Genomic DNA, 72,089 nt, shown 5'->3' with positions numbered 1-72,089 from the left:
ACAGCGGCTCTCCCCAGGGAAAGCATATCATTACAGTGAGAGCACCACCCTTGTTGTTGTTTTTCTGCTTGCAAATGTAAAAAAAATCTTTTTCCTAGCAATGTAGATTTTTCCAGAATTTTGCCAGAGGCAACTCTTTTGTTGCTGTGGGTTCTTTTGCATGCGCTAAAAGCATGCTGAAAACTGGACCCCGGTTTATTGTCTCATCTCAATGACTAGTGTCCAGACCACCGCTCAAGGTCTAGCAGAGAGGCAGAAAATACGCGCGAGTGTGAGGGTCAAACCAGTGCACTCTCACTTCCTAGGTGGATGCGTTACCATTTGGCCAACACTCCACTAATGTATGCACCCCGAATCATACAATGTTCACTGTGAAAAAAACCCAAAGCCCCACCTGCCAATGGCCTCTGATCATGTCCTGCAGGTAGGTTTCGACCACATGGAACAGGAAGAGGGACGCATAACTTCTGACCACCATCACCACATACCTGACCGTGTTCAGCCGCTGCACACGTAAACACACACTTTTTTTTCCTCCTCCTTTCTTCTGCTATCTAGTCTCAACATATTCTTTACTTTGCTGAACTGAAGTGAAGCACTATAGCTGGAACACAGTGTCTTGTGGGTTGTAGTGCTATTTACAGTCCTTGTGAGCCAACTTCCATCATTTTGTAACCCCCTCCCATGGACATCCATTAAATGAGACTATGTGACAAGACTGTACTCTGCACTTCCTTTCATAATATGTCCTGTCAACAGGGACCGAGGAAGATGCCTGCAGTGTTGGTCAGGAAATATGAGCTGCACTCCCAAAGACACATCCGCAAGAGGATCGCATTTGAGTGCATTGTCTTCCCATTTGAGCTCAAGGTCATAGCTCGTTCAACTCTTAATACTAGCCAACCACAGGCTGAAAAATCACACACACACACACACACACACACACACACACACACACACACACACACACATAACAGGCTGCAACCACACAACCTCCATTTGTATGTGTAAACAAGACCCACTGATTACTGATACACTATCTTTACCATTTGGTATACTGAAAGTACAGGTCTTTGTAGGCAGTTTGGAGGTTGAGACTGGATCTGGTGAGCGAGTGTCACAAAAAAAGACACAGAGGAAACAACAAACATCAGAGCAATTTAACACAGGGTTCTCACATATGTAACCAGACAAAATTCCGCACTTTTCCCAGACCTCCGAATAAAAGAAATGTATCGACTAAACCACTGACAAACAATAGAATTGCAGAGAAGTATCCTTGAAAAAACAAAACAAAAACCACACAAAATAATGAAAGTGACAGTGTACCTGTAGCATCAGGCAAGTCAGCAGGAACATGTTGATGAAAGGCACTGACGCAAACACACCTACTATCATGCCTGTGGTGTAGTGTAGTACTCTGTTCCTGGGAAGAAGTCAAACCACACCACCATTTCACATCACTACATACCTTATATGTTAACATCAGCATCAGAGAAAGATTGTGTTGTGTTTCATTGTATTGTACAGTATTGCTGAGCCGCATACTCAGCTTATATCAAAGACTGACAAAAGTGTACAGTTGGGCCAACAAAAAAGTGAGAGCTGTCTGTATGATAAATGGTATCTCCACTGCAATGGGGATTCATTTACAGCTCAATCTTTCATGATGGACAATGACTTGCAAACTGGTAGGCAAGATTGCACTGGCTCTTGCAGCCTTGGGGGCTAGTCAGCCTTTAGAAACCATCCCAACACCAGCTGTCCAAAAACCCTCTTGGACAAGAGGGTGAGGATGCACCTTGGGCAAGGCACTCCACTATTATCAACTTGAGGATGCACCTTGGGCAAGGCACTCCACTATCATCAACTTCAAGCCCAGACAGTCAGGACAGCAATTGCCTCTTTTGCTGTCTTGATGGTCTTGGTTGGACTTAACTGTCTATCAAAGACACACTGTATTGTATTGTACTGAACCATACCGTACCGTACCGTACCGTACCGTACTGTACTGTACTGTCCTGTGCTGTGCTGTGCTGTGTTGTGTTTCATTGCAGTGTATTACTTTTTGTCACAACATTTCTCTGTACAAAATTCAGACTGAACCCACAGGGAGACTGCATTGCCACTGTGCAGCTCCAGCTTTCTTTCTTTCTGTCACGAAGTGTTTCCTTTAGCACATATATCGATGTGGATTTTTCTACAAAATTTTGCAAAGGACAACCTTTTTGTTGGCATAGGTTCTTCAAGTGCACTAATCACATGCTGTACACAGGACCTTGGTTTATCATCTCACCTGAAAGACCAGCACCCAGTGCCCCACTCAAGATATATTAAAAGATGTACTGACGGTTGGCATTCATTTTGTCCTGTACAAATGTCCTGTACAATTGTTTCCTCATTATCATGGTGATGGTGCAACAAAAATTATTATCAAACCTGTCTTTTGCATGTTCCCTGCTGTGATCAACTTACTTCCTTACAGCCCATTATGCCCTCTGGCATATCCACAACTTCACGATAGGCGGTTTCCCGGTTTAAAGGGCGCTGCCATAGCTGTTACTATAAATAGTCCGTATGCAGTCATATTCTGGTTTACATTGACAACATGAACAGAGAGTGATGAAAATGCGGTAGGCAGTGGCCACCACCATTCAGTACATGGTTCTTCCTACAGTAAAATAAATAAATGAAATGCTTAATGAGGGTATAGAAAAGCCATGTTACGACCATAACCCCATCTTGAAGCAAAACTGAAAAACTACTGCAGTAAATATCGGCCCTGACCTTATCCCTGAAAAACAGATGACAGAAGACGAATGAGGATGTGTCAACTTTCTAAGTGACGATCGATAATAATACTTTATGCACTCGGCCAATACACGTGTGTAAAATAGAAATTGTCACTGAGCATTCACCATGGTGTTAGTTTTCTCCTGAAGCAAGCTTTCAGGTACGACCCATAAAATTTTGGTAAATCACTGAAGCTACTGTAAGCGGGACATTTATAAAATAAAATATAAAGTATGTCTTTATCTATAGTCTAATCAGATTTCTGAAATTAGTGATACTTTAATTACACAATATTATGTTAGCCCAGTTTTAGGGATATGTCAATGAAAGTCAATTCTAGGAAAAGTTATGTTTATCAAAGTTTATCATCATGCCTAAATGAACTATGAGCATGCTGCCTACAAAGGAATAAATGATACTAGAGCGCGCACGCACACACACACACATACACACACATGCGCGCGCATGCATGCATGCATGCATATTACAAACACTATACATTTTAATGTAGTAGGGAGCTCAGTTTTCATTGAAATTTACAAATCAGATAAAATTCACACCCAAGCTACTGCTGGCTTATTTCACAGTGGTGCTACAAAGTGTCTGAGTTAGTGATATTTAAATCTTTTACTTCATTTTCCCAAATTGGAGTATAACAACAACAAAATTTAAAGATAATAATAAAAGCATTAATAATAATAAGAAGAAGAAGAATGACAATAATAATAATAATACTTATAGCGATAAAAAAAGTAGTAGTAGCAGTATAAAAGTAGTAATAATAGCATTTATAAAGTGCAAACTACCCAGTGTGACCAAAGTAATTCCCATGAAACAATACATAAATACAACAGTGCTTAACACTATTAATGACAGACAACAGCACATGAAGACATACAAGAAAACTTTGGATATAAAAATACACATTGCAAATATAAAAAAAAAAAAAATATATATATATATATACCTTACACACTCTCTCTCTCTCTCTCTCTGTCTGTCTCATACAAGCACACAAACACACTTGGTGTAGCTGAGAAGTATTTGAAGGGAATCTTTGGAACAATAATTGTTCTAACTTTTGTCATTAATGCTACAATACAATTAACAGTCAGGGATTGGTGTTGAAAGAGAGAAGTGAGGAGGGGGTTAAAATGGTAATAAATTTGCTCAACATTATCTTCAAACTAAAGCCCATTTCACCAGGGAGTTCTAAAGACTGACTGATGAATCCCTGTCAAAATGGACAGTTTTGCTTTGGTTTTACCACAAACTGTACCTCTATCTTGGGGGATGTAAAAGTCTTAATTTACCGCCCCCTCCTCTCTCCTTTGACATAAAAGTGATAATAATGATTATCAAAAATATGCACAGCTCTGTGTGTGTGTGTGTGTGTGTGTGTGTGTGTGTGTGTGTGTGTGTGAGGTCAGATCATTAGATCTGCTACTGGTAACCTGTAATCCAGTACAACCTGTTCAGGGTTGGGTTGCCGGCGACTAAACCGGCACTCCCACCACTCCCTTCCGGGACTGGTGAGGCGGGTGGCTAGACACCCTTATGGAGATCCATAAAAGGGCGTTGGCTCAGGAGAGCCACCGACGGCCATCTAGCTCCACCGTGCTGTGTGCATGCCACATGCAGTTGGCCCCCGGGGTGTGTCTACCCATGCATGTGAAGTCTGGATCCGGCAGAATCTGCGGAAGAAACCTATCGGTTCAACGGAGAGGAAGGCGGTTACAGCAACGCACTGTGGAGTGCAGAGAGCAAGATGAGACACCGAAAGGATATCTTGGTCATCCACTGCATCCGTGCTCATCCTCCAGTCATCTCGACTTAGTCTTGCCACTGGAAATTGGTGGACCCGGACGAGAGAGTGAGGTCAACGTTGCGCAACTCCTCTTCACTTTAAACAAACTCATCGCACAAGTCATCAGTCATCCAAAATGACCTTTCATCCTTCATCATTTCATAACCCCCAAGTCCTGTGGCGGCAGGTGAGCGACGAAACAACAGGTGTGGGTACACTGGCAGTCGCAGCCGCAGACCTGCACGCAGGCGGCTCAGGCCATAGGGTCGTTCTTCGTCGACAGGAGCAGCGATGGAGCTCGGCAGCCGTCTGAGCGTCTGAGCAGCCCTCTTTAGGAATGCACTGCTCACCTCCCTGGCATGAGGAAGGGGCTAGAAAAGGTGCCCTAAAAATTGCCTGCTCCATATCACCCTGGCCAGCATACCGCGGCTGGTGGGGACCCTACATCAGCGGTCGAAACAACAAGAATAGAAAAAAAACAAGGATCGTTCCTCTCACCATTGGTGCTTGGAACATAAGGACTCTCCTGGACAGAGATAATGCGGACAGACCCCAAAGGAGAACGGCACTAGTTGCATCCGAATCGCCAGATACAACATTGACATCGCAGCCTTGAGTGAGACTCGGCTTGCAGGCAAAGGCGAGCTCTGTGAACGGGGATCTGGTTACACCTTCTTCTGGAGTGGACGAGGAAGCGAAGAGCGACGTGAGGCTGGCGTTGGTTTTGCAGTAAAAACAGCACTTGTCAGCAAGCTAGCTGGAATCCCAAAGGGAGTCAACGATAGGCTTATGACCATGAAACTCCCACTGGCATCTGGCCAGAAGCACATCACCATAGTCAGTGCCTACGCCCCAACCATGACCAACCCGGATGAAGTGAAGGTGAAGTTCTACGAGGACCTTCACTCTGTCATTGCTGCTATCCCTAAAGCAGACAAGCTCATCATTCTTGGGGACTTCAATGCTAGAGTTGGCTCTGACTACATCTCCTGGGATGGAGTGATTGGAAAGCACGGTATGGGCCACTGCAACCCAAATGGATTGCTTTTGCTTCAGACCTGTGCAGAGCATGAACTGCTGTTAACACAGTTTTCTGCCTCCCTACCCGTAACAGGACGTCATGGATGCGCCCTCGCTCAAAGCATTGGCATCTCATTGATTATGTCATCGTCAGGAAAAGGGATAGGCAAGATGTACGTGTAACAAAGACCATGTGTGGCGCCGAGTGTTGGACAGACCATCGCCTTGTAGTCTCGAAGCTGAATATTCGAATCCAGCCAAAGAGACACCCCCAAGGCCAGAAGGCTTCAAAACGGCTCAACATCGCTAAGCTGAAAAACATCACCATCAAACAGTCCTTTGTGGAGCTGCTGGAAGATCGTCTGGAATCCGCATCTCTGGACAACCAGAATGTGGAGTCTGACTGGAGGACCCTGCGTGAGCTGATCTATAGTACAGCTTCAGAGATCCTGGGACCCATGACCAGAAAGCACAAAGACTGGTTTGATGAAAACTGTGATGAAATCAAGCAGCTTCTGGATGAGAAACGCCGTCTGCATCAAGCCTACCTGAGCAACCCAAAGTCCACATCAAAAAAGGATGCGTATGATGCCATCCGCAGGACTGTTCAGCAAAAGTTACGCCAGATGCAGGATAAGTGGCTGAGTGACAAAGCTGATGAGATCCAGGGATATGCTGACAGGCACGATATGAAGAGGTTCTATGATGCCTTAAAAGAAGTCTATGGCCCCACATCCTCAGGATCATCCCCCCTCCTCAGTGCAGATGGGAATACCTTGATCACCGAGAAGGAGAAAATTCTCGAACGCTGGGCTGAGCACTTCAACAGTGTCTTAAATCGCCCTTCCTCCAGAAATGATGAAGCCATAGACCGTCTCCCACAAGTCCCCATCAACGAAGCACTGGACGATACGCCAACACCTCTTGAGACCCAGAAAGCAATCCGTCTGCTATCCAGTGGCAAAGCACCTGGCTCAGACTCCATACCAGCAGAGGTCTACAAGGATGGAGGCACTGTGTTGACTGAGAAGCTCCATCAGCTGTACTCACTCATGTGAAAAGAAGAGACGATCCCCCAGGATTTCAAAGATGCATCTATCATTCACTTGTACAAGCGAAAGGGGAACCGGCAAGCCTGTGATAACCATCGGGGCATTTCCTTGCTCTCCATCGCAGGCAAGATACTTGCCAGGATCCTACTAAACCGCCTCACAGCACACCTTGACCAAGGTCATTTGTCTGAGAGCCAATGTGGATTCCGGAAAGAGCGCGGAACCACCGACATGGTGTTTGCTGGAAGGCAGCTGCAAGAGAAATGTCAGGAGCAAAATGCTGATCTGTTCTCCACCTATGTCGACCTCACTAAGGCCTTCGACACCGTGAGTAGAGAGGGACTGTGGAAGATCATGGCCAAGTACGGATGCCCTCAGAAATTTATTTCCTTGGTCAGCCAATTCCATGAAGGCATGCAGGCTCGAGTCCAGGACAAAGGCGAAACATCTGCTCCTTTTGCTATCACAAATGGTGTCAAGCAAGGCTGCGTCCTGGCTCCAACGCTGTTCAGCCTCATGTTCTCTGCAAAGCTTACTGATGCCTTCAGAGATGGCGATGTTGGAATCGGCCTACAGTACTGAACAGATGGCAAGCTGTTTAACCTCAGAAGGCTTCAAGCAAAAACGAAGGTCATGACAGACATCATCAGAGACTTTTTGTTTGCTGATGATTGTGCCCTCAACGCTGGATCTGAAGCTGACATGCGACTCAGTGTCGACAAGTTTGCCACTGCCAGCAGGAACTTCAGCCTTACCATCAGCACGAGGAAAATAAGTTCTCCATCAGCCAGCCCCAGGGAAACCCTACGTTGAGCCCAACATCACAGTCAACGGTCAGAGACTCAGTGCGGTGGAGCGGTTCACATACCTTGGCAGCACACTGTCACGAAATGCGACCATCGACGATGAAGTGAACGTCAGGATTGCGAGAGCGAGCGCAACTTTTGGTAGACTCAATGCAAATGTCTGGAACAGAAGAGGCATTAGTCTTGAGACCAAGCTAAAGGTCTACAGAGCAGTAGTTCTCCCCACACTACTGTACGCCTGCGAAACTTGGACAGTGTACCAACGACATGCCAAGAAGCTGAACCACTTCCACACAACATGCCTCAGGAAGCTACTGAACATCAAGTGGCAAGACAAGACCCCGGACACAGAGGTGCTCGCAAAAGCCACCCTTCCCGGCATCTTCACCAACCTGATGCAGTCCCAGCTTCGCTGGGCTGTACACGTGGCGCGCATGCCAGACCATCGGCTGCCCAAAAGGCTCTTCTATGGCGAGCTGCAACAAGGGAAGAGATCACATGGAGGTCAGAAGAAGCGCTTCAGAGATACTCTGAAAGTCTCTCTGAAAGCGTTTGATATCAACCCTGACTCCTGGGAGGAATCTGCAGTGGACCGTGACAAATGGCGCGCTGCTGTGCACAAAGGCGCCAATTTGTGCGAGGCCAACAGGACTGCTGCAGCTGTTCAGAAGAGGCAGGCCAGAAAGTCACGGGCAAACAAGCTCCCTGACAATGGTATGCCTGTCTTGGTCTGCCCCAACTGTCAGCAAACATTTCGTGCGCAGATTGGACTATTCAGCCATCTGCACATTCACAGATAGATTCATGAGCATCCTCCCCCCCACCCCACCACCACCCTCCCCCAGCTGGATGACAATGATGGTCATCATCGATCTCGATGGACACACCAGTGTGTGTGTGTTGAGTGAGAGAGAGAGAGGCTGAGGCAAAAGAGGGATGACAGGATGAGGTAGGCTATGTGTGTGTGTGTGTGTGTGTGTATGTGTGCCTCTGTGTGTGTGTGCGTGTGTGTGTGTGTGTGTGTGTGAAATGCTTAAAGCTGTTTTAGGACACACTGCATCCACTGTAAAACAGCCAAGATCAGTCAAGCATTAACATCATAAGCAAATAAGCCTGTCTGCAGTATTTTCATGGATATATTGTTTAAAATTAAATGTTTACTTAGTTTTGAAAATTCATTAGAGTAGACATATTGATTAAGCTCCCTAAATCTTATCTTGGACATTTTTCAAATTCATAGTACAGAGAGGGAAAAATGGACTTTTGACATTCACTGTTACATATTTTTTTTAACATGATTTACTTTGACATTGGGTATGGATTTATAATAACTTTGTTAATCATCATATATGTGTGTTCATGACAATATCACAGGCTCTCTGTACTTATGCAGGAGCAATAACAAAAACATTTTTTGAATTTGTAAATGGCTCATACATTGGTCTATTCTTATTCTCAGCCTGTCCTCACTCAGAATGTCATATGAATAGGGGGGGGGGGGGGGGGGAAGAAAGAAAGATAGGGAGAAAATTTTGCCCTTCCTGTAGCCTTTGTGGACAGAGAATAAATAAAACAGGTAGTTGTACTATTCACCCTGCACCTAAAAGGTTGCACAGATTAGTTGCAAAAGAGCAGATCAATATAAATGTTTAGGGATTGGAAAACTGTTCAATCCAAAGTAGGCCAAAATCACTGAAATATTGATAAAAATTAAAGTTTCCAGCTGGCTGTAGGGGCTCTGAATAAATTGCTAGTCATGTATGAAGCATTCACTTTTGTTGTTGTTGTTGTTAAAGTTGCTGATAATTCTCATTTCTAACCACAAGTGGGGAAAAAAAGAGGATATGGGGGTGAAATGGTGGATCAGCAGATGATCAGAAATTGAAGAAGAAAATGATAATCAATGGGAAAATCTGTGAGATAAATATGGTGTAAATATTCAAAATTTATTATATTTCTTTTCATATTATCTATTCATTGACATCGGGTGAAGATTTTGAATTATTTGGTAAGGCAAGGAACTTAAAGGAAGGCATAAAAGCCCTCATGTGGTCTTGTGAGGTTAGCCGTACTCAAAGCAATATGAAATTAAATGAAAATTTGTAAAATTCCTAAAATACCTAAAACTGAGCATCATCCTGACATCATCAGTTTTAACCAAAGAGACCCTTAGTACTAGCAGTAATAATTTCAGATACCACCACCTTTGATTTCATTTAGTCCACTTGACAATTATATGCCATTTCAGGACTGATTAACAATCATGTTATATCATTTTACTGTATTCATGATAATATGGATACTTCATTAATAACATATATAAATTATGCACATGGCAATTATTGCTCTCTTTCTCTGCCACATAGTTTACACATATACATAACTGAAGCACCATCATGACTTTCAAGATACATACTTTTCAGAGCCCTCAAACACAAAATTTATCTTTTGAATCAAATTGTGCTTTGATTTTGTCATTGATTTACAGATCCACAATTTTCTTCTGTGTGTGTGTGTGTGTGTGTGTGTGCACGCAATTTATAACTTGGCACACGCGATTTTTCTTGTCGCGTGTGTACGTGTGTGTGTACGTTCACGTGTGTGCGTGCGCGCGCACGCGCGCGCTTGTGTGTGTTGGCACAAAACATTGTCAGCTTCACATGTTTCATGTTGTTCACGGACGGACTCGACATCAATTCTGCCTCGGTCAGACAACACAGGCCCGGTAGTGGCGTATTTAAGAACACTGTTTTTACTCTCCCGGAATAAACGTAATGGAATGAAACTAGACTGTTCAAGTTTTATAATTTTCATTGCTTTGCCTTCAGGTGTTTCTGCAAGCACGAGATATATATTTTGTCACTGAAGACTATGCAAGCTGTCGAAGAAACCTGTGAAGGATGAATGATCTCCAAACCTTTATTTCAGTTTCCTAAAGCATTTCTTCAACATTCCAACGTCTCGGACACAATGCCAAAGCAAAACAAATAAGTTAAAAAGTGGACAGACACAGTCCTTCCACAACAGCAACTGCTGTAAACAGGAAGACCACTGCATACGCACCACTCAGCCATTTCGGAATCAGCCGTTTGAGGATAATGTTGTTTGGGAGCGTGAAGTTGTCAATAGGGCAGCAATGAAGATCCACCACACTTGTTTGTTTGGGGCCACTCTCTGAATGGTACCCTATGTGTCCTTCAGGTTGTTGAGATCTTTGACTGTTCTGTGCCAGGTGTACTTTGCCTTTCCTTTCATGCATCTACCTACTGGTGTAGTGAAGGGCTCTCCAGGTGATGTGACCTTGTTCTCTTCCAATGATGTGCCCAATCCATCTCCATCGCCTTCTGATAATGATGGTACCTATGTTCTCTTGACTGCACTGGGCGAATAGTTGATGACTGGAGATGGTACTGGGCCAGAAGATTCAGAGTAGATTTTTTTTTCGTGTGGAAGGTTGACAACTTCATTAGATCACTCTCAGTCATCATCCAGCATTCTGAGCCATGGAGCAGTGTGGAATGTACATGCATTCTCAGCTTGGTGTTGGTGTTGCTGAACTGGGGGCATCTCCACACCTTGTTCAGCATTCTGAAGTTATTCTGGCCTTGCTGAGATGACTCTTGAAGCTGCTGCCTGCTGCCCCACCATGTCTGACAGCAAGGTTGATGTGTTTCGTAACAACCACCCTCTTCCTCATTACCACCATCATCAACAATGTAGGACTATGATCATTATCAAAATCATCATCACCAACATCAGAGATTACAGAAATCAGAGGAAGACAAGGCACCGTGTTCCTACCTGTGCCATGAAGGGGCACACAGAAAGAGGACCACTCCAATGACTATGTAGGCAATGTACCACGGCTCTGGATCTGAAAACACAACGGTCTCCTGTTAGCATAGCTATACTCCTTTACTTGCATAATTTACACATGCAAACATCATATACTGAATGATTAGAACAAAGAATAATGCACACACATGCATGCACTCACACACACACACCACACACACACACATGCACGCACACATACATGCACATGTGCGGACATGCACACTCTCTCACACACACACCAAGGCTCAAAATACCCACATATCCAATTATCCAGAAAAACTGGCGGACAAATGAAAATACTCTTACCACTTGTCCACTGGAAAAAACAACTTTTACTACAGCTGGTTGTTGTTTTTGTTGTTTTTTTCAAGCACATTTTGAAAACATTCTGACGGGCGCAATAGCCGAGTGGTTAAAGCGTTGGACTGTCAATCTGAGGGTCCCGAGTTCGAATCACGGTGATGGCGCCTGGTGGGTAAAGGGTGGAGATTTTTACGATCTCCCAGGTCAACATATGTGCAGACCTGCTAGTGCCTGAACCCCCTTCGTGTGTATATGCAAGCAGAAGATCAAATACGGCACGTTAAAGATCCTGTAATCCATGTCAGCGTTCGGTGGGTTATGGAAACAAAAACATACCCAGCATGCACACCCCCGAAAACGGAGTATGGCTGCCTACATGGCGGGGTAAAAACGGTCATACACGTAAAAGCCCACTCATGTGCATACAAGTGAACGCAGAAGAAGAAGAAGAAGAAGAAAACATTCTGCAGCAAAAATAACAGATTTTCCCCTCTCATCCCATAACAGAAACATCAGTTTCACCAAGTCAGACTCTATCAAAACCTAGTGAAGATACTGACACAAAACAACACAGTATGATACTAACAAGTAACAATGTAAACCAGTACAATACAGTGCAGTAAAACACAACACTGTACAATAAATGCAATAAATGGCTTGAATTATGCAAAATACTTTTACCACCTTTGCAAAATTTCATAATACAATTTTTTTTTTTCATCATTGCTTTTTTCTACCCTACAAATGACTTACTTCTGATGCGGAAACTGACAGAGTAGGATTTGACCGAGGTCATGCCAATACAACTGAGGTTGAAGGGAGCGAAGGAGTGTTCCTCTTTCAGGAGAAGCCATGAGTTCAGGCCAAACAGAGACACTGAAGTTGACTGGATCTGCACGTCGCTCACACTGTTCCCATAGTAAATGGATAAGTCAACTGGTACAGTGTTCTCCTGTCCTTTAATTGATATCTGTCAAACATAGAAATTGACATACACAAGCATCAAATACCAAAGGCACATGACCAGACTCTTATAAAATAAAATAAAATTCTTCTTTTTTTTTTGTTTCAGCCCCATCATCTGCACCATTTCAGTAGCATTACTCCCATGGTGCTCATTCCATGACCCCAATTTACAAACATCTGAAAATGAAGACGTCATCCAGAAATGTTTTGCTGCTTCCTTGAATAGATATTCATCATACATGAACATCCATCAAACAAAAACAAAACAAAAAATTAAATTGTATATTGTATGGGCATGAAAAAGGAAAGGTAAATTATAAATGTTATTGTTATTAAAATTCTTTCCATAGAAAATGGGCAAGTCATTCAGAACAATCTTGCAACATCATTTAAGTTTATAGATCTACATATATCTATGGCAACACACAAAACTAATTATATGCACACAAGCATGAAACAGCAAAGATAAATGAATAGTCTTGTTCTAAACTAATATCACTTAGGGGAATCTGGAAATGTGGGGTTCAAACAGAAAGTTGACAGCTTTCCCAAAACCTCTACAACTCACTCAGTCTGGCTCTGCAACTAATCTATTATTGTCATCAGTAGGGGGCTCAGTATGTGGTGTTCTAAGTAGGCTAAATCAGAACAGACTCTACTGAACACCACCAAAGTGATTCAGCACCAGCACTGTGTCTCCTATGATGTGCGGCCTCCTATTGACCTAACATCAAGCATTCCCAAGAACCCAAATCCTGAATATTTCTTCTGTCTAGATGATGTCAATTCTTATTTCTTGCAAAAACTGAAATTGTGCATTGTAATTATCCATATCTAAACTGTGCTTTCCATTACTAAACTCTACTGTTGCTGTTTCACTCCTTGAATGATGAACTGTGGTGAAATGTAATCTCTGTGAAGCCAGTCTGAAGTGCAGAACTTTACTACACTTAGTGTACTTTTGAATGGCGTATTTTACTAACAAAAGTAATCATATCCCAAGAGAAACAAGTCCAAATACAGAGTGACAGACAAACTGACCTGCAAGCTCTCTTTTAACTGTCTGTGAGTGAGTTGAGTGCCCTTCACTGACATGCATTCTTGTTAGCTACAGTGAAGGAGTAAATCAACAAGAACCTACCCAGGGGTTCACCCATAAGCTACTCAATGACTTGACTTGGCCAGTGTAGCAGAAGATCCGTAATTTCTTCTCCCCATTCTGACTTCCACCCACACCTATTTGGACACGGTCAGCAGAACGAGGTGACAGTAATGTACCTGAAACAGAACATAGAAATTTATATCATGATGAAATAAAAGACAGCACAGACTATGAATCAACAAGCGCTGCAAAAGTCTGTAAAGGTCGGCAATGATGAATTTGATGAATAATTGCTTTGATATTTCTTAAATGAGCATGCAATGCAGACCAACAAATGTTATACATAGAGTGGGTGTTTATAGGCCATGAGGCCTAAAGGCAAAAATGCCAGTGCCTGCAACTACTGCTACCACAACTACTAGATGATCTGGACCTGGATCTGGATGAATACTTTGCAGAAGCCAATCATCGGCTAAAACGCAACAGAACAAGGAGAGCACAAAAATTGTATAAAAGACCACCACACTGACCTAACAGCCTTTCCTACAGGTTCAGGTCTCAATGAGTAGCCACAACAGGTATCTACAGGTTTAAAAATTATTTAAAATATCTTCTGCTGTCTAGATGCTTAGGAGGCAGGTGGTGTTAATCTGCCATGCACTGATGTAAATGCCCTGGCAGAGCCTGCTCTGACGATGTCCTCCTCCAGATGGTTCCAGTCCATCAGTGTCCGCACGAAGAAGGAATGTGCATACTGTTCTGTGTTACTGATAGGTGGCTGGAAGCCACAAGTGTTTTTGACCACGCAGCGTTCGACGATTTGGAGACTTCGAAGTCCTCATATTTGGAGGGTCGTATCCGTCTGAAGAAAGCTCTCGGTGCCTGTCACATTGACCATCGCCAGTGGTCCGCAGTAGCCGCTGATCGAGAGACCTGGCGACGCACCATCCACCAAGCTGTCTCCTCCTTCGAAAACAACCGCAGGGCCAGCCTTGAGGACAAACGCAGAAGGAGGAAGAACCACGACGCTGCAGCCGCGAACCCAGACCAGACTTTCCCTTGCAACCGCTGCGGCCGACTCTGCTTTTCCCGCATTGGCCTTGTCAGCCATGAGCGTGCCTGCATCAGACGTGGACAACGCCCTTCCTAGATCTTCGTTAGCGAAGCCAGGCCATGAGATGATCCGTCTGCGGCCAGCACCCACAGAGGTCAGGAAGTTTTTGGGGGGAATGGCAGGGATGAGATCTTCAAATCTTCAAATTGGAAGGTCAGCCGTCATTACTGACTATTAATGACCTGTGTGCGCAGAGGCGTCAAAAAAAAAGAAAAAGAAAAAAAAAAGTCTATTATATAAACCTAATCAGAACCTAAGTAGACCTATCTTCCTACCGGAGGGGGTGACAGTGAGAAAGAACATGTATACATATTCCCTCCCACCGTCACTCGCAGCGTCCCTCCGGAGGATCCTAAAGGGGACTAAACTGTGATCTTGTTCAGCTCCCTCTTGAAAGCTACCAAGGAGGGAACCTCTGCTGCTGTTGTAGGCAGGGAGTTCCAGGCGGGGATGGCTGATGGGAAAAAACTGTATTTATAAGGGTCAGAGGAGGAGCTAAGATGGACAAATTTGTGTCGATGATTTGATCTTGTTTTGCTGGATCCCTTCTTGAGAAATTTGTCTGGAGGGATGTTTACAATGCCATTGACAAATTTATACATTAGGGTTAGCCTTTGTCTGTTCCACTGTGATTTGAGGGATTCCCATCCTAGTTCTTGCAGCATGGTTTTTACGCTGCTGGTCCACCAATAGTTGTGTACATAACGTGCTGCTCTTCTTTGCACCATTTCAATCTTGTTCTTTTGGCCTTCTTTGTACGGGCTCCAGACTGATGAGCAATACTCCACTGAGGTGCGGACATACGAGAGTTTGGTAGGCGTTGGCTTGGGTGGTTTTATTGGATGCTTTTAGATTCCTTTTTAGGAAGCCTACCATGCTATTGGCTTTATCTCCAGCTATCTTGTACATCAGGTCTAGTCGTGCCTGTCTGCGACAATCAGCCATTGGGGGGAGATTCAAATCCCGCAGCATTCGGCTTACACAACCTGATTCTCTTGTCCTGTAGTCCTTTGTGATGAAGCGTGCTGCCGGTCTCTGTACCCTCTCCAACTTCTCTATGTCCTGTTGGTGATCGATCGACATTCTAGGAACAAAACTAAAGTAATTAAAGAAATGTAAAATATGGATTTCACACTAACATTCTGGAAACTCGCATGTTGTTCCCGTGGTCGATTGTGCATTCAGCAAAGAAATGACGAAGAAAAACGATAAAATGCGTGCAGGTGTCATTTTAAACGGAAAGTTGTCCGCCATTAAAACACTCTCAAACCGAACGTCAAATAAAATTATCGACACGCCTTTCAAATCGTACACCGTCAGTTTGATACCGTAAAGGCTAGGCCACCAAATCGTACTTCCTTTACTTTTTTGGCATTTCATATTATTATTCCTTCATAACTGATTATGAGTCTATTGAAAAAATTTCCTTTTAAAACTGCCGGAGACACATAACGGTTAGTTCCCTTCAGGAATAAGTTTCACTTTCAGTTTCAGTAGCTCAAGGAGGCGTCACTGCGTTCGGACAAATCCATATACACTACACCACATCTGCCAAGCAGATGCCTGACCAGCAGCGTAACCGACCCAATGCGCTTAGTCAGGCCTTGAGAGAAAAAAAGGTGAATAAATAATAGATAAGCTTACATAAATAAATAATAATTATGATATAAAAAAGGTAGTAGTAATAATAATAATAATATATATATATATATATATATATATAAGACAACAATGATGATAAATAAGCAAATAAATGTAAAACATGAAGACACACATTCACACATACACCCACACATGCATAACAGATATGCACCAAACATGCAGTTTCACAGATATGAAAGCACAGTCAACGAGCACACACACATACACCCATATCTCCTACCCCCAACCCCCCACACATATATACAAAGATATATATATATATATATATATATACGTTCCAATATCCTGTTGCTCCCACAGTGTAGGCATGCATACACTCACATACCTCATCCTCTACCCCACCTCCCCCCAGCACACCCACCTCCCCCTCACACACACACACACACACACACACGTACACGTGCACAGAACTCTCCTGACACTTGTGTACACTTACACTCTCGCGCATGCACAAACGCACTCAAAAACACAGACCCACACATACACACGAACACACACACGCACAGAGGCTGCCACTGACTGGCCGCAAGAGGGATGGGAAAAGATCTCTGATGCCAAGAACGTGGCGTCTAGTGTGTTGCTCAGTCTATTGTATTTGGAAAAGCCCACAGAGACTCTGTTCCGTTTTGAAGAAATTTGCGCAATGTTGGTTTGGAAATGATGCCGATATTTGTTTGATTTGCAAAGCATCGTGCTCTACCTTTCATGTTAGACTTACGGCCGCTCCCTCTCTCTGCTTTTATTTCTTTGAGGCGATCGATGGTGTGATGGCCTTGTGCCTGTTCTTTTTGATATTCTTTGACTTTTCTGAGGATTTCCGATTTTCCTAGATGTAGGCCGCTCGTTGGTGTTGCGTTACCAGCAAGTCTGTCAGCTCGCTCATTTCCCTTAACACCTGCATGTCCCGGGCAGTATGACCATGTGAGTTTTTTAATCTGAAAGTTGCACATTGCCTTATGCCACTCTGGGCTTCCCATTCCGTTTTCAATTTTCTGTATGAGGTTCATTGAGTCGGTTAGAATCATGGCATGTTGGTTTCTGGGCGTATGGATGGACGATAGCCACTGGAGGGCATGTGTCACAGCTTCAAATTCCATTGTTAGGCTGGAGGTTGTGACTTTGTAGGCAGCATTATCTTCCCTAACTGTTTTTCCATTTTGTTTCGCAGTGAATCCCCAACCGGACTGGTCTTTGGTGACTGAGCCATCTGTGTATATGATGATGTCCTCTTTACTGTTTTCTTCTATGAGTAGCTTCACTTCCGCATCAGTTTTGCCCTCTGGCCATTCCCGACAATGTCTTCCTTCATTTCATTCATTTTGCCCATCGCTTCTGGTGGAGCATAGGCCATCGTCGACCCCTCGCCATCGCACTCTGTTCTGGGCTGTTCTGGCCATTCCAGTCCAGTTGGTCCCTTGCTGCTTCAGCTCTGCCTCGGTATCTCGCCTCCAGCTGTTGCGAGGCCGGCCTCTCTTCCTCTTTCCCTGCGGGTTCCAGGTCAGGGCTTGGCGTGTGATGCTGGATGCTGGCTTCCTGAGGGTGTGTCCGATCCAGCCCCACTTCCTCCGCAGTATCTGCTTGGCCACTGGTTCCTGTCCCGCTCGCTCCCACAGATCTTCGTTTCGGATCTTCTCCTGCCATCGGATCTTGTAGATGCGCCTCAGACAGGTGTTGAAGAATGTCTGAATCTTCTGCTGCATCGTCTGTGTTGTCCGCCATGTCTCGCATCCATAGAGAAGAATTGACTTCACATTGGAGTTGAAGATGCAGAGTTTGGTTTTCATACTGATTGCTCCAGATGCCCAGATGTTCTTGAGCATGATGAAAGCTGTTCTTGCCTTGCCGATTCTGGCTGTGACGTCTCGGTCCGTGTCTCCCTGTCGGTCAACCACGCTTCCCAAGTAGACGAAAGACTCCACCTCCCTGATGGGCTCTCCACCGACTGTGACTGGAGTGTTGGCAGTGGTGTTGATCTTCATCAGCTCGGTCTTCTTCTTGTTGATCTTGAGCCCTGCATCTGGCTGTGGTTGTGTGACAGGAGCGCCAGGTCGTCAGCGAAGTCGAGATCGTCCAGCCGTGTCCACTGTATACTGTTGTTCCTACCTGTTGTAGTGGTCTTCATGATCCAGTTGATGACCAGGAGGAAGAGGAACGGTGACAGCAGGCACCCTTGACGAACTCCGGTCTTCACCTCAAAACTTTCGGACAGCTGGCCTGCGTGGGCAATCCTGCAGCTCATGTACTGGTAGGTGCACCGGATGAGGGAGATGATCTTCTCTGGGACTCCATAGTGCCTCAGCAGCTTCCACAGCGTCTCTCTGTCCACACTGTCGAAGGCCTTCTCATAATCTATGAATGTCTTCCTAGAGTGGGTGAAATGGCTGTGTTGAATAGATGGTTGAGGTTTTCGGGGTTTTTCTCCCATTCTTTTGTTTCTTTCAGGTCTTGTAGTCGGCATACTAGCTGGATTGTGTCTTCTGCTTGCCCCATCCATGATCTTCCTCGTCCTAGACGACTGCCTTTTGGTTCTTTGATTGCGTCATGCAGTGGGTTTTGAGGGTTTTCTGATGCTTTGAAGTAGGTCTTGACCTGTTCTAACTTGTTTCTGTCCTGCACTGAAGGAAGGTCAAGCAGGTATCGCATGGTTTCTGTGGGCGTGTCTTTTGTTGTTCCAAGGATCAACCATTTTGAACTCTTTCTAATTTTAGGAGGTTGCTTTGAGACGGTGTTGTTAGCCCAGTCCGTAGTCGATCATACTGAGGACGAGTGATTGGTATAGCAGGAAGAGGTGGCGTTGTTCAATACCTTTGGTTGCCATTGCTTTTAAGACTGAAAGGCCCTTTTTGCATTTGAGAACAGTATTTTCCGTATGTTTTCTGAAGGTCAGCATCCTGTCAAAGTGTATTCCTAGGTAGCGTAGGCATTCAGTTTTCTCGATCTGAATCCCATCGAATGACACAGAAGTGATTTGCTCGCAGTTCTGTTGTTGAGGGTGCATAGCAACGTTTGGGCTTTCGCTGGATTGATGGAAGATCCTGTGTCTTTGCACCATTGAGCGATATTGTTTAGTTGTTTCTGGACGGCTTTAGTTCTTTCCTGAGCATCTTTCGAAGTTTTGAAGATCAGGCCATCATCCGCAAGAGTAAGCACCCGAGCTATTCCATTGTTGTTTAAGTCTGCAAGGCCCTTCGTGTAGACATTGTAGAGGACATGAGAGAGCGGAGACCCTTGTGGCAGTCCCATGGATAGTTTAGAAGGTGCAGACATCCAATCTCCGAGGCGTAGGACGACGGTTCTTTCCTGAAGCGCTGCTGCTATCCATCTTGTCAGTGTCAAACTTACTCCATACCTTAGTAGCAGCTCCATGAGGTGCGCAAACTGGACTTTATTGTAGGCATCTTCAAGGTCGATTGCTACTGCTAGTGTTTCTTCTTTTCTTTGAAATCCTTCATACACCTCATATGCAAAAGCAGCTGCATTTTCCCATGTGGACTTGCCTGTTCTGTAACCACCTTGATTTGAAGGGAGAATGTGCCTGTGTTCAAGATCTCTTGCAAGTTTCCTGGCTATCATGCGTTCCATGAGCTTTCCAGCAATGTTTTGCATGGTTAGGGTCTGGTAGCTGCTTACCTGATGATGGTCCTTTCCTGGTTTTGGTATGGGTTTTAAGAAGCTGTGTGTCCAGTCCTCCGGCACATGTCCATTGTGGAAACTGTTTTGATATTGATTGAAAAGTTTGCTTCTGTCTTATTCCGATAGTTCCTTGATGTCCGAGTAGCGAACTTTGTCTGGGCCAGGAGCCGATTCTTTCTTGCATTCAGCTATTGCTTCGTTTAGATCATCTATTGTCAAGTCATCATCAAGTCCAGTCTGCATAAGGGTTTGGTTTAACTCCTCGACATATTTCTTTTTCTCATCTAAGTTTCTTTGATTGCTCTGTTGTATGAAACGTTTGAGCAAGGCGGATCCTTTTTCTTCGTTTGTCTTAAGCTTGGTTCCGTCAGTGTCTACCATGTCTGGGGTTGTTGTTGTGCACGTTTTCCCTTCCATGCGACGATAAAATTGCCAGAACTCTGTCAATGTTGAGTCATAACTGAGCGCCTCGCAAAACTGTTTCCACTTGTCAGAAGCTATCATAGGAATAAGCTATCTTCGAAGTGCAAAAATACGAAACAACAATTTCGGTTCTCCAGCTTCGTTCATTGCAATTTCCTCGTGACGTCAAACACAGCAATCAAGGTCATAGCTCCTTTCAGTTTCAGATTCAATGAGACATCAGTTAGCGTGCGGAATGATTCATATACGCTACACCAAAAAAAAGCGACGCCTTTTTAAATATATATTTTTAAAAGGTAATTACAGTCCCAGTTTCAGTTTCAAAGAGGTGTCAAGGCGTGCTGGTAGAGTGGAGTTCAGTTTAACTCACTCAGTACGGCCAGTCCTCTCTTCTCCTCTACACAGACCCCTCGGATGTCCAGTGGGTGTCTGAATGACCCAACCTTTAGCTTCCGTCGTCAGAATTGTGGTATTATTTGTCAACATTCACCTCTTCAGTATAAGAGCCTTCCACTTGCAATATTTTGATGGTGGTAAGTGGGGTGAAACGCTGTTAACGTCGTCTCTTTCGCCGTTCGTATGGAGAGAGTTAACGACCTATCGGCTTCAGTTTACGCCCTCAAGGTCAAATCAAGGCGTGCGGACTTACATAATTTAAATGCTTCACGTCAGTACCACATCTGCTGGAGAAAAAAAGCAGAAGCTTCAGGGGGCGTGGGGGTGGGGGTTAAACATGCCTCAATGTTTTTACATTTTCATTTTTTAATTCATGAACGCAATGTCCACTGATATGTTTCTATGAGGATTGTTTAGCCCAGTGTGAAAGATTGCCAGTTTTCTCAATGTAGCGTTTAGTTTGTTTCCTTTGTTCGTTTGTTCATCCGCTCTGCAAATCAAACGAATACTGGCAACATTTTCAAACCAACAATGCGCAAATCTCTCTCTGAGCTTTTGCAAATACAATAGACTGAGCAACACGCATGAAAGATCGGCTTTTCCCACTGACCCCTCTTGCGTCCAATCAGTGGCAGCCCGTCTGTGTGTGTGTGTGTGTGTGTGTGTGTGTGTGTGTGTGTGTGAGTGCCTAGTGCGTGCGTGTGCGTGTGTGTGTGTGTGTGTGTTGTATTTGTATTTCTCTTTTTTGTCACAACAGATTTCTCTGTGTCAAATTCGGGCTGTTCTCCCAAGGGAGAGCGTATCACGGTCGGCGCTACACTGAGAGCGCCACCTATTCTTTTTCTTTCTTTCTTTCTTTTCTTTTTTTGTATTTTTTGCTGCGTGCAATTTTATTTGTTTTCCTGTCGAAGCGGATTTTTCTACAGAATTTTGCCACTGGCAGGGACAACCCTTTTGCCGTTGCCCTTTCAAGTTCTTTTACGTGTGCTACGTGTATGCTGCATACGTGACCTCAGTCGGTTTATCGTCTCCTCATCCGAACCAGTGGCTGATGACTAGCGTCCAGACCACCACTCTGCAGCGTTTTACTGAACTGACTTATGGGGCCGTGTGCTGAGGAGCGGAAAACAGTTGACCAAACATGACAAAGACAGGTTGGAAAAAATCATCAGCCCGGGAAAGCGGGTGGGGTAGCGGGTAAAAGACAAGACACTTTTAGCGACATGCACAATAGAAAACTGACTGACAGACTGTCGGAAAACAAATTCAGTTGACAGATGAAACACACCCGGCCACTATGTGTGTGTGTGTGTGTGTGTGTGTGTGTGTGTGTGTGTGTGTGTGTGTGTGTGTGTGTGTGTGTTTTAAAACATGTGCAATCTCAGATTTGCTGGATGGTTTTTTTTTTTTTTTTTTTTTTTTTTTTTTTGCTTGTTTGTCAGTTTTCTATTATACATCGCAGTTGTGCAATGCCTAATTGTCTTAACGGGCTCGCGTGTGTGTGGGTGTGTGGTTTGTTTTTGTCTAACGTCAGGTACTGTGGGGTTTTATTTGACTTGTTTTAATGTCTTTACTGGTGATGTGCATGTTCATTTATGTTGGTGTTTACAACGAGCCTGTGATTGCACACGTTATTTTCGATGTGGTCTAATAAAGTGGATTTTTTATTTTTTTTATTTTTATAATTTGAATTGAATTTGAATTGTTCGCAGTCTTGGTGTAATCCTTGACAAGACTCTTTTCTTCCCACAGCACTTTCAAACATCTGGTACTGCTTTGGATAAGTTCTGTCCGCCACTACTTCTCTCAGTACTGATGCTACTAAAACACTTGTGTTCGCTTTTGCTTTCTCAAGATTGGATTACTGCAATTCTCTTTTGGTCAGTCTCCCCAAATATCTGTTAGATCAACAAATCCAGAATAACGCCGCCAGAATCACTTTGCAGAGTTTTTCAAAGTCTGACCATTTTTCCCACTCCCCTTCAATTTCTCCACTGGTTGCCTATTTCTATTCAAGTTAGGCACTCTGACATTTTCAGCAGTCAGTGGGTGTTATAGTGGCCCACAATATCTTTCTGAACTCACCCAGAAATCTACACTCTGTCTTGCCAGCTCCGCCGCTCTTCTGATATTCGACTCCTCTGGATACCTCACGTCAGAACTAAGACTACGGATCCAGATCATTTTCTGTTCAATCCCCAAAGACGTGGAACAGACTCCCTCAGGTAATCTCCGATATTCTGATTCCATCACCTCTTTTCTCGGCGATAAACTTTCGTTGTAAAAGGTCCACCGGCGAACGTTATGTACACTTGTGTGTGTGTGTGTGTGTGTGTGTGTGTGTCCCGGTGTGTGTGTGTGCGTGTGTGTGTGTGATGTGCATGATTCTGTGCGAATGTGTTTGTACACACAGACACAGACACACACACACACACACACACAGAGACACACAGAGACACACAATGTGCTCTTGTTCGCGGTTGGCAAACGCATCGCAATCACATTACACGCTTCTCAGGAAGTTGTGGACACTTTCATGTCTGTACGATTTAAAAAATATATATAGTTAATTGTTTAGACTTTGGTTAAAAGATGAATATATGAATACGTAACGAAATGTCAAAACTTATGAAAAGTTTTATATTACTTATATGTATGTAATATAGCTACATTTTAGGACTTTGTATGATAATGCATCCACTGAAACAAATTACGCAAATTCCAGGGAAGGAAGTCAAGTGCACGTGACGTCAGCAGTATGGCTGCTTGAAAGACGAAACCAGCAGTGAAGAAAATATTTACTTGTAAGACTCTCAGCGTGCACGGAAAGCGGTAGGTTGTATTGTTTTTGTCTAGGCTGATGTTTGATATGTGCACATGTGTTCACTGTATCATAAATTGGAATATCCAAAATTTATTACTTAGGTAATTATGCTGTGACTAAATATCTTCAGTTCGATGTTTCGTTTTTGTCAACAAAGTCTGAAACAGACAAGCCTATAGTCTCATCAGTATTACTCGACAGTATGTTAGTGGTGTATGTCTTGCTGTTTAAAGGTTGTTTTTTTCCGGCAATAACTAGAAGAAATTGATAGGATATACCCTTGAGTATGCCAGCTGCGTGTGGGATCCCCACACCACTGAAGACACCAACACGATCGAGGGGCTGCAGCGTAGAGCTCGCTGGGTCTCAACCACTTCCGCAAAACCTCCAGTGTGGACGACATGCTCCTTGACCTGGAATGGCCAACCTGCAAGCCAGACGGAGGCATGCGAGACTCACCATGTTTTACAAGGTGCACAACGGCCTCGCACATGTTGACTCCAAACACCTTCCCTCTGTCAGCCGCCTCAGTCACAAAACGAGAAAGTCCCACCCCGTGCAATACGACATCCCATCCAACAGGACACAGTACCGACAGGTGACATTCTTTCCAAGAACCATTCTGGAATGGAACAACTTGCCCACTGAAGCCTTCCAGGACAGGGTGGCCAACCTCTGACCAGTTCCAAACAACAGCCATCACCCCCCCACGCCCCCGCCCCCCCCCCCCCCCCGCCCCCCCCGCCCCCCTAAACCTGTTAAACTTAGAACTAACTAAAACAGCCCATTTGGAATCCCGCGCCCCCCCTGGAGAAGGAATTGTGTAGCAGACTCATCGACAAGTGGATGTTGGCTACCCATCCAGAAGAAGAAGAATGTTTTATTTATCTTTTTATTATTATTTTATTTTTTAATAAACAAAGTAAATGAATGGGGGAAAAAACATACATATACACGCACGCACACATACACACACACACACACACACACACACACACACACACACACACACACATAATATATATATATATATATATATACATATATATATATATATATTTTTTTTTTTAAACAAAAAAATTTAGTCGCTTATTAAGAGGTGCTACTTTGGTGTAGCTTATGCTGTAAGGCCTGGTGTAATGGATTGTAAACAGTTATTGACTTAATCAGTGAGTTACCAAACCAAAAAAACTGTAGAAGCACAAGAATCTGTACTTGTAGTTAGTGTGGATGGTGCTTCTTTTACAGTCTTCTAGCCAATCTAAATCCCACTTAGTTAATCATCAGTGACAGTATTTTCATGCCAAGATGTTGGATCCAACACTACATAGTACAGTAGAGTGGATCAGTGAGTGGTAGATTTCATCTAATTGTTCACTGATAAGTGGAAGAAAAAGAAAAACAGGAAAACAAGTACTAAAAAGTGAAATATCACTCATGACCAGTTGACAGTGTTGATAGTGAATAATGTAATATCAACACAAGTGGAGACAAAGTTTTTAATTTAAGGTTTGCTTGATTGATTTCATTAAAGTTGATTAGTAATCATATATTGATTATTGAATAATGAATTATAATTGAAAATGTTTAAAACAAATTTGACAACAGATTATATCCCTGAGTTATAAAGTACAAGTTACAGCAAAATGATGGAGATTAATTATGTTTTTAAAAAGGGAATAAGAGATTGACAATACAAGTTACAGCAAAATGGTAGAGATTAATTAGATTTTTAAAAAGGGAATAAGAGGTTGACAATCTCTCATTGTCAACAGTCAAGCCATGGTTTTTAAAGAATGAGTTTTGTGATTTTAATATCATCTGAACACTGCAGGTATACCACATTAAAAACAACAACAACAACAACAACAACGACAACAACCCCCCCCACCCCCACCCCACTCCCCAACTTTCCAGCTGTGATGGATGGTGTGAGAGAGAGTGAGCTAAAGAAAATGAATTAAAAGGCAATAAACACTCTAAAAAAATCTTCAGCTTCACCACAGCAAAAAATAGAGGACTGAACTGTTTAATAGTTTGCTTCTCTTTCTTACTTTACATTCTCACATTTACTGTTGTTAACTATTAACCATTTGAGCCCTGAGTTCCTGAGCAATTTTAACCCTTCTGCCTGAGCTCCTGAGCCAAAATTTGCAAATAATTGGTATTTAATGTGTCAAGGCAGATATAAAAAGAGTGCCCTGACCACCGCTTTACCGGTGGTAGAGAAAAATGACATAATGCCTAGCCACTGGTTGAGCGGTGCATAAACACTTGTCGTGTTTTGCTATTGGTTGACATATTGAAATCGATCTTTTTTATTCAAAGCACATGCACAAAACACGTCAGAATATTACGGTTTTTCTGATTGGCTCTTCAATATAAGTCAACCAGTAGCAAAACACGACACAAGTGGCTAGGAATTATGTCATTTTTCTCTACCACCAGTAAAGCGGTGGTCAGGGCGCAAAGGGTTAATACACTAGATTTTCGACCACAAAACCAGCCAAACCTGTGTCTAGTAGAGGTCCAAAAGTTAAATGATCCAATACAAAAACAAAATCTAGCACAGCTGAAGTCATTGATAAAAATGTCATTCACCAGGTTACATAGTAAAAGGAATACAAAGAGGGCTCAAAACGTTTGTGATCCTGGATTAAGAGTCTTATTTCACAGACAAACTGGGTGCACTAAAACAGCCCATGATATTCACTTTGTGGCCTGGTAAACCTAAATTTAGGAGCTGTTCTGGAATACATTTGAATCAGTGAAGATATTTACCTCTTGATACCTTTAAAAAAATTTTTTCGTTAGAAGCAGTTTAACAAAATGTTAGTGTGTGTCACTGTGTGTGTGTGTGTGTGTGTGTGTGTGTGTGTGTGTGTGTGCCTTTTGAATCAGAAACATGAAAAGAGAATCTCAGTCTGGTTGAAGAATTATTTTTGTTTTTATAATACAATCCAAAAATTGGTTACTTCCCTTTAAAGAGTTTGCCTTGAAATGACTGAAATCCTGGCTGTTATATCACCAACATAATTAATTTGGTGATGATTACCTTTAACAACTTAATTGTATTTTGATGTATTACTCATCTACTATTTCTAATTATTTCATTTTATTAAACAAAGTTTTATAAAGTACAAACTTCAGGCTGACTCTCAAGGCCCAACCAGAACTTTTTAATTTTAAAAAATCTTTTTCATTTTTAATATAATTTCATATAAATTTGTAGGTCAGGCATCAGCACCTTTAAAAAACAACAAAACAAACAAATGAACAAAAACCAAAAAACAAAAAAACAAACAAACAAACAAAACAAAACCAAAAAACAAACAAAACCCCCCAAAAAACCAAACTGACATTTCCTCTGTTCTTGGACAGTCACATATCATTCATGAACAGTGATAAAATTTATTATGAAATTCTCACATAGATCTGGTCTGTCAGCATTACAATATTAGTAAAACCTCAGGTCTTATAAAGTTCAAAGTTAAAATGTTATTGATGTCCTTTTACCATTGGGTCTCTGTTGATTTTCTTTCTTGTGCTCTGGTGTTGTCAGTTACATGTGTGCTATTAAATAAAAATTGTATTTTATAATCATGTCAGTGTCAAGTGATGAGGGAGTACTGTCAGTCTGAAGTCCTGCTTGTTGTACTTTCAGGTAGCATCTTAGTAACTTATTCTTAGAATAGTTGTAAAAAGAATTTGAAAGACGGATTTGATAGTGTGAATTTCGTATTGACTTACTTTCTTACCAGACATGTTTTTAAAAGTTGGCTGGCTGGTTTTGTTTTTCACTGACTGGTCAGCTCTTTTTTTCCCCAATGCTTAATCACATGATGCTAGTGGTTAATATTACAAGGAAAGTGTTGTATAACTATAATCCGTTGATATAATCATTGTGAAATAATGTAAGATTAGGCAGTGGTTAAGTTCTTATAAGATTATCAGATGCGTTAAAAATTACTTTTCTCAGTGTCTTCACTTGTGATTTATTCAAATTATTGTTATCTCATTGCTAAAACATTAAATGTACTTTTCACACTTTCTTCACTTACGATGTTTTGTTATCACACTGATCGAATGTATTATTTATTATCAACTACTGGTAGGATTAAGTCATTGTTAATTTATAGAAAGTAATCAGATGTTTTTTTTATCCCATTGATGACATGAAATATTGGTAAGATTAGATTGTGGTTTGATTTCTTTGAAAATAACTGGTTGTTTAAATTATCTCATTGATAAGACCGGAGGTGGAGGGATATTGTTAAACGTCCCATCACACATATCTATATATACTGGTGAAAGTTCACATTGTTATGAAATATTGGTGACATAAGGTAGTGGTTAAGTTATAAAAAAACACAAAAAAACAACAACAAAAAACAAACAAACAGATGCTTTGAAAAATACTTTTCTTTGTTCCCACACTAGTCATATATCCATATTGGTTTTAATTGGCTTGGTGTCATTTTAAAAACACAGTCCATTGTAGGAAGGAATAAATCTGACTTTTAAAAAAGAAAAGGAAAAAAAAAAGATGTCAGTGTCTGAACCATATCTGAGAAATTTAAAGGAAAAAAAAATTGGGGGTGGGGGTGGGGTCATATATTTACAATCACAGTCTCTTTAGATTCCTCAGATAGCTCTGCCTCCACCATGTGTAATTGCTTTCATATGATACAAAAATATATGGAGAAAGAGAATTTTTAGATCTATTTGACATTCAAGTAGGTGTGAGTTGGGTGCATTTGATAGTCATATATGCAAATACCTTGAATATGTAATTAAGTTGGAAATTTAGAAGAAGAAGAAGAAAAAAAAGACAATTTAGATCTAAAGGGGAAAAAAAGAAGTAATGTGCTGAACTTTGTGTTTGGAAGTTTTTTTTCTGTGTGGTTGGTAATAAAATCATGATTGAATGTCATGATTTTGTGACTTCTACTTCTGGTTCTAATTCTACTACTTGATTAATTTGAGCTTGTTTTACCAGCTGTTCACGAGCCAGATTTTAAGTTCAGGTCCCCCAGTTCTTCACTTGTTAAACAGTCAAACCTGACTAGTATAGCCTGGTCGTCGTCTTTTCAGTTTTTGGAATTGTTTTGACATCAACTGTGGAATAAAATATTTAATCATTAAAGGTAAGAGAAAGAACTGGGTGTGTTAATCAGCTTAATCATTAATGTGATTTTAGTATACTGTTGTATTTTTCAGTGTACTGAATACAAAGAGAAGATGTCACACAATACACAATACAGTGCACAAACTTTATTATCTATACTTTGGTACAGAGATTTTCTTTTTGGCAGCAGCACATGTCCAACATAAGAAGAAAACAACAAACAAATAAAATGAATAGAAAATAAAAAGATAAATTAAATGGCACGAAATGTAAATAGCTATATACAAGTATAAGTATACAAGTATACATGTGTAATATGTCACAAAATTTATGTCTATTACAGTGTTAAGATTAAATTCAGCATGGCAGATTTGATGATTAAAGTATAAAGATGATTAATAATAAAAAGAACTCTTTCACAAAGGTTGTCATCTAATCATGTCTCCTGAATATTCAAGTTTTTTTTACATATCTGTTTTAAGATGAAAAACATTTGTTCTTTGAAAGAAGTTGGTGAACATCCACAATGTATGCTGTGTGATCATTTTTGACTCACTTGTGTAAACAAAGTGAGTCTATGTTTTAACCCAGTGTTCGGTTGTGTGTGTGTGTGTGTGTGTGTGTGTGTGTGTGTGTCTGTGTGTCCGTGGTAAACTTTAACATTGACATTTTCTCTGCAAATACTTTGTCAGTTGACACCAAATTTGGCATAAAAGTAGGAAAAATTCAGTTCTTTCCAGTCATCTTGTTTAAAACAATATTGCACCTCTGGGATGGGCACAAAAGAATAAATAATGAAGCCTAATTATATGCAAACTGCATTTACTGTTATATTTATATTTTTTGTATTCTCTAAACTTGGCACTTTGATCTGATATTCGACCCAACAACAAGAGCAGTCATTATTATCATTTTTTGTTCAAAAAGGAACTTCTTTTGCTAAGCATGGAAGTTTTATTTATTTTGCAAACATTTTGGTGCAGGTAGTAAAAAAAGGGAAATTACTCTGTAATTAATGCTAGGGGACTTAATTTGCTTTAAACTGATCTTTCTCATCTTAAACATTACATTTTGAAATTATACTCAATACATAAAAAGCTTGTGTGTTTTACTCTCATTCACAAGTGAGTCTTGAAGGCCTTGCCTCTCTTGTTAATGTTGTTCTAAATTTGCAGTATTTCTGCAGCTCTGAAAAGTTCAGCAGAAAAACATCGGGTGGAGTTATTGATTGATTGATCCGCATCCTAGAGGCAGTGTGTACAAAAGTCCAAGTGGAGACAGGGGTAGTGGGGGTATTGACGTCACAAGGCACTGGTCAGGTGCTGGTCATCAGCAGTTCACGTGATGGGCAGGGACTGTAGTGGGGGGAGAAAGGGGTGTGGGGTGGTCTCAGTCTGTTCTTTGCATCGCTAGCAGGCATGGAGGAGGGGTCAGTTGTCTCTACCTGGATTGACGATTTGTTTGGTTTTGGAGGGATGGTAGAGTATTGTCTGTTGTAATACTTGAACATTCAAACACATGCATGCACACACACACGCACACACACTCACACTCACACACACAAATGCTTGGTTCTTTTGATTTTGGAAGGATGGTATTGTCCGTCATTATGTTCCACCCCCCCCCAAAAAAAAAGAAGAAAAATTGTTTAATTCTTCAGAGTTGTACTTGTAATTTTAAAAATCTTATTGTATATTTTGATTAAGTAAAAGCAAACTGTATATATCATCATATGTGGTTATGTTTGTTTGATTTTATCTCTGTAATTTATTTTAATTTTATTTATTTATTTAAAAAATAAAATTAAAAACAATTTAGTGCTGTAAAATATCACAGAGGTTTGTGATTGTGTGAACTTGTATTACAAATGTCAGGTAGGAATTGACTATGGGCATCAGCAATGCCTGTCTTGGACTTTGTTGTTGTCCTGACTTTGAATATTAATGCAAAAAGTTGATGATTATAATGCCAGAATAGTTTATGGTTTGTGTATTTGATCGCAAATCTTTCACAGATTCATTCATGTATTGAACATTTGGCAGTAAGATTGGTTCTACTTCTACTTATACAGTATGTTAACCCTGTGATAGCTGAAAGCGAAACTTGTTGAAATGAGATCACTGTGGCCTGAATTTTATGTCCAGGCAGTCACTATTTTTGTCTACTTACCATTGGTGTAACTGATTTAGCTGAACAAAAGTAATGCAAGTACTAATAAAGAATGGTGACTGACATCCTGACCTGTGATCTGTCTTTAAATCAGTGAGGTGACAGCCCTTCACGGACAAGTATACTTGTCAGCAGCAGTTAAGGGGTTAATATGTTAGACATGATAGACTGGTAAGTGGTAGTAGTGGTGGGCAGGGCCAGGAAACATATAATTGTGTTTTGATTTTTCCCCCCTGATTTCAGAAAGAAAGCAGGAAGCCAGAAGGTACATTGGAAACGGTATTTCCACCACGCTTACCACTCGTCTTTCAGAGTAATATCAGTAACTTGAGTAAGTATTATTTAAAAAAAAAAAAAAAAAAAAAAAAAAAAAAAATCAGAATATTGACAAATGGTAAATATTCTGAAATCCGTATTCCTTGTATTAAAGCTCAACTGTAGGATTCTAGGTTTAAACAAATCTCTTCTCTTTTCAGAAAAATCATGCATTGAAGTCTTTGACACATAAACAGCATGGCAACAACAAGCTAATACAGTGATAGCATACTGAATATTTAGGGAACTCCGGTATTGGACAGATGACTATCTATGTGACTTAACTTGGATTGTCAGAGCACTTTCTTCGCCCAGCCAAACTGACCTCCAGTCCCTGTGGTCATAGTTAGTTCCCCAGGTCATATTCAGTCACTCTTGTCTTTTGAGCTTTTGAAGCTTTTGTTTATTATAAAGTTAAAATGCCTATCTGTATAACCATAAGAGAAATCCACAGTATTGGCAATGGGCCGCAATATGACCAACCATTGGCATTATTCCCCCACCAATCTGTCTCAACAAAATGTGTGGGCACACACACACACACACACACACACCACACTCCTTGTAGCGACTTTGTACAAACTCCTGAAAGCCTTTGTTAACAAAAACTTCACCACCACTCAGTATTTATTACGAGCAGTGCTAACAGTGATAGTCATCATAGTATGCAAAGCAAGTCACAGCATTGCAGCTATCATCATGTTGCTTTTTATGGTTGTACTGTTGAATTTTCTTTTTATTCTTTGAATATATTTGGATTTTCTTGATTTAGTGTAATCCTCTTTATGATTGTATGCACACACACACGTACATGCACACATGCACGCACGCACACACACACGCACGCATGCACGCATATATGTATACAGAGAGAGAGAGAGAAGAAAAACAAACAGATCAATCTATCATGTAATCCCAATATTTGATACAATCCTGTTCCTTTCTCGATGGATCAATTTATTTATTTACACACACACACACACACACACACACACACACACACACACACACACATATCCTGTATTGCTCTGTTATATTAGATTTTTTTTAAATGATACATTGTTATTTTCTATGACTCCTGTAACTCTTGGAAACATCCTTTCCTCTTCAGAGCCTAGGAGGCATAGTCTATTATCTGTGAAATAATTCCCTAATGTCTGTAAATTTGTATCCTTTTCTCTTCAGTGCCTGGGGTCCACAGGCTTAGATCATTGAAACAACTAAATAAATCCCCATTGTCTGTTGATTTGTTCTTTTTTATCGTTTTGTGTGTGTGTGTGTGTGTGTGTGTGGTTTCATTTCTTCTTTACTTGATACAGAGCGTGTCACAAGTGAGTCTTGAAGGCCTTGCCTCTCCTGTTGTTTTTTTTTATATATGTGTATTGTAAGCTTAGCCTGTAGAAGATACTTGTGTGGATGCATGTTTGTTTTGTCACGTGTGATGATGTGTGGTGTTATGTTTCTCACACCGTCTGTTAAAGTACTATCAATTTCACCTTGTTCCAACAACAGGTCAGGAAAGAATAATTACAATACTGAAAATGAGAACCTGCAGAAGAAAAGGCGCATGAGGTAACACCACCTGTCTTCTTTTGTTTTTGAGAGAGACATTTGAAAAGAAAATGTTACCAGTGTACGGCGTTGTCGAGATGCAAGTACCCCTACCTGATCAGGATGGTTTTGGGAGTGCACTCAAAGTGCTTAATCTTGCTGTTTTAACTTTAAGGAGAAAGGTTGGTCAGTATGAATGCTAGCTATAGCATGTTCAGCATGATTTTAAGGAGAAAGAAAGGTCAGTATGAATGCTAGCTGTAGCATGGTCAGCATGTTTTAAGGAGAAAGAAAGGTCAGTATGAATGCTAGCTGTAGCATGGCCAGCATGTTCAAGGAGAAAGGTCAACATGAGTGCTAGCTGTAGCATGGGCAGCATGCCATAGTTTGGTTAGTATGACTGCTAGCCTAAGCTGTGTTAGTATGACGTCTAATGATAGCTTGGTCAGTATGAATGCTGGACATAACATTGTCAGCATGACTGCTGGATATAACATTGTCAGTTTTAAAATTTACTGACTGCTGGACATAGCATTGTCAGTATGAATGCTGGATATTACATTGTCAGTATGAATGCAGGACATAGCATTGACAGTATAACTGCTAGCCATAACATTGTCTGTATGAATGCTGGACGTGCAGTCAATGGTCAGTGTGGATATGCCACAGCATGCAATAATCACTGTTGACAGACAATACCAACATTTGTTGTAGCCGTTGATCACAGGGACATCTTATATTCTGCTGAAACCAGTAAGAGATCTGTTGAACTCTTTCGCCACGGAGGACTTTAGTTGACATGGAGAGGTAATGTTAGACAGACAGTGTTTCACATTGTTACAAAGCTTGACAGCTGCAGCCAACTTTCTTATGCAGTAGGAAATTGACTTACTTTCCCCCCTTCAAGTTTGAAATGAAAAAGTCCTCTGCGTTGTGGTGACACAAATCAAATTGTAATTTGTAGGAATGGAGTGTCAAGCCTGAAATGTTTAGCTTTGAGGAGTGTTTTTCACACAAAAAATTGGCAGCAAAAGAGTTTAAAAAAAAAGAAAAAAAAAAGGTAAGGTTGGGGGTGAGGTGGGCATGGTTGCTTGCCTGCTACACCTCCTCTCCCTAATCCTTCATTATTTGCATGGAAACTGTGCAGTTGTTGGTGACACAAATGAAACTGGCATGGTCTGTATGAAAAAAACAAAACAACTAGCCACAGCATGGTCTGTATGAAAATAGAAGCTAGTCACAGCATGGTCTGTATGAAAATAGAAAGTAAGCCAAAGCATGGTTATTATGAAGACTAGTAATTGCATGGTCGGTATGAAAATAGAAAGCTAGTTCAGTCCATATGAAAAATGATAGCATGGTCAGTATGAATGCTAGCCCTAGCATGATCAGTGACAGGATGAAGGCTAACCATAGCATGATCAGTATGAAGGCTAACCATAGCATTATCACTGTAATATCAGTATGAAAGCTTACCATAGCATGATCAGGCTTGCCATAGCATGGTCGTTATGAATACCAGCCAAAGCATGGTTGATATGACGGTTAATGATTGTCACAGATGACACATGGATATCCTTGCAGGCTTCCTGAGTGTTTCATTCACTGTAGGTACTGTGTTGCAGACATGGATCTCAACGACATCAAGATTGATTCAAGCCCAACTGGCAATCAAGCCTTCAGCTTCACACGCACCAACAGCACTGGGTCTATCCCTGCTGGGGGCTGCAACTCCTCTGCCTCTTCCGCACAGAACACAGGTAAAGCATGCTGGTGTGATCCAGGAATGTGACCATTCTGTTATCTGACACCTCATGGATCATTGTGACCATTTTTAGTGTCATCATTGGGACAGACATTGACACCTCATGGATCATTGCGACCATTTTTAGTGTCATCATTGGGACAGACATTGACACCTCATGGATCATTGTGACCATTTTTATTGTCATCATTGGGACAAACATCAACACCTCATGGATCATTGTGACCATTTTTAGTGTCATCATTGGGACAGACATTGACACCTCATGGATCATTGCGACCATTTTTAGTGTCATCATTGGGACAGACATTGACACCTCATGGATCATTGCGACCATTTTTAGTGTCATCATTGGGACAGACATTGACACCTCATGGATCATTGTGACCATTTTTAGTGTCATCATTGGGACAGACATTGACACCTCATGGATCATTGTGACCATTTTTAGTGTCATCATTGGGACAGACATTGACACCTCATGGATCATTGTGACCATTTTTAGTGTCATCATTGGGACAGACATTGACACCTCATGGATCATTGTGACCATTTTTAGTGTCATCATTGGGACATTGACACCTCATGGATCATTGTGACCATTTTTAGTGTCATCATTGGGACAGACATTGATACCTCATGGATCATTGTGACCATTTTTAGTGTCATCATTGGGACAAACATCAACACCTCATGGATCATTGGTGACCATTTTTATTGTCATCATTGGGACAAACTTCAACACCTCATGGATCATTGTGACCATTTTTATTGTCATCATTGGGACAAACTTCAACACCTCATGGATCATTGGTGACCATTTTTAGTGTCATCATTGGGACAAACTTCAACACCTCATGGATCATTGTGACCATTTTTATTGTCAACATTGGGACATTGACACTTAATGAACCATTGTGACCATTTCATTTTTATTGTCAGGGTTCGAATTTAGCAGGTGCCCGGGTGCAAATGCTACGAACCGTTGGCTCAGGCATGCAAATTTTCTGTTGAGAGTGCTGAGTTGGCACTCAAAAATTGATAGAGGCAGAAAAGAAACTCAATTAAAAGAGACACAAAGAAACCCAGCTCAAACGCTGTCGATCAAAATGTCAAGTGTCGTCTGCTGCAGCTTGCTTCACGCAGCAGCATCTTTACTCGTGCATGATCGGATGTTGACATTCACAACACGTTAGCGATGAACAATATTTCCAATCTTCAGTGTTAAGATAAAGGCTCCTGAAACAGAGATGAAAGCTCAGGATGACATACAGAATAAACTGCAGGAGTATGAATCAAAGCACCAGTGCTTGTACAGTGAAGCCTGGCAGGAGGACTCTCCTTGGCAAATTTTATTTCATTTATTATGCTGGCACCCAAAACCACAATTGGACACTCAAATGTTTTGTCCACAGTGCCCGACTGGCACTCAAAAAAAAAGAAGTTAAATTCGAACCATGATTGTCATTGACACTTCATGAATCATTGTGACCATTTCATTTTTATTGTCATCATTGGGACAAACATCAACACCTTGGATCATTGTGACCATTTTTATTGTCATTGGGACCTACTTCCGGGAGGTTATCGGCCGTAGCTACTTTCGTTTTCTCCGCATAGGCGGATAGTAGTTTGCATAGGACAGGAATGTCAGACCCCTGCCGGAGTCTGCCCTAGTGGGTCACGGTAAGTATGTTACTTAAACGTAATTTTAGGAAGAAAATTTCCTTTTTGTGCTCTTTCCTGTGGTTATATCTGCAATTTGTAGTATTATATTGGTGCGTATACAGATTTTGTTTTTCCACTTCTATGTCCTCATGTGCTGTTATGTGGTATTGTGCACAATTGTATATGTATTGTCTCATGTGAGTTGCTTAAAGCCCATTATATGGGGAGTTTGCGCCATTTTAGTACAAGATATAAATTACTAATCGTTATTAATGCTGATAAGGTGGTGTGTGTAATAGATGATGAAGACAGTGACCCCAACAAGACCCGCTGCTACAAGCAAAGGCGGCGTCAGGCACACACCATGGCTGAACAGAAACGACGGGATGCTATCAAGGTGAGACAGTTTGAACCAATTTGGCAAACTCATTTAGTCCATGTCTGTTGTCCAGCGGACATCAGCTGCTGTACTGGGCAAAAAGCTAATCAATTGTCAAACTGTCAATGTTATAATGACTCAATCTTCAGCCTCATAATTTCTGTTCAGTATGTGTCAGAACTGTTGAATACATGGTCAGTGAGCCATTTACAGGATTCATAAATAGTTGGGGGCCACTTGGGAACTTGCTCAAGTTTTTCTTTAGGGCTTAGTGGAATGATGCAGAAGTTTGAGTATGACAGCAGTGTATGCAGCCATATATCTGATGAGTTGAAAGTATGTCATTTCATGATTTTATTGTATTTGTGTGGGGGTTCCCAGTGTAGATCGTTTAATTTGTTTCATGAGCTGCAGACAGACCACAAACAACTAATGACCATCTTGTCCATGGTATTGCTTGAGCTTTCTTTGTGTCCTTGGTTCATTTGTTTTGATATGGGACGGTAGGATGAGCTGCAGCATTTATTCATTGTTGGGGATCAGTGTTTCATGGTGGTTTTTTTCCCCTTGGTGTCTGTGTTGTTTTCTTTCATGTGTGTGTGTGGGTGTGTGTGTGTGTGTGGGGGTGGATGTATGTATGTGTGCGTGTTTGCTGTGTGTTATTATTGGTTTCTTGTTTGTGTGTGTCCACTTTGGTTTTGTTTGCTGTGGTCTGTGTGTGTGTGTGTGTGTGTGTGTGTGTGTGTGTGTGTGTTTGCTGTGCGTGTCTATATTTGTTTGCTTTGTGTGGTGTGTACAGAAAGGCTATGACGAGCTGACGATGATTGTGCCCACCTGTCACCATCCGGAATCCATCTCCAACCAGAAGATGAGCAAGGCTAGTGTGCTGCAGAAATGTAAGAAAATACTCTGATGTTTGTTTAAAGAAAAAAACAAACAAATTATTAATGTCCAGTTTAAAACCTACTGTAATTTCCAGCCTATGATGTGGTACAGCACATAAAACACAACCCTCAAATTGAAGGGAAAATTTATACTTATTTTGAACACATATGTAAGTCACACACATCTGATAAGCTGCATTTACCATTAATCCTGAAAAGTGAAAGATGTTCATACTGTCTGGTGAATAATAGCTCTGTTGTTTACCTGGGATGTTGTTTTCTAAGTGTCAGCTTTGGAAACCAAATCAGACTTTGTATGCTTATCAACTTGGCTCTGTTACGCCATTCATCTGCTCTGTTGCCTGCTTTTTTTTTTGCACACAATTGTGTGTGCAAAGCTGTTAGCTTGTTGTTGCTCTGCTGTCTATCTGTACATGTGTGACATGTTTACTGAATAAACTTTTGTTTAAATCAAATATTCTACAAAAATTGCCTCCACTGTGAAATGCCTTTGTTGTGATCTACAATCAAAATAACTGAGAAAGAAGCTGTGATTGAGATTCAAGTCTCAGTTTCCTTCACAAAAATTACACTTTCTTTCTGATTTTCCCATAGATTTTGTGCTGTATTAAAACAAATATTAGTTATTACTCCTGAATCCTCAAAATTTCCTGGCAAGGATAGAGCACTTTTCTCTTTTGTTTTTTCAAACACAATTTTCAAGCACTGAACAGGTTAGATTTGGTGTCATAAGCGATTTGGTTTCAGTTTGAGAAAATGGTGAAGATGAACCTTGTTGTATTGAACAGTGGTAAGACAAGCTTGCAAGTGTTTAAAAACACATTTGATTAGACATACTTTACCCATGACCCACTGGTGCAGACTCCAGCAGGGGTCTGGACTCCTGTCCTGTCCAGACTACTAGTTGCTATGCGGAGAAATCGAAGGGCACGTTTGCTTTCACTCACACACTCTATATAATCCATGGTTTTGTACATACTTGTCAGTTCAGCTGTGTGGAGCTTTGAAAAAGAATTGAGTCTGTGGTTCAGAGGAGATTAATTTGTATGTTATGTTGCAAACAGGCCACATGCATCACTGCATTTGGATACTGGGAAAGGGGGGTGTTTGACATTAGCATTCCACTGACACTCAGATGGATACTAATAATTATCCAAGACACATAAATTGCATGTACAAGCAGCTGCGATCTTCAACAGGCTTGGAATACATATGTACTTATTTAACCTTTACTCCCAAAATTAAAGCTATGTTTAAGATTTTGATTAAGAAAGAATGAAAAAATGGTGAGAGGGAGATTGAGAAGGTGGTATGTACGTATTTCAGCATAAATGCATGATTTGAAATGTGGGTTTGTTGAGTCATGTCTTGTTTCTTGTTTTTTAGTTAAGAGAAATTATCTGTATTTTGTGCATGGTTTGAGAGAGTGGTTTTAGATGTTTAGGGAAAGTGTTTCCACCAATGCTGCCTACACACCATCCTCAACATCAGCTGGAGCAACTCTATCACCACCAACAAAGTCCTTGAACAAGTGGAGGTTACTAGCATTGAGGCCATGCCGTTGAAGATGCATCTGCGCTGGGCAGGGCATCACTGCCTGTCCAAGATTTTGTTATACAGGGAACTCTGTTCCAGCCGCTGTGATATATGGGCACCCAGAAAGAGGTACAAAGACTCACTGAAGAAATTCCTCAGTGCCTGTCACATTGACCATCGACAGAGGTCCACTGTAGCTGCTGATTGTGTGATCTAGCGACATACCATTCGCCAAGCTGTCGTCTCTTATTAGGACTCGCGCAGATCCTGCCTGAAGGAAAAGAGGAAAGGCGGTGACGACACAGCAGTCGACCCAGATTGGACTGCCCCTAGCAGTCATAGATGGATCTGCCTGTCCCGAATAGGCCTCATCAGCCACCTGCAAGCCTGCAGCAAATGTAGACAATCCCCTTCCTAGATTTTCGTTCCTAAACCATGCCTTGATTATGGAAGTAATTCCTGGGTGGTTTGAGTATGGATTGTGCTTGAAAAATTATTAGAGAGAGAGATAGTGTGTGTGTATTTGTGTGTGTATGTGTGAGAATGTGAGAAAGAAAGGGACATACACAGGCAGAGAGCTTTCTTCCATTGGAAAAAAAAATTGTGACATGGTCTGTGATGTGTGTGCTGTGTGTTTCAGCCATTGATTACATGCAGTTCCTGACCCAGCAGAAGAAGACCCAAGAGGATGAGCTGGAAAGTCTCCGTAGAGAAGTCATGGCACTGAAGATCATGAAAGCGTGAGTGTGTTTTTGTGTGTGTTTTATTTGGTGCTGTTCCATCTTCTGCATTCAGTTGCTTTACTCCCACACCATTCATTGCAAGGAATTCTTGTCCAAAACATTGTGTTTTTTAATCAAATCGAGAGATTATCACATCAAAAGCGCTTTCGCACGTGTTCAGCGCTTGACGTTTAGTTCATCCGAGGAGAGAACTTGACCCTGCATTCAACTCAGGAGGGAAAGGCGCCACCTAAAAATAACACGCTACCGCGGGAAGGGTTAGAGCTTTAACTTGGAAGAACTGAGAGCACAAAACGCTATGAGTTCTTTTTCACGCTGCGCCTCCAGCCGTTATCAGCTGTTGGGAGGGAGAAAGACCAGTGTGCTGTTCCGCGCGATGGCAGCGGCCACAGGGAGAAAACAACACCTCTTCGTTAACTTTTGATAACACGTTGCTTGTCAACGCAATCGCTTAATGAATAGTATGGTCTGAAAGAGCACAGTCTTAGCTTTAAAACGATAGGAAACTCAAATGTGAACATCCGATTATTTTTCTCAGGATAACTGTTTGAAAAAAGCAGGTATGCTTACCACCAGTTAACATGCATTTTGACACATTTTTAACACACTGAATCTAATCTCACAAAATTCGCTCAACGCAGACAATACATTCCATGCACAGCATTACACATCAGCATGCCTCTCACTAACCTGTGTTGATAGCTGGAAATTCTGAAGGAAGCTGTGGCGTGTTAAAGATCACAACTGTTTTGCAGCTTGTACAAATACTCCACAGGCACACTGATTCAGTCATTCACGCACACTGAAGAAAAGAGAGAGAAGGAAACAGAACGAAAGAAAGGAAGGGATGAAGGAGAGAAAGAGAGGGAAGGAAACAGCACGAAAGAAAGACAGAGAAGAAAACAGAATGAAAGAAAGGAATGGAAGAAAGAAATGTGAGAGAACAGAATGTGAAGGAAAACCAAACTCATGGTACTTCTGCTATGAAAAAAACCCACACCACCGCCAGTCACAATTGTCAGCACAGTTCTGTCAAGTAAATACTGCTATCTTAAAAAATATTTTCCAGCCAAGGAAAGTACTACCACCAACAAAAAAAGAAGTGTCCGCTCTTTCCAACAGTGCAAACATTAATGCCACAGATATAGGAGTATGCTCACCAGCCCGCTCAAAAGAGGCGCGCAAATTGCCACGCTTTAATAGAAGACAAAGAAGGGTCAGTGACGGGTTAGCAGGCACAGCAGCTGACCTACTTATCAGTGTCTGGCACTATCAGGCCTGTCAGGGGGATCTTGCAGTCGGCTAAGTGTGTGGTTCTGCTTATAGCCTAGACAGCAGTGCTTTGAATAAAACAACATTAAAGCAAGATTCACTGCGTATTTGGGAACATACTGATGTGTGCAAGGCCCAACATGTGCACACATACACACATCCTTTTCACACTTCACCTAATTTTGAAGAGAAAACAAACATGCACACACACACACACACACACACACACACACACACACACACACACACACACACACACACACACACACACACACACACACACACACACTTCTTTTTCTTACCATCTTATTGAGAAACAGTATTATTGACAACAAAGACATCATTACCAACCCTGTTTCAATAGTCTTGATTTCTTCACAAAGATAAAATGTCTATTTGTGAAGTTCTTTACCAAAAAATAAAGACATTTGGGGTGAAGATTTTGAGAGTTGTGTTCCCAGCACTGATTTTAATTATAAGTTAAAAAAAACAAAACAAAAACATCTGAGGTGAGGACGAATCCAACTGATTTTCGTTCTTCCATGGGTCAGGATACCACAGAGGCATTGATGGTCCTTAAGTGCCAAGACAGACCACACTACAACCGTAAATTATGAGACCGTTTGTTGCAGTTGGAATGCAAGAAAGTGACTTCAGCTTCTCAGAAGAAGTGAATGTTGTCTACATACAAACAGCGTTACGACATGTCACTGTCTGCTGCAAAATTACTTGAAGATGCACAGTAGAAGAAAGATAAGGTGTTGTGGGGGATGGGGGTTAGGGGGCTGGAGGGTAGGAAGGGGGTACATATTTGGAACTGGAAAAGATATGTTTTCGGTTTGATTCCATAGAAAGTGAAAAAATTCCTCCCAGCTTCTACATGTATATTCCTCTCTGTTGCTGAAGATATTCTTCTCTAGTTGGCAGGTCTGCCTGATACCTGTTTTTATTTTGGTTTTTATGAAATAAGTTACCTTTCAGTTGGAATGTGTTACGGAAGTGTCAGAAAATGTCTGGTTCAGGCTTTGAAAAGAGAAAACATTGGGGGTGTTGTCACTTGACCCCACCAAGGGGGTCTATTTGCACTCCCCCACACCCCTGCCCCCCCATCCCACCCACCCCCAAACCCCCTTCCCAAAGCAAAATAGCTTTCAGACTTTTATAACCTCCTCTGTCTTCTTCCTTGATCATTTATATAGTAAGGATAAAAGGGGGAAAAACATCCTCTGTGCAGGAACTATGAGCATATTGTCAAGACCCACCAGAACACCCCAAAGCATGGACAGAGTCAGGTGTCGGATGAGCTCAAGTTTCAGGTGGTCAGTACACATATCTGTGATGGTTCTGTCTGCGTTTGATTGATTGATTGATTGATACGGATAGTTATTTAGCACCTATTAGTTCAAATGCCTGTTATAGTTCTGTCTGTGGTTGACTGATTGATTGATATGGATTCTTGTATTGCACCTGTTAGTACACATGCATGTCTCTAACAGTTTCGTTTTTGTGTTTGATTGATGTGGGTACTTATGCAGTGCCTGTCAGTACACGTCTCTAACAGTTCTGTCTGTGTTTGATTGAATGATATTGATACTTGTACGGTGTCTATGTGTTTGATTGAATGATATTGATACTTGTACGGTGTCTATTGATTGAATGATATGAATACTTATGTAGCACCTATTGATTGAATGATGTGGATACTTATGTGGTGCCTGTTGATAGAATGATATAGATATTTGTATAGCGGTTTATTGATTGAATGATACGGATATTTGTATAGCGTTTATTGATTGAATGATATGGACACTTGTATAACGTTTATTGATTGAATGATATGGATACTTCCTACATATGGATACTTGTTAGTGCCTACTGCTTGAATGAAGTGGATACTTAAAAAGTACATATCAGTACACATGTTTGTAACAGTTCCATCTATGTTTAATTGATTGAATGATGTGGAAGCTTATAGCACCTATTGATTTGAATTATATTGATACTTACATGGCGCATATCACTACTCATCTGTAACACTTCTGTCTGTGTTTTATTCATTGATCTGGATACTTAATGATAGAAATAATGATGATACTTTATAGCGCCTGTCACAACATAACAGGCTGTTGTTTTGTGTTAATGTTATGCCACTTTTAGTGTGTGTGTGTGTGTGTGTGTAAGTGTGAGTGAATGTGTGTAACATTGTGTTGATTTTATGGACTATGGTAGTGTGTATCTGTTTTCAGTTTCCAGTAAGTGCATGTGCATGTTTGTGTGTGTGTGCATGCATGCATGCATGTGTATGTGTGTGTGGTACAGGTGTGTGTAACAGTGCGTTACTTTAACATACTGTGATGGTGTATATGGTGTTTCAGTTCAAGCAGATCATGGACACGCTGTTCCAGTCGTTCAACTCATCCATCTCCGTTGCCAACTTTGCTGAGCTGTCGGCCTGCGTGTTCAGCTGGCTGGAGGAGTACTGCAAGCCTCAGGTGAGTCACCACTTCACTCACATAGTTTGTTTCAATTTCTGAAGGAGGCTTCACTGCGCTCAGCAAATCCATAAGCTCTACGCCACATTTGATAGGTAGATGCCTGACCAGCAGCTTGTTGTTTGGGTTTGAGTGTCAGAATGTATTTCTTCTACAGAATTTTGCCAGAGGCAACACTTATCTTGCCATGGGCTCTTTTTCAGTGCACCAAATGCGTGCAGTGTATGGGACCTCAGTTCATCGAATCATCCGAATGACTTGATGCTCAGTTTGATTTCCCAGTCAAACTTTGGAGAAAGGGCGAGACCAGGATTTGAACCCAGAACTTTACTGACACTGTATTGGCAGACAAACATCTTAACCATTCTGCTCTCTTTCCACTTTCACTCACACTGCAGGCTTTGGAAACACAGTGTTGTGCTCACGTATAAGATATACATAGGAAACAAAGTGATGTTCATACACACACCCACACTCCGTGCTTTGAAAAGACATTGTTTTGCTCAGACACACAGTTCATGATTTGGAACACAAAGCTTTGCTTATACATAACAATGCGTGTTTTGAAAAAGAAACTTTGTTTTTTTGTTGTTTTCTTTTTAAACAAGGCTTTGCTCATATATGCAATGCATTCTTTGGAAACACAAGGCTTTGCTTATACATACAATGCATGCTTCGGAAACAAGGTTTTGCTCTTACATTTAATGCATGTTATGGAAACACAATGAACTGATAGATTCTGGGGTAGGCATGTCTGCTAAAGGTTCTGCTCACACACAGATTGAATGCATTGAAAACAACAGTCGCTCATACAAAGATAACATGCGTTGGAAACAAAAGGTTTTGCTCATACATAGATGACATGCATTAAAAACAAAAAGTTTTGCTCAGGCAATGATAACCTACTTTTACCCTGCCATATTGGCAGCCATACTCAAGGGTGAGCATGCTGCTGGGTATGTTCTTGTTTCCATAACCCACCGAATGCTGACATGGCTACTTGATCCTTGACGTGTTTTTTTTATCTTCCATATGTGTATACACATGAAGAGGCTTTAGGCACCAGCAGGTCTGCATATAAGTTGAACTCGGTGGTGGGAAAAATCTCCAACCTTAATCTACCAGGTGCTGCAAGTAGGATTCAAACACATGTTGAAAGTCTAATGGCTTTGACCACTTGTCTGTTGTGCCTGTTAGTGAGAGGGATGGTGCTTAGATTGAAGGGCTGAGAGGTGCAGCAGTGAGCACACAAAAAACTGGTCATTTTTAACTCTGTGGAAAATGATTAAAAAAAATACTGTTGTTTCATGTCAGTCTTCTTGATATCAAGTGCATATGTTTTTGTGATGTTACAGTTAACATCATTTTTGAATGTGAGTTAATGAAGCTCTTAAATGAATGTGTATCATCAGTCACTGGTGAATGTTTTTGACTTTTTTGATACTCATTATCAGTTGTTTCTCTTGTTAGATAGATGACTTCTCTTTTACAAAATGATTTCCTTTTTGTGTACTTCTATTTATTTCAAATGTTAACTCACTCGGGACGACAAGTTTTCTCCCTTGCTTTTTCCCACAGATGGTCCATTTGTAAGGGTTTGGAAAAAAATTACAAAAAATACAAAATACAGAGTAAGAAAATGAAACTTTCAGAACTGGTTTATTACTTGTTGAGCTATTACATAAAAAAAAATCAATTTCTCATCTTATTTTTACGGTTTTGCCATATGTAAAAAATACTGCCAATTTTTCACTCTGAATCACCATACCCATGCTCGCTTTCTGCATTAAATTCGCTTTCTTCTTTGTCATCATCCACCTCTTCAATGTCCAACCCTTCAGTTTGTAGCATTTCAAGTACTTCGGCAACCCTAAAACGTTGCCGTCACTGCCTTGTTCGCTTCTCAACATTCTGAGAAGAGCCCACTTTGCTAACAGGCTGGCACGCGAGCAGACGACCGGTCAGTGGCTTTGTCAGCGTGTGTGCGAGACGGGCCACACATGCCAGGCTGACCAATCATACTGTTCGATTGTGGAGTGACCCAGAATAGCGCACTCTGCTTGGCTAATCACAAAATCATGTGTACAGCGCGTGATGGAATTTTACTAGCCGCATGCAACAAAATAAGGCCAAAAGGATACGCTGGATAGCCGAAAAAAGCGTAAGACGAGACAGAGCGTAAACCTGACAAGATGGCGTGGAGAGCCTTGGCCAAAGGAATGATTAAGCGCTTATAGTTTTTAGAGGCGTTTGATTGGCTGAGAGCGGGTGGGCCCGTCTTTTCACTGTTAGCCGCGCGAAATTTGGCCAAGCAGAGCAAACCAATAGGCCTAGTTTGCATCAGTTTGACATGGTAAGTATATTTAACACCAAACATGGAGTATAATACAAACTCCTCCTTTCGGAGAATGCTATTCCATTCCTTCGTCCGAATCCGAATACGTTTTGTGTAGGAATGCGTGAACATTCCTTCGTCCGGAGAGTGTTAATGTTTGATTCCACCACCCAACTGACTGACCATACAACCCACCTGCCCCTTTTCTCCCACCTTCTTTCTCATGCTTCCGGTCCATTTTTTAACACAGAAATGGCGGTTGGGTTGAAAGTCTGAAAAAAAAAAAAGAAAAAAAAAAAAGTCATCACTTCTTGCTTCATCTTTGATAAACGCAGACTACACTGTTTGGAGTATAGTATATTCAAAATGATTTTTGTTTTGACCAAATAGACAGTTTTTTGTTGTTTCTTTAAAGACCCCAAAGAGATGTTGCTTTAGGTCTGTTATCATGAATGAGTATCTAAGTACTAGAGGAAGAGTAGTCTTTTGATGTTTTGTTTGCTTTATGAGTTAGGGGGATGGGCATGGGTGTTACTGCTTTCAGTTTCTGACGGACAGAAAGGGACGTGTGTGTGTGTGTGTGTGTGTGTGTGTGAGAGAGAGAGAGAGAGAGAGAGAGAGAGAGAGAGAGAGAGAGAGAGAAATACAGAATTGATCAGATGGTTTAATCTTCTGTCTTGCATGCGGAATATATTTCGCACATCTGTCCTGAGCAGGAGGTGGTGTTGCGGGAGTCTGGCACATTAAGAAGAAATGGTGTTGAAGGGCAGAGGAGCAAGTTGGAGACTGAGATCGTGATATGGATGGCAACATTATTGAACACTAAAATGATGGAGATGATAGAGACGACCAGGGTGTTGGCCCATGCCTCCTCCTTCCCCCCTCCTTCCCAGCTGTTTACAGCTGCCCCCACCCCTTCCTTCCTCCCTTCTTCCCACCTGTTGACAGCCCATAATGAGTCACAAGGAGGGAGGAAGAAGCCAAGGAAGAGATCACATTTTCCCCCTCCTTCCCAGCTGTTGACAGCTGCTCCCACCCCTTTCTTCCCCCCTCCTTCCCAGCTGTTGACAGCTGCTTCCACCCCTTTCTTCCCCCCTCCTTCCCAGCTGTTGACAGCTGCTTCCACCCCTTTCTTCCCCCCTCCTTTCCAGCCCTTAACAGCTGCCCCCGCCCCTTTCTTCCCCCCTCCTTCCCAGCTGTTGACAGCTGCTTCCACCCCTTTCTTCCCCCCTCCTTCCCAGCCCTTGACAGCTGCCCCCGCCCCTTTCTTCCCCCCTCCTTCCCAGCTGTTGACAGCTGCTCCCACCCCTTTCTTCCCCCCTCCTTCCCACCCTTGACAGCTGACAATGAGTCACAAGGAGGGAGGAAGAAGCCAAGGAAGAGATCACATTCCCCCCTCTTTCCCAGCTGTTGACAGCTGTCCCTGCCCCTTCCTTCCCCCCTCCTTCCCAGCCCTTGACAGCTGACAAACGAGTCACAAGGAGGGAGGAAGAAGCCAAGGAAGAGATCACATTTCCCTCTCCTTCCCACCTGTTGACAGCTGCCCCTGCCCCTTCCTTCCCCCCCTCCTTCCCAGCCCTTGACAGCTGACAAACGAGTCACAAGGAGGGAGGAAGAAGCCAAGGAAGAGATCACATTTCCCGCTCCTTCCCAGCTGTTGACAGCTGCCCCTGCCCCTTCCTTCCCCCCCTCCTTCCCAGCCCTTGACAGCTGACAAACGAGTCACAAGGAGGGAGGAAGAAGCCAAAGAAGAGATCACATTTCCCCCCTCCTTCCCAGCTGTTGACAGCTGACAATGGGTCACAATGAGGGAGGAAGAAGCCAAAGAAGAGATCACATTTCCCCCCTCCTTCCCAGCTGTTGACAGCTGACAATGGGTCACAATGAGGGAGGAAGAAGCCAAAGAAGAGATCACATTTCCCCCCTCCTTCCCAGCTGTTAACAGCTGACAATGGGTCACAAGGAGGGAGGAAGAAGCCAAAGAAGAGATCACATTTCCCCCCTCCTTCCCAGCTGTTGACAGCTGACAATGGGTCACAAGGAGGGAGGAAGAAGCCAAGGAAGAGATCACATTTCCCCCCTCCTTCCCAGCTGTTGACAGCTGACAGTGGGTCACAAGGAGGGAGGAAGAAGCCAAGGAAGAGATCACATTTCCCCCCTCTTTCCCAGCTGTTGACAGCTTCCCCCACCCCATTCTTCCCCCCTCCTTCCCAGCTGTTGACAGCTGACAATGGGTCACAAGGAGGGAGGAAGAAGCCAAGGAAGAGATCACATTTCCCCCCTCCTTCCCAGCTGTTGACAGCTGACAGTGGGTCACAAGGAGGGAGGAAGAAGCCAAGGAAGAGATCACATTTCCCCCCTCTTTCCCAGCTGTTGACAGCTTCCCCCACCCCATTCTTCCCCCCTCCTTCCCACCTGTTGACAGCTGACAGTGAGTCACAAGGAGGGAGGAAGAAGCCAAGGAAGAGAATTATGTTGAGGGGAGTGACTGTTGATGAATTGATTTACCTCAAGGAGGAACTCCCACACCATTTCTATTGGTGCCCATTTCTCCAGAAAAAGCTGGTGATATGACTGCCAAACTCTGCCTGCCACCCCTCCCCTTCAAGATTTTGACAGATAAGGCCGCCAGATGCTACCACCCTCTCTCCAGGATTTTGACAAATGATAAGACCACCAGATGCTACAACCCTTTCTCCAAGATTTTACATATTATTATTGCTGGGTTTTTTTAATTGTCTGGGGATAAATAGAAGGGTTGACATCCTCAGCACAGCCTAGGATTTTTGCTTTAAGGAGCTTAATTGTTAAGATGGTAAGTCATGAACTATATTGTTTTCCATGAGTTTTGTGTTGAATGTTGTCTGACTTTAATTCAGGTGGGCAGTCATGACATAGCCTGGTGTGCTTTGCTGGAATATAAGCAGCAGTGTCACATGTCCATCCTTTATCGGTCCATGTCTGTTGCAGATGTACATGCCCATGTGTACATTGTATTGTATTGTATCATATTGTATTTCTCTTTTTCTCACAACAGATTTCTCTGTGTGAAATTCAGGCTGCTCTCTCCAGGGAGAGCTCATGGCTATACTGCAGCGCCACCCATTTAAAAAAACTTTTTTCCTGTGTGCAGTTTTATTTGTTTTTGTTTTTTTCCTATCGAAGTGGATTTTTCTACAGAATTTTGCCAGGAACAGCCCTTTTGTTGCTGTGGGTTCTTTTACGTCCACTAAGTCCATGCTGCACACGGGACCTCGGTTTACCGTCTGGTCTGAATGACTAGCGTCCAGCCCATCATTCAAGGTCTAGTGGAGGGGGAGAAAATATTGATCTCTGAGCCGTGATTCGAACCAGTGCACTCAGATTCTCTTGCTTCCTAGACGGATGCATTACCTCTAGGCCATCACTCCATCTGTTTCAGACTCTGCGGGAGGCAGTGATGGATATCCTCACACAGCTCAACACTCAGCTGACCTCCAGCCAGCAGTAACTGGACAGGTTTTGGCCATCTTCCAGCACCACTTGTGTGTTTGTGATAAAGTGATGAAACAAAAAAAGAATGTGAGAAGTAGAATTTGAAATCTATTTTTCTTTCATGGCATGGGGGCTCCTGTTTCTATTTTTATCATGTTCTGTTATTCTTGTTGAATTCTTTCTGCGCTTGAAATCTATTTTCTTTTTGTGGCATGGGTCTCTTGTTGTTATCTTTGTAACTTTTCTATTTGTTGACTTCTTTCTGTGCTTGGAATCTATTTTCCTTCATAGCATGTCTGGTTCTTTAGTCTGTGAACGGTGTCGCCATTTCCTTTTACAGTCTTGTCCATTTATGTTGTTGCTGCTGCAGAGTTTATTTTCTTTCCTAGCACTTTCGATTTGTAGACCCCAGCCTTCCCATTCTGTCAACTTTGTTTACTTTTTATCCATGACGATCTGGTGAGTGCTGTCATCTTTGATCCTGTGAACTTCAGAGAGAAGTAAACTGTTGCTGCTGTTAAAAAAAAAAAAAAAAAAAAAGTAGAATTTTTGTGATGGTCATCGTTTTGTTTTTGTTTTTTTTTGTTAAAAAAAAAAGAAAAAAAAAGTAAATTGACAGGGTGGTAGAGGCGGCATGGAGGGCTTTGGTTTCATTTTTTTTCTTTTTTTTCAAATGTTATTTTAATCTTGATTTTTTTCTTGCAATTTGTGATTTTGTCTCCTGTCATTTTTGTTATGTTTAGTGTAGTAGTTTGGGGGAGGTGGGGGAGTTTGTTTATTTTTTAAGGCGGATCATCATGTCATCAAACTGTGTGTTTGTGTGATGAATGTGTTTTAAATCTTATTACCTACTGTTTGGTTCTTTAGGTTTTTTAAAATATTTTTTTGACTTTTCATTGGTTAAATTTTAAAGTTGTGTTTCTCTTTTATTTTACAGGTTTGGTGAATTTTCTTTGTTGTATATATCTTTCATTATGAAGAAATTATTTTTATATATTTGGGGGGGGGGGGGGGAAGTGTTGGGAAGACATATGTGTGATTGCGTCATTTTTATTAAAGGTTGTGACTCCAGGCAAAGTTGGTTACTGAACACCTTAGTTTTTTATCAGATGTTACCATAGTTGTTTCCTGGACAATGTCTTATTCTTAAGTGTTGAATGTGTGAAGCTATCTTCTAAATAACATCAGCTGATTGAAGTTACTGCTTATGTAGCTTAGAGTGTAGACTTCAACATACAGCTATTCAAACAAGCTGGTATCATTGACAATGTTGAATGATATGGTACTTAACAAACATCAAGAACCTTCAGTTGACAGAATATGGAAATTGTAAGCATATTGGACCAGCTTGTTTTATTTGAATTTTACTTGTTTGCGAAGTGGGTGATTTAGATTTTGATGAAGATTTTACATTTTGAGTAATGTGTAAGTGATATTCGAAAATAGATCATCTACATGAATATGCTTTTTTTTCTTCTTTTTAAAAAAAAATTATCTTTTTATATTATGAAGATTTGATGTGTGAGATTGAGTGAATCTCATAACATTTGAACTTTTTGCCTTCCCATTGCTATAGTCCTTTATTCATATATTGTGTGAATGAATGTATCATAGCTAAATCCAGAATTAGTCATCAGTCAGCCTCGGGATAGTGTGGAGTTGCGCTGTGGGTGGTGATTGATGCAGCGTAAAGTGTGGCTGGACAGGCCAGTATGGGAGAGACAGCTCATCCCACAGTGTGCGCAGGTGAAGTCAGACGCTTGTCTGTCTGGCTTTGGACCGTTCTCCTGTCATCCCACCGCCCCCCCAAAAGTAGATAAGGGATAGCTTCAGTATTGTTATCAAATGTTCATGGTGGAGAAGAATAGAGATCTTGTGGTTGGTTTGGTTCTCTTGGGATGGTTAGACATCAGGTATCATTTATGTAATTTCATACTTAAAACGTTATGCTCATGGCAAGATTGGTGTGCATCTTCTATAGTTACTATGCAACTATATAGTGTTGTGTTTGTGTAATCGTTTTTTTTTTCTTTGTTTTTTGAGGAACCAAAACTGATACCAGAATATCATGTCATGTATGCATTTAAACATGAAATGCTAATCATGCTTCCCTGAAATGAAATGTGTGGTTTGCTGTGGAAGCTCTGTCTATTCAAAATCAGTGGCCATTTAATACTTCAAAGTACATTCACAGTCTGTGAGAGAGACTTGTGTAGTTCAGGCACTTACAAATCACCGTCAGTGCATATCACTTTGGTGAAAGAATCACACAAGAAGCATCAGGTCTCTTACAGGTTGTGAATTTAATTTGAAGCAGTGAATGGCCTTGCCTTCACCACTGGGTGATGAGTAATGCTGAAACTTCACACAGGTACCAGGGCTCCTGATTCCCCCCATGGGGATGCCGGGGGTCTTTCAGTATAAATAGTGTCCCCGCCCTCAGGAAATTCTGTGCTAGAAATTTCCTTTTTTCTATCACTCTCTTTGTTTCTGCCTTTTATCTTCCTTCACTGTTGTCTCCTTTTTCTGTCTTCCCAGTCCATTCCCCTTTCTTTTTTCAAGCAAGCCTTGACACTGATGATGTACTGTCTGTGCTTGTTTTTGCTCTGGTGATTGGGTAGTGAGATAGTAAATACTGGGATGGGCGCTAGTTGCCCGTTCTGCAGTGTTATTTACCTGTATGGCCTTTTTTATGTATTTTTTGTTTGGCTTTGAAGTATTGTTTTTTCTTCTTTTTATGTTTTTTTGTAATCTGGGGATGATAGATAAAAGGGAATGGCTAGCTTCCTCAGCATGGCCTAGTCTTATTTGCCCAAAAGAGCAAATAAATAGTTGGATACTGTGTCATGAACTGTGTTTTGTGGGTTTGTCTTAGTGTTTTTCTGTAGATGTGACAGTTTTGTATTGACGCAGTTGAGCATTTGTATGGTTTGACAGTCCTGATATGGCCCTATGCAGTCGGCTGGACTAAAAAGCAACTAGAACAAGAACAGGGGGTCCTGATTAGTTGAAAACCTTGGGTGTCCCACAGATTCTTTTGCCATAATTCTAGGGGGTTCCCAGACTACTTCCAGAGGGTCACTCGAAATCTAATGCCGCACATTCTGATCAGATTTGCATTGCTACACACAAAAAATGTATTCATACGTTTTTCTTCTTGTCATAGTTATCCAGATTACTGAGCCAAGCAGTAGTGAGGAGAAAGAACTCTTCTTCACAGCAGACGATATCCATTTCCTGGCATCACACCGAGGCTCCCATACAGGATTTGCATTCTTAATGTATTTGTCCAAAACATTTTTTAGAATATCGCTTGATGAACATGCAGTGTCTCCTCTCCATTTTCAAAGCATCAGGGGAGGATATTTATTTTTTGTTTTTGTCTGAGCCTTTAGCATATACAAGGTTCAGCTTACATCACAGATTGACATAGGCTTACAGTTGGGTCAACAGCAAAGTGAGAGCTGTATGATCAGTGGTTTCTCCATTACAATGGGACATCATTAGTCTTTTGTGAAGGACAATGATTCTTAAACTAGGAGGCAAGATTGCACGGGCACTTAGTGCTGCAGCCTTGGGGGCTAGTCGGCCTTTGGGAACCATCCCAATGCTGACTGTCCTAAAACCCTCATGGCCGAGAGAGTGGGGATGTAACAAAGGCAAGATATTCTCCACCAAATTCTAGCCTAGATAGTTGGGACAGCAGTTGCCTATGCTGTTCTGATGGTCATAGTCAGACACGACTGACAATCATGAAATAAAATGTCAAACAGCAGTGGTGGATCCAAGTCCGTTTGTCCAAGTCAGAAATATACACTACGACAGACTTGCCAACCTCTACGTTTTGAGTGCAGTATGCTCTGCTCAGCTTCAGAATGCAATGTTCACATTAAAAATCCAACTCTGAAGTAACAAAAATCAGGTTGCATTTTTATTATATTTGATAAATTGATTGATACAGTTAGTCAATTGAACGTGTGCAAAAGGGGGAAGGAGAAGACCAGAAACATGGCCTATGATTGGTTAGTTTGTTCCATGGCTTGTGACCAGCTTAAGCCAATCAGAGCTCAGTTATTTTTCCACCATTTCTGTTATGGAAAATTAGACAATTCTCTCAAGCTCTTGTTCCCCCTTCAGAATACTTCCATCACAAACTTCTGTCAAGAAAGAAAATGTCAGTGAACAGAAAAGCCATTGATACAGTTGACATTGACAATAAGGAAACAAGCTACCGTATGGTGGTACTGTGAAGCTTACAGCAGTGTCACTTGACAGAATGAACAATATGTTACGACTTGTGAAAACCTACAGACTCATCAAATGGAAACAAGCTGCAACACCATTGATTCCTTTGTTCTTTCAGAATGCTGGTGGAACTACAATTGAGTATTGGTTCTGTAACTGTCAGACTCCAGTTTGCTACTATACCCAAATGATGAAAATGTTACTCTCAAGTCTTGTGAGGGGTTGGCAGGTCTGGTATATTCATGAAAATTTTGAAAAGTCACCCATAAATAAAATTCGGACACAATAGCCCATAAATAATTATTTTGAGTGCAGATTTGGGGCTCCTAAATCTGTTCATCTAATTTGTAGAAATTATTGAAAGAAAACAGCTGCACTGTCTGGTGTTTTTAGTAGAAAAACCATGAAAGAATTTGGAGTATAATGATGTTTACAAAGTGAAAATGCCCGAGCAGGTTAGGTAAGATGCCAGTGAAAGAAGATCCATAAAAGCTTGGATGTTTTTGTATTGTTCTGTACAGTTCTGTTGCCTGTCATTAAAAAATATATTGAAAAATGTTTACTTGGAATGAAATCAATTATGGTTTTAACTGTGCTGGCTAAATGCAGGTTTCAGACTGCAAAATAGATTTTAAATGTGTATGTGTGTGTGTGTAGTTTGGTGTGCTGTAGTACTAGAAAAGGATATGGAAATTAATGACTGTGTGGGTGTGAGGAGAGTAAAAGAGTGTCCATTTGTCTGAATGATGTCTGACTGGAAAAGAATATTGCTTTGTAAACAGTGGACTATCAGTAATCATGTAGAAAGCAGGTTGTATGAGAAAATATTATGAAAAAGGATACAGAATATTTTAACATGATACGAGGTGTCACTCATTCCCACTTTACACACATTTTTGTGTGTAGTGTATGTGCTAATCATTCCCCAGCTTCAACCCCCTCCCATTAAAAACAAAAAAAGGGGGGTGGGGGTGGGGGGGAACCTGTATAAATTAAAGTCAGAACGGGGTGTTCAAAAGGATTTTACCAGTTTGGTGTATTTTACCATCAGTACTTAGATAAGGCCATAAATTCAGTGTGGACCCGTAAAAAAAAAAAAAAAAAAAAAAAATCCATTTTATTATTATTAAAAACAAAAAAACAAAAAAACCAACCAAACCCTGTGTCAGACTGGGGTGGTCATGAAAATGACAACACTTTGCCACCAGTGCTTTAAAGATGTCATCAGGTCTGTACAGATCAGTGTAATAATTGCTTGCCAAGTTCTTTGTTTCAGACACTGGCAAAGGCTGAATGTTAAAAAGATTAAGAAACGTGCCTTAAATTACAGCCCCTGTACACTGCTTGTAAGAAACTGATCTCAACCAACTTCTAAGGTCCATAGGCCACTGAAGAGTTCCTAATTCTATGTTGGGGCGTTGGGGGAAAACTGATCTGACAACCCTTTGAATTGTCATATACCTGTCAATTTTTTTTTTCTTTTTTTTTTTTGAAGGTCAAGATATGGTGAGGTCAATTTTTTATTTTCTTTTTTTTTTTTTGAAGGTCAAGATATGGTGAGGTGGGGTTTTTTTTTTGTGTGCACAATTTTGAAACGCTGCAGATGTGAAAGAGATGTGTAATTTCTTCTATGTTGGTGAAAGTAAAGAAAATCAAAAGCATTGTGTGGTTTGTGTTTGTAATGTGTGTGGGGTGTGTCTGTAAGACTGACATAGACTGAAGTGTCTAAAAGACTGACAAACTCATTAGGGGGAAATAACTCACTAGGGGCAGCAGGGACAGATCAGATGAAAAAAGAAAAGAAGGAAAGATGAGCAAGCAGATGGCACAACATGCAGAAAGTTCCAGTGTTGTCAGGGCCTTGATATTGACTCTGGCTGAAGGAGCAAACATAGCTGCAACCATGTTCAATCCATCAGTGCTTTATCATTGTAATGTGCACCTTATATATTATTTTTGGAATTCTTATTTGGAGGATGTGCCTTATATGAAATGCCTTGTTGGTAAAATACAGTATTGACCTCCCTTCCCCTTCTCACCTCTCTGCATTGTCCAGATGCTTGTTGGAAAGACACGCTGCTCGTCTGTCTCAGGTGGGAACTTTTGTATGCTTTCCAACTTAAATTTCTGACTTATACTGACAATAATAATGCTGTCATTCCTGCAATTCTGCCTTTGGCCTGCAACCGACAATTTGATGATCATGACTTTAACAAGACAGATGAAGGTAGGACTTTACCTCTTGAGAGTGTCAGGGGAAAACTACTATCTAGATCTAGTGTTTGAATATTTGAAATTATGGCAAAGTGAACTGTTTACATAATTCAGTCTGTTGTCTTGACTGATGCAGTCAAAACTGATCTAGGGGCAGCAACTCTGCAAATTTCGCTCGTTTCGAAATTCTGAGGGAATAGACCGGGAGCAGATCAGTAACTGTACAAAAAGAACAGGAGTCATTTTTCACATACACACACACATACATGCAAAAATACACAACTTAAGATTGTATAAAATTTATTCAGACATTATCCAACTGCTGTTCAGAAGTTACAGACAATAAATGACAATGTATCACTGAATGTCTTAGAACAAATTCTCACAATAACAAAGAATAAATGTTTAAATCACACCCTCATAGGTAATTTCAATCAATCTGTTACCAAATAAACACAATATTAATAAACCAATTTACGAGAGTTAGAATGTTTGCAGAGACCTAACAAATATAAATCAAATAAAAATGAAGTTTGAGGCTTTAAAATATTGAAATCTGCTCTCAGGAATAGAACCAAAAAGAGTTTCGGGCAGGCAGACAAATCTAATGCATAATAGATTTTCAGTGAAGTAGTTACTTCCAAACACGCTAACTGCAGCACATAACCTAAGTAGACAAAATTCTGCAGTGGTGGCTGCACACACATGGGACTGACAAAATCCTACAAGAACAATTCACCCTTTACAAGCAGGGCATCAGAACACATCAGCCACAAACTTGTGACTGGATAAGAGTTGAAAGGCGCACAAAATTAATTTTACACTTTGCAGAAAGCTGTACACAATCCAACAAATACCCAGACTGCTCACATAATTCAAAAAATACCTGGACAGTGAATGCTATCTACAGGAGAAAAAGAAAAGCACAAAATAAAAGTAAAAAAGGTACATGACAAATTTAGTTTAACTCGTTCTGCCCCACAGCTACATGCCTGCTACAACTCCCCTGGACCAGCACTACATGAGACCGCTGCATAAAAACAGGATGGTTCACCAAAACGGTGAAAATCAGTGAATTGTTGATTTCATCAGTTGAACAAAATTTCATTTTTTTGCTGCTGGAATCCATAAACAGTTCAGTTCAGAATGCCAACAGTATAAGAATAAACGAAATAAGAATAGTGTGTTGGCACGAGAATACTCATACAATCGATCCACAGGGGGAGTAATGGTACGAGTTAACTTGTACCTGGAACAGAATGAGTTAAGACCAGATACCACAGTTTCGACAACGAAGTTGCCACATACAAATCACTGGCAATAATCACCCTGATTTACTGGGAGAGAAGCTATGAAAATTTGTCACAACCTGTGGGCAGTTTCCATTGAATCCGTCACACTGGTGTTCATTTTCTCACTTTTTCCCATCCATTTTGCATGCATATTATTCCTGCACTTGCTTATCCCCATGTGTTTTCAATTCCTAGCTCTGGACAGTCCAATTACAGCAAGTACAACAAGCACACAAGATCATTACAGTTTACACAAACACTGACCATATCCTATTAACATAGAAAAAAAAGCACAATATTTGTATGCACACTGTGTTTTTTTCCCTTGAAATATCTCTAGAATTTTCTCAAACATAAAGAAGACTAAATAACATCTCTGTTTGTTCGCCTAAATCTTTCAGTACCATCTGAATAACAACAAAAACATCATCTGACCATTAATATTTCAAATCATCACAAGAATCATACTTTTTTTTTATTTTTTATCACATCAATACAGACAGGATGGTTCAAACAATGTTCTTTCAAACATGAAACTGAAGCATCTGCTGAAACTTCAGGGTTATAACTTATACATATATACACCAGATATAACACACACTGACAACCATTTTGGTGAATAGACACAAGAAAAAGACTTTTCAAAGTATAAAAAACTTAGATGAAAATATACATAAACTGAAATAATTAAGTGCATGTAGTATTCTATTACAATCATCAGCCTTCCCAATACACTATTTGGAGGTCCAACATTTTTGGATATTTTAACTCTTTCAGCACTGATTTTTTGTGCTCATAACTGGTTGCTCAGTTCCTGAGCACTGCTATATACATTGTTTTTGCGTGTAGCCAGTACTGTATAAAATAATATTTTAAAAATCCATCAAATTCTACCCCTATTGTCCTGGTGGTAACATATATTATCACCTCCTTTAGAACATGAAAAAATTTCACTCAATTTCCCTGTTTGTGAGCATGTGGGGAGGTGCACTGATATGGTATGTTTTTGACTGACAAAATGCATGATTAAAACCTTATGCTAAACTCCAACAAATTATATGTCATAGAATTTACAGATAAAAGTTATTTTGAGACCTGCATAATGCTAACATTCTTGCGTTTTTACTAGCTGAAATAAAAGACTATGGGGCGACAATCTGGTGGCAACAATTTCAAAGCCAGATAAGCTTTTGTCATAACTGTACACATTAAGTGGAAAAGGGAAACTCCAAAAGGAAAATAGATGTGTGCTTGCATATGTGTGTGCTTGCATATGTGTGTGTGTGTGTGTGTGCGCGCGCGTGTGTGTGGTGGTTTGTGTTTGAATGACACTTTCTAAAGTGCTTTGAACTGGTTGAAAGCATTATTAAATCTAACATTGCTATAAGTCGTTGAGAATGAATTTGTAATAACTTCCAGCTTTTGGACTATTGCTATTAGTCGTTGAGAATGAATTTGTAATAACTTCCAGCTTTTGGACTTGCTCTCAGAACTAAACAAAAAGCTGAAAGTTGTTGCTCAAAATCAAACACGTCCATGATACAAAGTCCAAGACAAAAATGTATGTCCATCCTAAGGGCACACCAATTCAAAATATGTCAACATTTTTAGTTAATGAAGAGTTAAAATTGTTTTAGAAGAACGATACACCTTCACTGTGAGCTTTTTATGACGTTAGTTTTTCATGTACACAGGCAAAGGCACTTCAGATTAAAAAAAAAAACCACCCAAAAAGCCAACGACTAAGCAAGTAAATTATATTGCACTGCATTGCATTACTCTTTTGTGCCAAAATTTTTTTCTGTGTAAAAATTGGACTGCTCTCTCCAGGAAGAGTGTGTTGCAACAACATGAGCACCACGTTTTTTTGTTGTTTTTTTTGCTTTCTTATTATCATTATGCTTTTCCTGCATGCATGTGTATTTGTTTCCCTATCAAAGTTGATTTTTTCTTCACAGAATTCCCCAGGGACTACTTTTTTGTTGCCATGGGTTCTTTTACATGAGCTATGAGCATGCTGCTCAAAGGACCTTGGTATATCGTCACATCCGAACGACTAGATGGTAATGTACAGATCAATGCTAAAAAAAAAAACTTAAGAAAGGCAAACAATAACTCCAGCATTATATTTTTCACATTCTTCCTGCTTTTTAAAAATGTTTATGCTGTGCACTGTCATGTACAAATCAATGTTTAGTGTAGCATTTGTGGAGTTTTGTGCTAACATGATGCTTTGTATTCTGTACACTGATAAAATCTGAATGAGATAAACCAAATCCTCATGCATAAAAACAAAAACTAACTGATGCATCCGATATCGCTCTAAAATAAAATTCTGCAGTCTGGACTATGCCTTTACTTAACTACAATCACAAGAATAGATCAACATGGATGAAAAGTATACAAATGAATAAATTAATGAATAAAGAAGTATAGGATATCAAGTCCAGGAAAAAACAAAACAACCTATCACAAGCAGCAAGTGATGTCTATGTACAGATGACACACCATGATACAGATGGCGAAGGATGATCATTTTGCTGACTGGGGGATTTGAGGCAGTCCAAATTCATCCACAGGAACATCTCCCTGTAACACAGCACAATAAAAGTATTTATATAGCTCTGGTGCAAAGACTAATCAAACTTTGTCCACACCATACACACCATAAACATACACGGAAATAGAAAGCTCATGATAAATGTCAATGATAAGATCAAATAACCCAAGAAATGCTCATAAACGAACACAAAAAAACAGAAAGAAGTTCCATGATTTTTTTTTTTTTTTTTTTTACTCACTTGTGTAAACAAAGTGAGTCTATGTTTTAACCCGGTGTGTGTGTGTGTGTGTGTGTGCGCGGTAAACTTTAACATTGACATTTTCTCTGCAACTACTTTGTCAGTTGACACGAAATTTGGCATAAAAATAGGAAAAATTCAGTTCTTTCCAGTCATCTTGTATAAAACAATACTGCGCCTCTGGGATGGGCACAAAAAAATAAAGAATGAAGCCTAATTATATGCAAACTGCATTTACTGTTATATTTATATTTTTGTATTCTCTAAACTTGGCACTTTGATCTGATATTCTGACCCAACAGCTAGAGCAGTCATTATTATCATTTTTTGTTCAAACAGGAACTTCTTTTGCTAAGCATGGAAGTTTTATTTATTTTGCAAACGTTTTGGTGCAGATAGTAAAAAAGGGAAATTACTCTGTAATGCTAGGGGAGTTAATTTGCTTTAAACTGATCTCTCTCATCTTAAACATTACATTTTGAAATTATACTCAATACATAAAAAGCTTGGATTTTTTTTTTAAGTGTATCACAAGCGAGGCTTGAAGGCCTTGCCCTCTTGTTCTTCTTGCTGAGAGGCACCCATGCACACAAAGACATCCACATACACACACATGCATGCAAACAAAACCATCCACACACTTACACCACATACGCATATATATATACGCATACACACAAATTTCCCTACATAAACCATCCCACCATGTACACAAACACAAAAAATCCACATGCACACACAGACCCCCCTGGCCCCCCCCCACCCCCTCCAACTACAACCACTCCCAAACCACACCCACTAACACCACCACACAACAGAACTGACCCTCATGCTGTCGCCAGGTTCAGAGGTGGGTGCTGACGGGGCACCAATGGCGTTATCCAGGTACGACGCATCTTCGTCTAATCCAATTTCGTCGCCAAGGGCATCAAGCTCTGCCTCCAGCTCATCATCATCAATCTCTGGCATTCCATAAGATCGACCCATGACCTCCTGAACTTCGTTGGCCTGTTCCATCAGGTCCTCCATATCATCCTGCATGTTCTGCACACCAACATGCACACAGGAGGGGTAATTTCCTGTTCTTAGTATCCTCAACTCTGGGACCTATTTAAAATGAACATTTTCATGCCATTTGCAATGCAGGTATTTATTATGAGAAATGACATGAAGTGTGTAACTGACCCTTTTTGTAATGAATTGGGCATATTATAATGCAATATAATAAATGTCAATGAACAGGATTGGACATGTCTTTTCATTTACCTTTTGCATGGTTTGTCAACTATGTGGGACCAAAAACGGAAACAGCAGCTCTCTGACTGACACAGACTGAATGTATACACATTTGTAGACAACTTCTTAGTTTGTGGACTGCAACTCCCATGTTCACTCATATGTACGCAAGTGGGCTTTCGCATGTGTGACCATTTTTACCATGCCATGAAGGCAGCCATACACTGCTTTCGGCGGTGTGTATATTCTTGTTTCCATAACTCACCAAACCCTGACATGGATTACAAGATCTTTAATATGCATATTTGATCTTCTGCATGCATATACACACAAAAGGAGGTTCAGGCACTAGCAGGTCTGCACATATGTTGACCTCGGAGATGGAAAAAATCTCCACCCTTTACCCACCAGGCGCCGTTACTGAGATTTGAACCCAGGATCCTCAGATTGAAAGTCCAACGCTTTAAACACCCAGCTATTGCGCCCGTCGTTAGTAGACAATTTTACAGACTTGGCAAGATGGCTGCACATTAGTGACTAAATCTGTATTAAAATAGAGTACAATAACCTTTGAAATAGAGCCGAAAACCACTGAAAATGGATGAGAATAATCTGCAACTGTGCTAGTGGTACTATAATTTCATCTATGCACAAATTTTGCTGTTAAAATAGGTCCCTGAATTAAGGATACTATAATAGGACTTTACCCACAGTGCAGATTATGCTGAGAGGTGACAAGGACATCATCATCAAATCAACCCTGCTGAAAAAACTCAAAGTCCAGGGTTCCCACAAATGTCACCAGGCAAAATTCCTTACTTTTTCCAGACAGGATTGAAAATCTTCCATTCGAAACACATAGCCAAACTGAATAAAAAAAACCAAAAAAAAGTTGATACTGAAACAGTCAAACCCCAAACAATAGCCAAATTGTGGAAAACAACATTTCCACTGTTTTATTCACTAAGTGCTGCTGAGATTGAAGTCCCTGATCTTACACTGTATAGTCAGCAGTCTAGGGCAATGAACACTACGCCATGTAGAATGTATCAAGCCTTTGTTCACAGCAGGCATATTATATTCATAGTTAGCAGCCTGCTGCACTTAACACATCGCCATATATATTTTACTTCTATTCACAGCAAATATCTTACACTTTATAGTTAGCTGCCTGTTGCACTGAACACTTTGCCATGTGTAATGCATCAAGCTTTTATTCACAGCAGATATCTTACATTTATAGTTAGCAGCCTGTTGCACTAAACACTTCAACATGTGGAATGCATCAAGCTTTTATTCACAGTAGATATCTTACACTTTACAGTTAGCCGCCTGTTCCACTAAACACTTTGCCATGTTGAATGTATCGAGCTTTTATTCACAGCAGATATCTTACACTTTAGAGTTAGCAGCCTGTTGCACTGAACACTTTGCCATGTGGAATGTATCGAGCTTTTATTCACAGCAGATATCTTACACTTTATAGTTAGCTGCCTGTTGCACTAAACACTTTGCCATGTGGAATGTATCGAGCTTTTATTCACAGTAGATATCTTACACTTTATAGTTAGCAGCCTGTTGCACTGAACACTTTGCCATGTGTAATGCATCAAGCTTGTATTCACAGCAGATACAGGAAGCTTTTATTCACAGTAGATATCTTACACTTTATAGTTAGCTGCCTGTTGCACTGAACACTTTGCCATGTGGAATGTATCAATCTTTTATTCACAGTAGATATCTTACACTTTATAGTTAGCAGCCTGTTGCATTAAACACTTTGCCATGTTGAATGTATCGAGCTTTTATTCACAGCAGATATCTTACACTATAGTTAGCTGCCTGTTGCACTGAACACTTTGCCATGTGGAATGTATCGAGCTTTTATTCACAGCAGATTATCTTACACTTTATAGTTAGCAGCCTGTTGCATTAAACACATTGCCATGTTGAATGTATCAAGCTTTTATTCACAGCAGATTATCTTACACTTTATAGTTAGCTGCCTGTTGCACTGAACACTTTGCCATGTGTAATGCATCAAGCTTGTATTCACAGCAGATATCTTACACTTTATAGTTAGCAATCTAATACACTGAACACCTCACCATGTTGAATGCTTCAAGTTTTTATTCACATTTTCATAATAATGCTTAGTCACCAGTAGAGTGCAATGTCTACTGTCTGTTCAAACTGACCGGACGGTCACTGTTCATTATACACATAAAATTCGTGCAAAACCAAACCAAAGTTACCTCAATCTGGTCGATGTTAATGTTCTTGTATGCCTTCTTGAAGTCCTTCACACCAATCTTCATGGCATCCACCTGAATAATACAGCGTGGCACTCATGTCAACATTCAATATACCAACTGTGAAAAAACAGAAAGGCACTCACATCAACATTTACTGTACTGCGTATAACACAGAAAGGCATTTATGTCAATATTCAATGTGCCAACTGTGTATAACACAGAAAGACATTCACATCAACATTCAGTGTACCAACTTACTGTACTGCGTATAATACAGAAAGGCACTTATGTCAATATTCAATGTGTCAACTGTGTATAACACAGAAAGACATTCACATCAACATTCAATGTACCAACTGTGTGTAACACAGGAAGTCACTCAAGTCACCATTCAACGTACCAATTGTGTATGACACAGAAAGGTATTCACATCAATATTCAATGTACTGTGTATAAAACAGAAAGGCACTCATGTCAACACTCAATGTATGAACTGTGCATAACACAGAAAGGCAATAACATCAGCATTCAATGTTCAAACTGAGTATAACACAGAAAGACACTCATGTCAACATTCAATGTACAAATTGTGTATAACACAGAAAGGCAATAATGTGAGCATTCAATGTACAAACTGTGTATATAACACAGAAAGACATTCATGTCAACATTCAAAGAGAAAGGCACTTATGCCAACATTCAATGTACTGTGTACAACACAAGGGCACTTATGTCAACATTTAGTAAACTACCCACTTGCTGCTGTGGGATCTTTTACAAGCAGCAAGTGCATGTTGTACACAGGACCTAAATTTAACGTCTCATGCGATGACTAGCACCTACATCATCACACCTAGTTGAGCACATTACTGCGGCAATACAAGGCCACCATTCCACTTCATGTGTTGGTCATAAATCAAATGAAGGATGACATGACAGTCTCACCGTGGTTTTGGTGTCCTTGCAGGTTTGGATGGCAAAGTTTTGTTGCTCCAGGTTGAAGGACTGCTGGTTCAACTGGTCCCTCTGGCTTTCATACCTGTTAAAAACAAAAAGGTGGTACCAAGCCACACCTTGATTTTTCTTACAACTAAAATCTTCACGCACACCCAAGACAAGAATTGAAACTTAGCTTCCAAACCAATATTTGATGTACCACACAACTGACAGAATCGGGAATAACATCAAATAAGTATACATGAATGTGTGTGTGTGTGTGTGTGTGTGTGCGTAAATCATTTTAAGCATAATAAAGTTTCAGATATATACATGCACTTATTACTTTTTATTAAAACATAAATCATTCTCATCAATAAAAAGACACCATTAACATAAATGGGAACAAAGGGAATGATGTTAACAAAAAAAACAACAACATGATTCACAAAAAATAAAAAATCTTTCATCTACACCTCTTTATTTTCTTATTTCTATTTAACACACACACTGAATGACACGGTGAGACTGTCAGATGATGAATATATACAAACAAGACTGGGAAAATTTGTTTATGAATGCTGCTGCAATTTACTGCATTAAGTGATTGATTGTGTGTTTTTTCATTTGTTCATTCATTTACCATTGCACTTGTGTCTTATAAACCTTGCGGTTTCATGACAATAAAATCTATTCTATTGTATTCTGAATGTCTATGAAAAAGAGTAAAACCCAACAATTCATTACCAAGCATATCATCATGTTATCATGCATAACAATAATATTATCAGCATCATCATTAATCGAAAGCATTAACAAAATTCAATTCTAATGTTTCACAACTTTGAGTTTGACATTACTGAACAATGTACTACATGTAATTTGTAGCCTTCTCCTATTTCAAAACACTTTAATAACAGTACTGCATATCCTGTAAACCAGTTTATCAGTTTGCAAAAAGAGTGTATCTGATCTGTTTCATAACTGTAACAGAATCTGCAAAACTGATCTGATCTGTTTCATAACTGTAACAGAATCTGCAAAACTGATCTGAAAGTTTTGTTGTTGTAGATATATTGATGTTACTTACATCCTCTTCTGCTTGAGGACTCGCATTGCCTTCTGTTTTACCATGTTCTGAAAAAGGAAAAGAAGAATTAGCTAGTCATATGTCGTTTAATCTAACATGATTGTAAGAGCTCCCAATTAAATCCATATAAAAGAATGCAATTAAAAAAAAAAAAAAGAAAAAAAGAAAAGAAAAGAAATGTTAACAGGCACTTAAATCTCAAGCTGAAACAATTACAATGATGTGAACCTGTGCTTATTCATGTATCCATCTTTTCCCTGTTCCCAGTTCTTCAAAAGAATGCAATAAAAATTCAAGTACATTCTGTGACTTTCACTAGTCTGAATCTTTGATGAAACTTATGATAAAACAGAAATACTATGAAAAAGGCTTGCCGAGTGTAACCTCAGAACAATTATCAACATTGGCAATATAATGATTATATGTAATAATAAATAAATCTCAATTATAATCTAGAACCGTCATGAAAGGTCATGTCTATAAAATCACTAAAAACTTATCAATTTCAGATGTTCCATGTTATTTTACTACAATACTAGTTTTAGGATATAATGCTGATTTTAAAAGTATCACAAAAAAATAAACAAAAACCACTAGAAGATCATGTCTTCCAGTTGTGCAGAAGGGATTTATGCATTACAACCATTTCATTAGTATACAATAGTACATTAGTAGCAAATAAATATGTAATGGATAGAAAAAAAAAGCAAATCAATCATTTATCTCAAGTGTCTGTGGAATCTGGCAAAAGTCACAGTTACACGTATCAGGCAGAGTTGACTTCACAATTATTCAAGGTTGGTTGGTTGGTTTTTTCCCCATGTGATGTATCAACTTTTCTTTCTTAGCTTTAAAGTGGATGATATGATTGCACAGCTATTCCTCATATATTCAAAGAAAGGTTTACCTTTGACGGACCCTCCCTCATCTTTTTCATCTGCTCTCTGTACTTGCCCAGTTCTGCATCAAGTTTTGCAATCTTCTTGTCAACGGAGTCCCCTCGGCTGTCAATCTGGTGACACAACATGATTCATTCTACTTTTCTAGTCTCTACTTATCTATGAACGGACACACACACACACACACACACACATACCATGATGATGTGCAGTGTCTGTGCATGATCTGTCTTGTTGGTACCAATGGAAGCCAGCTTGTTTTCATGCAATAGTTTCAGTTTCAAGGTGTCAAAGCATGTGGACTGATCCATATAATGATATGCTACACTGCATCTGCTTGCGTAAAAAAAGAGCAGATACCTGATCTTCATATTTAACTCACTGTGCAGTGTGCTGATCAGGCCTTAAGAGTTCATACTAGGTTCCGTACAATATCAAGATAATCATATATATATTAAATGAATAGCGTGAATTAAAAAAAAAATTTAATTACAAAATGAATAATTATTAAAAAGAGAATATATAAAGTAAAATAATAACAATTGATATCAATAATAAAATAAAAATGAATGTGATAAATGAAAACAAAATTAGAATGCACAAACCAATCCTCACATGTGTGTATGTACACACACTCTCACATCCACACAAGCAAACACACAAACACATACACACACAAAGGCATAATGATAAACGCCTTACACACTGCTCACACACACAATGTATCACTCAGTGGGATACTGCATGCTTGTGCACACACACATACAAACACACATTCATATAGATGTCTACACACACACACTCACAGCCACACACACATACACACATGTGTACACACTCACATACACAGTCATGCACACACTAACACACACACATCAGCTCCCAACAGACATACACACACACACACACACCACACCACACACACCACATCACACACACACACACACTCCCACAGGTAAGCCACATGAGAGGTAGGAAACGATCCCAAGGTGTACTGTCTAGCATGTTATTAGACTTTGTATTTCTCACTAGGAAAGCCTAGACAGACTATTCCATTTTGGAGAAATCTGTGTATTGTTAAATTTGTAAATGATGGCAAATATCCATTTGATTAGTAATGGATCGTGCTATATGGTCTACCTTTCAGGTTCAACATGCGGCCACTCCCTCTATCAATCATTCTTTCTGTGAGGTGTTTGATAGTGTGATGGCCTTGTACCTGATTTTAGAAGTGTACACTTACTTTTCTCAAGCTGTCAAATCTTCCTCGGAGTAGACCGTTCACTGAGGGTAGATAGCAGTATTATATTCATACGCTGCTGCATGATTCACAATTTTTCAAGTTCTTGATAATGACCCCTTCAGTAATTTAGGTTGTTGGGTTTGGTGTTTACTTCCATAATTTACAATGGCTGGGTTCCTGGAGGGATGACTGGGGTGCTGAACAGAAGCTGTTTCCAAGTTTTCTTCCATGCAAAACGTCAGGCATTCCCACTCTTCTGTCAACCTCACCAATAATGGTTCTGCCATTTTTGTTTTTGGTTGTAAGGTTGAGTTGAGGTGCTGGTTTTAACAAAGTTTCAGTTGTTACCTTACCTTACATTGGATAGTTAAGAGCAGATGGCTGAAAGAAAGGGCTGGCTGGTTTCAATGAATTATGTTACTGTTAGCTGGAGGCTCTTACTACAATGTCAAGTATAAAGGATTCCACTGTGTTGCCAGGCAATGAATTCCAGTCCTCAATGTCCTGTAATGGCTAATAGTGTACAGTCCTGTCCATATTAACAAATACAATCAATTGCCTTCATTTCATCATTCCCTTCACTATAATTAATGTATCTATTTCATGTATTATTTAATTGATTAATTTTGTCTTATTATTTCATTTTATGTTATTGTTTTAAAATTTAACTCTTGGCAAGGTACTGTATAGTCACCTTGACCCTTTAACATCCAGCACTGCATGGACTGGACACATAAGAAGAATCAACAGTAAACTAAAAAAGAAAGTAGATGATAATAAACTAATTTGTATTTCTATTTCTCTTTTTATCACAACAGATTTCTCTGTGTGAAATTCGGGCTGCTCTCCCCACAGAGAGTGCGTCGCTACACAACAATGCCACCCATTTTTTTTGTAATTTTTCCTGCTTGCAGTTTCATTTGTTTTTCCTATCAAAGTGGAATTTTTCTACAGAATTCTGCCAGGAACAACCCTTTTGTTGCCATGGGTTCTTTTATGTGCGCAAAGTGCATGCTACACATGGGACCTCGGTTTATCATCTCATCCGAATGACTAGCGTCCAGACCACCACTCAAGATCTAGTGGAGAGGGAGAAAATATCGACAGCTGAGCCGTGATTGGAACCAGCGTGCTCAGATTCTCTCGCTTCCATGGCGATGCATTACCTCTAGGCCATCACTTCACTAATATCACACAATAAGATCAGTGTATACTACCAGATTATCTAAAAACCAATATGAAGAAAAAATAAATTTTTAGGAACTATGCTGATTCATTTTTCAGATCTCCACTTAGACTGATCTGGCATCTGCAGCGGTCCCTGAGGATAAACCCCGAATGGCGCAGCTCTAACCTTCATTGATCCTACTTGAGCAAGAGCCATAGTGCATGCTAAACTAAAGCAAGAGAACCCCATCTTGAAGGATTCCTCAGCTACAGAGGCTGGAAAGGAATTCTAAGTTGGAATGAGAGGAGGAAAAATTATATATATATATATATATATCTGAATACATCTGGATGCCAAATTTTTTAATTTAGGCCAGCGCTGGGCACTGATCCTTGACTGATGTGCAGCGAACAGCTTGACATCGGTCCAGAATGATTAACGGATATAACATTCAATTCTTGGTCAATGAAAGTCTATGCAGACTACACTTGATTCTTGTGTTTGCTTTTGCTGTTGTCCTGCATGAACTTTTCACAAAAAAGGCTGATAGAAGTGCGTACAGAAAAGTCCAACCAGAAATCAAACTCTTAATCTACAGATGGATCATGTGACCTTCAGCATCTCCTCCTGACTCTTTATTTGCCAAATCTCCCACCAAAATTACCAACAACTCCCACTATTTTGTTATTTACTGACGAACCCCCACCAAAAATTATTGTACGTAACGATTACCAATGTTGCTGAGTGACATTTTCGTCGGGATCTCCGCATAGCACCAAACTTGGTATCCATTGTAAAATCTATCTTGTTTACATAAACTTGGGGTTGGCTCTGAGTCTGAGTCTAACTAGTCTAAGTTTAATGCATGGCCTGATCAGTGAGTTCAGTTTATGTTAAGATAAGGCAACTGCTGCCTTAAAAGAAAAAAGAAAAAAACAACAACAAAAACACAGCATATGTGATGTAGCATATGGATCAGTCCGCACGCTCTTTACCTCACTGTTTTTTTTTAAACTGAAACTGAAACCATACTGAATTTCACAAAGAGACAAGACATACACTTTACAGACAGAATGTTTTATAAGTATATTACTGTTAAAAAAAAAAAAAGACTTAAATATGAAGAAAAAAACATGTTCCCGAACCAGTTTAATATCACCAAACAAACACAAACACAGTAAAGGTATTACGCATAACTTACCAAAAATATCAAATTGCTAACTGTCATGAGCAGACCGAGTCACGAGAAATCGACAAGGATTTGTCTTTGGTCTTTACAGGATTTATATAACAATAGAAATATTGCCACTTTTAATACTCACATTCGAAATACAGTCAGTGAGATTCGGTGGGGGCTCCTTGGATTTGCCTTTACCAAACAGTCGATTCATGTTGAAAACTTCCAAAAAATAAACAAACGCACTGAAAGCACTTCCAGGTCCTCGATACCTTTCTTGCCTCAGCAAGAGTCAGACGTCACTTCCGAGGGACGAATTGTTATTTGAAGTAAATTAGGACAACTGGATAATTTGATAAAAGAAAGTGGTTCATTGAAACACTGTGGTCGAAAGAAGATGTGATTAATAAAATTTATGAACAACAAGAGTTACATTGAAGGGTACTGTTCGGTGAAAATATTAAAATGATCGTTTTTCAATACCAATAGTTACTGCCAGATCCACTTGTACGCATGCGCATGAGCACTTGACTGTAAACACAGAGAGCTCCGCGCGTGTTGGTGATCATTGTGACACATTTTCTACACCAATGTGAGTCATTTTTCTACACATTTCATGTGACACGATGTAGGCAAAACATCTATGACCCTTTATCTATCATACTGCGCATATGTGCAGTCTGTAGTTGTGTGCATGCATTCTTTCTGGGCAGTATGTTGACACAAGTCCCGAGATGTCCCAATTTCAGACCGATCTGACTTTTCATTTTATGAGAATTTCCAGCGATTTTCGTGAATATTTTAGGCAGTTGCAGACTGCTTTGTCGTTTGTGTAAACATTGAGCACGATTATTTGAAACGTTAACTATTTTTATTTCCACTTAAGGGTGTGGCGTGTATCCTTTTGTTCGTGTCTCGGTATATAAACAAAAGACGAGCGACAAAGCACGGCCAGCCCCCATTCACATTGTGTGCCATTGTGAAGGCTCTGGTCAAGCATGTTTGATTTGTCATGCATGGAGTAGCACATATTCACACGTCAGTTGAGCACGCCCACAAAAGGATTTGGGGGCTAAGGTAGTCGGCATAAACCACACAAAAATGATTCTTAACTCTTTGATTAGATGTATTATTTTGTAAATTTTGCATTTTGCACTGAATATATGTTAAGTGACACACCATCAGACGATCATGCTAAGAATTTGTTATTCCGTTTGTATGTTTAGTGTTAAGTATTTTTGATAGATCTGTTCAATTTAACAGCAAGACTCTTCTGACCTGGTATGAAAAATTCCAGGTTTCACTGCATCAGATTTTGATCAAAAGTTCAAATAGCATTAATAGTATTATTTATAATTTATAAGTTAGTAGTTAGTACAGAAGTGGTGCAGAATCATTTGATTCACTTTGTGAGTTGGGACTGCCATTAATTATATGAACTGGTTTACTCTCCTAGTGTTTTTTTTTTCCAGACTAGCTCGATATATATATATCTCTCTCTATATATATATATATATATATATATATATATACTCCTTTTGTAAAAAAAAAACTTTGATAACTCTATAAATTGTATAATGTGCACAAACTCTGAAACTGACAAAGTGAATTTGTGTGATAAACCTAAATTGATTTTGTCCATTGCTTTATTTTGTTAATTAATTTTTACTTCATAACCTCTAAAAATAGAAAAAGAATTTCTTCTCTGGGAGAAAAGTTTTTGTTAATGATTTATCTGTTCTTAATGTCAATGTTTGTATTCTCAAGTACAAATTAATTTGGAGCAGTAGGCTTTATCTTGACCCTGTGAAGATGGTAATAAATGCTATCTGATTAAAAATAATAATAATAAAAATTAACCCCTTGCCTCCCAAGGAGGAAAGGGGATGGTGAGAGTGGTGTATAAAGGCTGGCAAGATTATGAGAGGTTAATTGGATGCACTCATGTGAATATGCTTGAACACAAACACATTATTATGATCATGAGAGGTCAATTGAGGCACTTATGTGCATACACAATTTTATGTTTGCATGTATGCACACAGATGCACACAAAAAAGTAC

At 40.4% G+C, this 72,089-nt stretch overlaps 2 protein-coding genes across 4 annotated transcripts; one reads left to right on the top strand and one right to left on the bottom strand.

Annotated features, from left to right (window-relative positions):
* Window positions 1-23,612: 23,612 nt before the first annotated feature.
* On the top strand, window positions 23,613-55,381 carry LOC143290446 (max-like protein X). 3 transcript variants are annotated; one of them, XR_013056393.1, is made up of 10 exons: window positions 23,633-23,746; window positions 31,279-31,366; window positions 34,527-34,661; window positions 36,634-36,731; window positions 37,513-37,609; window positions 39,795-39,894; window positions 42,404-42,488; window positions 43,545-43,661; window positions 49,418-55,178; window positions 55,227-55,381. XR_013056393.1 is itself a non-coding variant. In XM_076599880.1 (9 exons), exons 3-9 carry the CDS (start codon window positions 34,529-34,531, stop codon window positions 49,484-49,486), a joined length of 699 nt encoding a protein of 232 aa, XP_076455995.1. In that variant the 5' UTR covers window positions 23,633-23,746; window positions 31,279-31,366; window positions 34,527-34,528; the 3' UTR covers window positions 49,487-55,381. The 3 variants fall into 3 exon arrangements, 2 of the variants coding, with proteins under 2 accessions (XP_076455996.1, XP_076455995.1); XM_076599880.1 differs by having other exon boundaries at window positions 49,418-55,381; XM_076599881.1 differs by lacking the exon at window positions 31,279-31,366 and having other exon boundaries at window positions 23,613-23,746; window positions 49,418-55,381.
* An 831-nt stretch (window positions 55,382-56,212) lies between these two features.
* Window positions 56,213-70,335, bottom strand: LOC143290445 (charged multivesicular body protein 5-like). Its single transcript, XM_076599879.1, has 7 exons — window positions 70,172-70,335; window positions 66,447-66,551; window positions 65,540-65,586; window positions 64,459-64,552; window positions 63,514-63,585; window positions 60,848-61,066; window positions 56,213-59,810 (listed from the first exon to the last, which is right to left on the bottom strand). Exons 1-7 carry the CDS (start codon window positions 70,238-70,240, stop codon window positions 59,754-59,756), a joined length of 663 nt encoding a protein of 220 aa, XP_076455994.1. The 5' UTR covers window positions 70,241-70,335; the 3' UTR covers window positions 56,213-59,753.
* Between the last annotated feature and the right edge of the window lie 1,754 nt (window positions 70,336-72,089).

Source organism: Babylonia areolata, chromosome 15, assembly GCF_041734735.1.
Source record: "Babylonia areolata isolate BAREFJ2019XMU chromosome 15, ASM4173473v1, whole genome shotgun sequence".
In the NCBI taxonomy this organism is placed as follows: Eukaryota; Metazoa; Mollusca; class Gastropoda; order Neogastropoda; family Buccinidae; genus Babylonia; species Babylonia areolata.
The sequence above is the reverse complement of the archived record's forward strand: the minus strand, read 5'-3'. Positions and strand labels throughout refer to the sequence as shown.

Excerpts from the sequence above, each read along its gene's own strand:
- LOC143290446 (XM_076599881.1), top strand. The coding sequence starts at position 34,529 with ATGGATCTCAACGACATCAAGATTGATTCAAGCCCAACTGGCAATCAA. Across the intron at positions 36,732-37,512 it reads AACGACGGGATGCTATCAAG|AAAGGCTATGACGAGCTGAC; the intron begins GTGAGACAGTTT and ends TGGTGTGTACAG. Across the intron at positions 37,610-39,794 it reads GGCTAGTGTGCTGCAGAAAT|CCATTGATTACATGCAGTTC; the intron begins GTAAGAAAATAC and ends TGTGTGTTTCAG.
- LOC143290445 (XM_076599879.1), bottom strand. The coding sequence starts at position 70,240 with ATGAATCGACTGTTTGGTAAAGGCAAATCCAAGGAGCCCCCACCGAAT. Across the intron at positions 65,587-66,446 it reads TGAGGGAGGGTCCGTCAAAG|AACATGGTAAAACAGAAGGC; the intron begins GTAAACCTTTCT and ends TTCCTTTTTCAG. Across the intron at positions 63,586-64,458 it reads GCAAGGACACCAAAACCACG|GTGGATGCCATGAAGATTGG; the intron begins GTGAGACTGTCA and ends TGTATTATTCAG.